Below are 72,089 nucleotides of genomic sequence, written 5' to 3' on the forward strand. Positions count from 1 at the left end.
GTTTTCGCCCATTCTGAGGGTTGCCTTTTTCCATTCCCGTTTTTTTTTAACCAAAAAAGAAAGAAAGCAAAAGAAGCAGAACACTAATGTGCGTGAAATATGCCTCTTGAAACTGTCGTTTTGAAATATGGACGTCTTTTGACCTTTTTGGTCGATATATGACCCCAGGATTTGTTTTCAGGGCAGGTGTCATTTACAGGCCTGCAATGATTTGGAATATCCACTGACCATTAGCGCTGGAATTAAAGCTGCTGTTGTGTGAAACGGCCACAAGGTGGCAGCAGTTCTCCATTAACAAATCTGGTTACCAGGGCAACAGAGCCTCAATGGAAGTCGTGTTCTAGATTGGAATTTAGAATGGAATGTGCCAGGAGAAAGCCCCTCAAGTTTGTCTCACTACTTCTTGTTCGTGTTTTTAATTTAATTTTTAATTTTTTATTACAGCAAGTTTGATTACAACGTTTGGCTTGTTGTAGGTGTGCAAGATGTGGTTCTTTTACACATATACATATGTCTGTTCTTCCTGGGACCCTTTTCCATGTACGTTATGACAGAATGTTGAGTAGTCTTCTCTTGGCATTCCGTAGGTCTTTGGTGATTATATATTTCACCTGTGTTTGTATATGTCTCTTAACCCCAATATCATAATGAATCCAATCCTCACACCTTTCCATTGGTGAGCCATAAGTTTGTTTAATGAATCTGTGATTGCCCTTCACCGTGGAAATATCTGCCCTGGTATCCGTTTTTAGGTAACACCTATAAGTGATATCCTACGATATGTGTCTTTCACTTTCTGACTTAATACAAGTCACGTGCTTACCTATAGACTCATCTACGGGGCTGCAAATGGCATTGTGCCCGTTTTTTCCTTGGCTAATATTCTGTCTTAGCGAGGTCCATTTTCTGCAATGTGATTCCCTGAGGGCTGAGGATTAGCTGACCTGGGCAGCCTGACCCTGCCGGCAAGCCCTCCCCAGGTGTGCCTGGGTTGAGGTCAATAGAAACAGCACTCCAGGCAGCAATAGCCCCTGCAGCTGTGCCTGACTCCATATTCTCTGCCCCGTCAGCAGTCTCGGGGCTGTGCTGGTGGGAGGGAGTGAGGGTCCACGGCTTTGTTGGTGGCCCGGTGTGAGTGGGGCTCTGCTGGAATTTCTGCAGGAGTTGCCAGGTTGCCACCTGTAAAGAAGAGGATGTGTCACCCATAATTTCCACTGGAATTTCTCTCCGGGCTGAGGTGAGGGAGGAAAAAAAGGAGTGGGGTCCGGGACAGGAGTGGTATCTCAGGCAGGGAAATGGAAAACTTCCAGAAGAGCGCCCGGGGCCAGGACCATCCTGGCTGGCCTGCAGGCACCAAGTTGGCCTGCGTGCTGTCGCTGGTGTGGCTCCACGGCCCTTCCTCTAGGCTTTCAAGCCCTTGTACATATTCAGGTGTTTTACCTGGGAAGGGTGGGAACAGTTCAGCAGTAGCTGGCCTGGGGCTCAGCTCACGTTTACTCACAGAGGCCTCGGCACGGTCCCCCAGCTTTGCAATGAGGACGCTCCTTGCGTGGGGGGTCCAGGCTGCTGGCTGTATGGGAGATGATTCCCCACCTCTGACCAATGTCAGAATTGTTTACCGCTGGAGCAAGTGCCCTGATAGGGTTTTCCTCTGTATAACTGCTGGGTTCAGGTTTTTTTTTTCTTTTTTGGTTCAAGTTAGAATTTATTCATCTTTTATGTATTTATTGATATAAGCATGGAAATAATTCATTCATAGAAATACATCTGTGAGAAGGGAAGAACTTTTTTCTGTTTTATTTTTAAATTTCATTTCTAAAAATTTTGCAGTTTAATTATATTTATTTTTCTATACAGCAGGTTATTATTAGTTATCTATTTTATTCATATACATATATACAGGTCAATACCTATCTCCCAACTCATCTGACCACCAACACCCCATGGCTTCCCCCACTTGGTGTCCATACATTTGTTCTCTACCTCTGTTTCTCTATTTCTGCCCTGCAAACCTGTTCATCTGTACCATATATCTAGGTTCCACATACATGCATTAATACAGAATATTTGTTTTGCTCTTTCTGACTTACTTCATTCTGTATGACAGTCTCTAGATCCACCGACTTCTCTACAAATAACCCAGTTTCATTCCTTTTCATGGCTGAGTCATATCCCATTTTATGTATGTACCACATCTTTATCCATTCATCTGTCTGTGGGCATTTAGGTTGCTTCCATTACCTGGCTATTGTAAATAGTGCTGCAATGAACATTGTGGTGAATGTGTGTTTTTGATTTATGGTTGTCTCTGGGTATATGCCCAGAAGTGGGATTGCTGGATCCTATGGTAATTCTATTTCTAGTTTCTTTAAGGAAACTCCATACTCTTCTCCATAGTGACTGTATCAATTTACCTTCCCACCAATAGTGGAAGAGGGTTCCTTTTGTCCACACCCTCCCCAGAATTTGTTGTTTGTAGATTTTCTGATGATGCCGATTCTAACAGGTGTGAGGTGATACCTCATTGTCGTTTTGATTTGCATTTCTCTAATAATTAGTGGTGTTGAGCAGCTTTTCATGTGCGTCTTGGCCGTCTCTGTGACTTCTTGGAAGAAACGTCTATTTAGATCTTCTGCCCATTTTTGTATTGGGTTGTTTGTTTTATTAATATTAAGCTGCGTGAGCTGTTTATATATATTGGAGATTAAACCCTTGTCCATTGATTCATTTGCGAACGTTTTCGCCCATTCTGAGGGCTGCCTTTTTCCATTCCCGTTTTTTTTTAACCAAAAAAGAAAGAAAGCAAAAGAAGCAGAACACTAATGTGCGTGAAATATGCCTCTTGAAACTGTCGTTTTGAAATATGGACGTCTTTTGAACTTTTTGGTCGATATATGACCCCAGGATTTGTTTTCAGGGCAGGTGTCATTTACAGGCCTGCAATGATTTGGAATATCCACTGACCAGTAGCGCTGGGATTAAAGCTGCTGTTGTGTGAAACGGCCAAAAGGTGGCAGCAGTTCTCCATTAGCAAATCTGGATACCAGGGCAACAGAGCCTCAATGGAAGTCGTGTTCTAGATTGGAATTTAGAATGGAATGTGCCAGGAGAAAGCCCCTCAAGTTTGTCTCACTACTTCTTGTTCGTGTTTTTAATTTAATTTTTAATTTTTTATTACAGCAAGTTTGATTACAACGTTTGCTTGTTGTAGGTGTGCAAGATGTGGTTCTTTTACACATATACATATGTCTGTTCTTCCTGGGACCCTTTTCCCATGTACGTGATGACAGAATGTTGAGTAGTCTTCTCTTGGCATTCCGTAGGTCTTTGGTGATTATATATTTCACCTGTGTTTGTATATGTCTCTTAACCCCAATATCGTAATGAATCCAATCCTCACACCTTTCCATTGGTGAGCCATAATTTTGTTTAATGAATCTGTGATTGCCCTTCTCCGTGGAAATATCTGCGCTGGTATCCGTTTTTAGGTAACACCTATAAGTGATATCCTACGATATGTGTCTTTCACTTTCTGACTTACTACAAGTCACGTGCTTACCTATAGACTCATCTACGGGGCTGCAAATGGCATTGTGCCCTTTTTTTCCTTGGCTAATATTCTGTCTTAGCGAGGTCCATTTTCTGCAATGTGATTCCCTGAGGGCTGAGGATTAGCTGACCTGGGCAGCCTGACCCTGCCGGCAAGCCCTCCCCAAGTGTGCGTGGGTTGAGGTCGATAGAAACAGCACTCCAGGCAGCAATAGCCCCTGCAGCTGTGCCTGATTCCATATTCTCTGCCCCGTCAGCAGTCTCGGGGCTGTGCTGGTGGGAGGGTGTGAGGGTCCACGGCTTTGTTGGTGACCCGTTGTGAGTGGGGTTCTGCTGGACTTTCTGCAGGAGTTGCCAGGCTGCCACCTGTAAAGAAGAGGATGTGTCACCCATAACTTCCACTGGAATTTCTCTCCGGTCTGAGATGAGGAAGGCAAAAAAGGAATGATGGCCGGGACAGGAGGGGTATATCAGGCAGGGAAATGGAAAGCTTCCAGAAGAGTACCCGGGGCCAGGACCATCCTGGCTGGCCTGCAGGCACCAAGTTGGCCTGCGTGCTGTCGCTGGTGTGGCTCCACGGCCCTTCCTCTAGGCTTTCAAGCCCTTGTACATATTCAGGTGTTTTACCTGGGAAGGGTGGGAACAGTTCAGCAGCAGCTGGCCTGGGGCTCAGCTCACGTTTACTCACAGAGGCCTCGGCACGGTCCCCCAGCTTTGCAATGACGACGCTCCTTGCGTGGGGTGGCCGGGCTGCTGGCTGTATGGGAGATGATTCCCCACCTCTGACCAATGTCAGAATTGTTTACCGCTGGAGCAAGTGCCCTGATAGGGTTTTCCTCTGTATAACTGCTGGGTTCAGGTTTTTTTTTTCTTTTTTGGTTCAAGTTAGAAGTTATTCATCTTTTATGTATTTATTGATATAAGCATGGAAATAATTCATTCATAGAAATACATCTGTGTGAAGGGAAGAACTTTTTTCTCTTTTATTTTTAAATTTCATATCTAAAAATTTTTCAGTTTAATTATATTTATTTTTCTATACAGCAGTTTATTATTAGTTATCTATTTTATTCATATACATATATACAGGTCAATACCTATCTCCCAACTCATCTGACCACCAACACCCCATGGCTTCCCCCACTTGGTGTCCATACGTTTGTTCTCTACCTCTGTTTCTCTATTTCTGCCCTGCAAACCTGTTCATCTGTACCATATATCTAGGTTTCACATACATGCATTAATACAGAATATTTGTTTTGCTCTTTCTGACTTACTTCATTCTGTATGACAGTCTCTAGATCCACCGACTTCTCTACAAATAACCCAGTTTCATTCCTTTTCATGGCTGAGTCATATCCCATTTTATGTATGTACCACATCTTTATCCATTCATCTGTCTGTGGGCATTTAGGTTGCTTCCATTACCTGGCTATTGTAAATAGTGCTGCAATGAACATTGTGGTGAATGTGTGTTTTTGATTTATGGTTGTCTCTGGGTATATGCCCAGAAGTGGGATTGCTGGATCCTATGGTAATTCTATTTCTAGTTTCTTTAAGGAAACTCCATACTGTTCTCCATAGTGACTGTATCAATTTACCTTCCCACCAATAGTGGAAGAGGGTTCCTTTTGTCCACACCCTCCCCAGAATTTGTTGTTTGTAGATTTTCTGATGATGCCGATTCTAACAGGTGTGAGGTGATACCTCATTGTCGTTTTGATTTGCATTTCTCTAATAATTAGTGGTGTTGAGCAGCTTTTCATGTGCGTCTTGGCCGTCTCTGTGACTTCTTTGAAGAAACGTCTATTTAGATCTTCTGCCCATTTTTGTATTGGGTTGTTTGTTTTATTAATATTAAGCTGCGTGAGCTGTTTATATATATTGGAGATTAAACCCTTGTCCATTGATTCGTTTGCGAACGTTTTCGCCCATTCTGAGGGTTGCCTTTTTCCATTCCCGTTTTTTTTTAACCAAAAAAGAAAGAAAGCAAAAGAAGCAGAACACTAATGTGCGTGAAATATGCCTCTTGAAACTGTCGTTTTGAAATATGGACGTCTTTTGAACTTTTTGGTCGATATATGACCCCAGGATTTGTTTTCAGGGCAGGTGTCATTTACAGGCCTGCAATGATTTGGAATATCCACTGACCATTAGCGCTGGAATTAAAGCTGCTGTTGTGTGAAACGGCCACAAGGTGGCAGCAGTTCTCCATTAACAAATCTGGTTACCAGGGCAACAGAGCCTCAATGGAAGTCGTGTTCTAGATTGGAATTTAGAATGGAATGTGCCAGGAGAAAGCCCCTCAAGTTTGTCTCACTACTTCTTGTTCGTGTTTTTAATTTAATTTTTAATTTTTTATTACAGCAAGTTTGATTACAACGTTTGGCTTGTTGTAGGTGTGCAAGATGTGGTTCTTTTACACATATACATATGTCTGTTCTTCCTGGGACCCTTTTCCATGTACGTTATGACAGAATGTTGAGTAGTCTTCTCTTGGCATTCCGTAGGTCTTTGGTGATTATATATTTCACCTGTGTTTGTATATGTCTCTTAACCCCAATATCATAATGAATCCAATCCTCACACCTTTCCATTGGTGAGCCATAAGTTTGTTTAATGAATCTGTGATTGCCCTTCACCGTGGAATATCTGCCCTGGTATCCGTTTTTAGGTAACACCTATAAGTGATATCCTACGATATGTGTCTTTCACTTTCTGACTTAATACAAGTCACGTGCTTACCTATAGACTCATCTACGGGGCTGCAAATGGCATTGTGCCCTTTTTTTCCTTGGCTAATATTCTGTCTTAGCGAGGTCCATTTTCTGCAATGTGATTCCCTGAGGGCTGAGGATTAGCTGACCTGGGCAGCCTGACCCTGCCGGCAAGCCCTCCCCAGGTGTGCCTGGGTTGAGGTCAATAGAAACAGCACTCCAGGCAGCAATAGCCCCTGCAGCTGTGCCTGACTCCATATTCTCTGCCCCGTCAGCAGTCTCGGGGCTGTGCTGGTGGGAGGGAGTGAGGGTCCACGGCTTTGTTGGTGGCCCGGTGTGAGTGGGGCTCTGCTGGAATTTCTGCAGGAGTTGCCAGGTTGCCACCTGTAAAGAAGAGGATGTGTCACCCATAATTTCCACTGGAATTTCTCTCCGGGCTGAGGTGAGGGAGGAAAAAAAGGAGTGGGGGCCGGGACAGGAGTGGTATCTCAGGCAGGGAAATGGAAAACTTCCAGAAGAGCGCCCGGGGCCAGGACCATCCTGGCTGGCCTGCAGGCACCAAGTTGGCCTGCGTGCTGTCGCTGGTGTGGCTCCACGGCCCTTCCTCTAGGCTTTCAAGCCCTTGTACATATTCAGGTGTTTTACCTGGGAAGGGTGGGAACAGTTCAGCAGTAGCTGGCCTGGGGCTCAGCTCACGTTTACTCACAGAGGCCTCGGCACGGTCCCCCAGCTTTGCAATGAGGACGCTCCTTGCGTGGGGGGTCCAGGCTGCTGGCTGTATGGGAGATGATTCCCCACCTCTGACCAATGTCAGAATTGTTTACCGCTGGAGCAAGTGCCCTGATAGGGTTTTCCTCTGTATAACTGCTGGGTTCAGGTTTTTTTTTTCTTTTTTGGTTCAAGTTAGAATTTATTCATCTTTTATGTATTTATTGATATAAGCATGGAAATAATTCATTCATAGAAATACATCTGTGTGAAGGGAAGAACTTTTTTCTGTTTTATTTTTAAATTTCATTTCTAAAAGTTTTGCAGTTTAATTATATTTATTTTTCTATACAGCAGGTTATTATTAGTTATCTATTTTATTCATATACATATATACAGGTCAATACCTATCTCCCAACTCATCTGACCACCATCACCCCATGGCTTCCACCACTTGGTGTCCATACGTTTGTTCTCTACCTCTGTTTCTCTATTTCTGCCCTGCAAACCTGTTCATCTGTACCATATATCTAGGTTCCACATACATGCATTAATACAGAATATTTGTTTTGCTCTTTCTGACTTACTTCATTCTGTATGACAGTCTCTAGATCCACCGACTTCTCTACAAATAACCCAGTTTCATTCCTTTTCATGGCTGAGTCATATCCCATTTTATGTATGTACCACATCTTTATCCATTCATCTGTCTGTGGGCATTTAGGTTGCTTCCATTACCTGGCTATTGTAAATAGTGCTGCAATGAACATTGTGGTGAATGTGTGTTTTTGATTTATGGTTGTCTCTGGGTATATGCCCAGAAGTGGGATTGCTGGATCCTATGGTAATTCTATTTCTAGTTTCTTTAAGGAAACTCCATACTCTTCTCCATAGTGACTGTATCAATTTACCTTCCCACCAATAGTGGAAGAGGGTTCCTTTTGTCCACACCCTCCCCAGAATTTGTTGTTTGTAGATTTTCTGATGATGCCGATTCTAACAGGTGTGAGGTGATACCTCATTGTCGTTTTGATTTGCATTTCTCTAATAATTAGTGGTGTTGAGCAGCTTTTCATGTGCGTCTTGGCCGTCTCTGTGACTTCTTGGAAGAAACGTCTATTTAGATCTTCTGCCCATTTTTGTATTGGGTTGTTTGTTTTATTAATATTAAGCTGTGTGAGCTGTTTACATATATTGGAGATTAAACCCTTGTCCATTGATTCGTTTGCGAACGTTTTCGCCCATTCTGAGGGCTGCCTTTTTCCATTCCCGTTCTTTTTAACCAAAAAAGAAAGAAAGCAAAAGAAGCAGAACACTAATGTGCGTGAAATATGCCTCTTGAAACTGTCGTTTTGAAATATGGACGTCTTTTGAACTTTTTGGTCGATATATGACCCCAGGATTTGTTTTCAGGGCAGGTGTCATTTACAGACCTGCAATGATTTGGAATATCCACTGACCATTAGCGCTGGGATTAAAGCTGCTGTTGTGTGAAACGGCCACAAGGTGGCAGCAGTTCTCCCTTAGCAAATCTGGTTACTAGGGCAACAGAGCCTCAATGGAAGCCTGTTCTAGATTGGAATTTAGAATGGAATGTGCCAGGAGAAAGCCCCTCAAGTTTGTCTCACTACTTCTTGTTCGTGTTTTTAATTTAATTTTTAATTTTTTATTACAGCAAGTTTGATTACAACGTTTGCTTGTTGTAGGTGTGCAAGATGTGGTTCTTTTACACATATACATATGTCTGTTCTTCCTGGGACCCTTTTCCATGTACGTTATGACAGAATGTTGAGTAGTCTTCTCTTGGCATTCCGTAGGTCTTTGGTGATTATATATTTCACCTGTGTTTGTATATGTCTCTTAACCCCAATATAATGAATCCAATCCTCACACCTTTCCATTGGTGAGCCATAAGTTTGTTTAATGAATCTGTGATTGCCCTTCACCGTGGAAATATCTTCCCTGGTATCCGTTTTTAGGTAACACCTATAAGTGATATCCTACGATATGTGTCTTTCACTTTCTGACTTACTACAAGTCACGTGCTTACCTGTAGACTCATCTACGGGGCTGCAAATGGCATTGTGCCCTTTTTTTCCTTGGCTAATATTCTGTCGTAGCGAGGTCCATTTTCTGCAATGTGATTCCCTGAGGGCTGAGGATTAGCTGACCTGGGCAGCCTGATCCTGCCGGCAAGCCCTCCCCAGGTGTGCCTGGGTTGAGGTCGATAGAAACAGCACTCCAGGCAGCAATAGCCCCTGCAGCTGTGCCTGACTCCATATTCTCTGCCCCGTCAGCAGTCTCGGGGCTGTGCTGGTGGGAGGGTGTGAGGGTCCACGGCTTTGTTGGTGGCCCGGTGTGAGTGGGGCTCTGCTGGACTTTCTGAAGGAGTTGCCAGGCTGCCACCTGTAAAGAAGAGGATGTGTCACCCATAACTTCTTCTGGAATTTCTCTCCGGGCTGAGGTGAGGAAGGAAAAAAAGGAATGGGGGCTGGGACAGGAGGGGTATATCAGGCAGGGAAATGGAAAGCTTCCAGAAGAGTGCCCGGGGCCAGGACCATCCTGGCTGGCCTGCAGGCACCAAGTTGGCCTGCGTGCTGTCGCTGGTGTGGCTCCACGGCCCTTCCTCTAGGCTTTCAAGCCCTTGTACATATTCAGGTGTTTTACCTGGGAAGGGTGGGAACAGTTCAGCAGCAGCTGGCCTGGGGCTCAGCTCACGTTTACTCACAGAGGCCTCGGCACGGTCCCCCAGCTTTGCAATGAGGATGCTCCTTGCGTGGGGGGGCCGGGCTGCTGGCTGTATGGGAGATGATTCCCCACCTCTGACCAATGTCAGAATTGTTTACCGCTGGAACAAGTGCCCTGATAGGGTTTTCCTCTGTATAACTGCTGGGTTCAGGTTTTTTTTTTCTTTTTTGGTTCAAGTTAGAATTTATTCATCTTTTATGTATTTATTGATATAAGCATGGAAATAATTCATTCATAGAAATACATCTGTGTGAAGGGAAGAACTTTTTTCTGTTTTATTTTTAAATTTCATTTCTAAAAATTTTGCAGTTTAATTATATTTATTTTTCTATACAGCAGGTTATTATTAGTTATCTATTTTATTCATATACATATATACAGGTCAATACCTATCTCCCGACTCATCTGAACACCATCACCCCATGGCTTCCCCCACTTGGTGTCCATACGTTTGTTCTCTACCTCTGTTTCTCTATTTCTGCCCTGCAAACCTGTTCATCTGTACCATATATCTAGGTTCCACATACATGCATTAATACAGAATATTTGTTTTCCTCTTTCTGACTTACTTCATTCTGTATGACAGTCTCTAGATCCACCGACTTCTCTACAAATAACCCAGTTTCATTCCTTTTCATGGCTGAGTCATATCCCATTTTATGTATGTACCACATCTTTATCCATTCATCTGTCTGTGGGCATTTAGGTTGCTTCCATTACCAGGCTATTGTAAATAGTGCTGCAATGAACATTGTGGTGAATGTGTGTTTTTGATTTATGGTTGTCTCTGTGTATATGCCCAGAAGTGGGATTGCTGGATCCTATGGTAATTCTATTTCTAGTTTCTTTAAGGAAACTCCATACTGTTCTCCATAGTGACTGTATCAATTTACCTTCCCACCAATAGTGGAAGAGGGTTCCTTTTGTCCACACCCTCCCCAGAATTTGTTGTTTGTAGATTTTCTGATGATGCCGATTCTAACAGGTGTGAGGTGATACCTCATTGTCATTTTGATTTGCATTTCTCTAATAATTAGTGGTGTTGAGCAGCTTTTCATGTGCGTCTTGGCCGTCTCTGTGACTTCTTTGAAGAAACGTCTATTTAGATCTTCTGCCCATTTTTGTATTGGGTTGTTTGTTTTATTAATATTAAGCTGCGTGAGCTGTTTATATATATTGGAGATTAAACCCTTGTCCATTGATTCGTTTGCGAACGTTTTCGCCCATTCTGAGGGTTGCCTTTTTCCATTCCCGTTTTTTTTTAACCAAAAAAGAAAGAAAGCAAAAGAAGCAGAACACTAATGTGCGTGAAATATGCCTCTTGAAACTGTCGTTTTGAAATATGGACGTCTTTTGAACTTTTTGGTCGATATATGACCCCAGGATTTGTTTTCAGGGCAGGTGTCATGTACAGGCCTGCAATGATTTGGAATATCCACTGACCAGTAGCACTGGGATTAAAGCTGCTGTTGTGCGAAATGGCCACAAGGTGGCAGCAGTTCTCCCTTAGCAAATCTGGTTACCAGGGCAACAGAGCCTCAATGGAAGCCTGTACTAGATTGGAATTTAGAATGGAATGTGCCAGGAGAAAGCCCCTCAAGTTTGTCTCACTACTTCTTGTTCGTGTTTTTAATTTAATTTTTAATTTTTTATTACAGCAAGTTTGATTACAACGTTTGCTTGTTGTAGGTGTGCAAGATGTGGTTCTTTTACACATATACATATGTCTGTTCTTCCTGGGACCCTTTTCCCATGTACGTTATGACAGAATGTTGAGTAGTCTTCTCTTGGCATTCCGTAGGTCTTTGGTGATTTTATATTTCACCTGTGTTTGTATATGTCTCTTAACCCCAATATCATAATGAATCCTATCCTCACACCTTTCCATTGGTGAACCATAAGTTTGTTTAATGAATCTGTGATTGCCCTTCTCCGTGGAAATATCTGCCCTGGTATCCGTTTTTAGGTAACACCTATAAGTGATATCCTACGATATGTGTCTTACACTTTCTGACTTACTACAAGTCACGTGATTACCTGTAGACTCATCTACGGGGCTGCAAATGGCATTGTGCTCTTTTTTTCCTTGGCTAATATTCTGTCTTAGCGAGGTCCATTTTCTGCAATGTGATTCCCTGAGGGCTGAGGATTAGCTGACCTGGGCAGCCTGACCCTGCCGGCAAGCCCTCCCCAGGTGTGCGTGGGTTGAGGTCGATAGAAACAGCACTCCAGGCAGCAATAGCCCCTGCAGCTGTGCCTGACTCCATATTCTCTGCCCCGTCAGCAGTCTCGGGGCTGTGCTGGTGGGAGGGTGTGAGGGTCCATGGCTTTGTTGGTGGCCCGGTGTGAGTGGGGTTCTGCTGGACTTTCTGCAGGAGTTGCCAGGCTGCCACCTGTAAAGAAGAGGATGTGTCACCCATAACTTCCACTGGAATTTCTCTCCGGGCTGAGGTGAGGGAGGAAAAAAAGGAGTGGGGGCCGGGACAGGAGTGGTATCTCAGGCAGGGAAATGGAAAGCTTCCAGAAGAGCGCCGAGGGCCAGGACCATCCTGGCTGGCCTGCAGGCACCAAGTTGGCCTGCGTGCTGTCGCTGGTGTGGCTCCACGGCCCTTCCTCTAGGCTTTCAAGCCCTTGTACATATTCAGGTGTTTTACCTGGGAAGGGTGGGAACAGTTCAGCAGCAGCTGGCCTGGGGCTCAGCTCACGTTTACTCACAGAGGCCTCGGCACTGTCCCCCAGCTTTGCAATCAGGACGCTCCTTGCGTGGGGGTGCGGGGCTGCTGGTTGTATGGGAGATGATTCCCCTCCTCTGACCAATCTCAGAATTGTTTACCGATGGAACAAGTGCCCTGATAGGGTTTTCCTCTGTATAACTGCTGGGTACAGGATTTGTTTTTTCTTTTTTGGTTCAAGTTACAAGTTATTCATCTTTTATGTATTTATTGATATAAGCATGGAAATAATTCATTCATAGAAATACATCTGTGTGAAGGGAAGAACTTTTTTTCTGTTTTATTTTTAAATTTCATTTCTAAAAGTTTTGAAGTTTAATCATATTTAATTTTCTATACAGCAGGTTATTATTAGTTATCTATTTTATTCATATACATATATACAGGTCAATACCTATCTCCCAACTCATCTGACCACCAACACCCCATGGCTTCCCCCACTTGGTGTCCATACGTTTGTTCTCTACCTCTGTTTCTCTATTTCTGCCCTGCAAACCTGTTCATCTGTACCATATATCTAGGTTCCACATACATGCATTAATACAGAATATTTGTTTTGCTATTTCTGACTTACTTCATTCTGTATGACAGTCTCTAGATCCACCGACTTCTCTACAAATAACCCAGTTTCATTCCTTTTCATGGCTGAGTCATATCCCATTTTATGTATGTACCACATCTTTATCCATTCGTCTGTCTGTGGGCATTTACGTTGCTTCCATTACCTGGCTATTGTAAATAGTGCTGCAATGAACATTGTGGTGAATGTGTGTTTTTGATTTATGGTTGTCTCTGGGTATATGCCCAGAAGTGGGATTGCTGGATCCTATGGTAATTCTATTTCTAGTTTCTTTAAGGAAACTCCATACTGTTCTCCATAGTGACTGTATCAATTTACCTTCCCACCAATAGTGGAAGAGGGTTCCTTTTGTCCACACCCTCCCCAGAATTTGTTGTTTGTAGATTTTCTGATGATGCCGATTCTAACAGGTGTGAGGTGATACCTCATTGTCGTTTTGATTTGCATTTCTCTAATAATTAGTGGTGTTGAGCAGCTTTTCATGTGCGTCTTGGCCGTCTCTGTGACTTCTTTGAAGAAACGTCTATTTAGATCTTCTGCCCATTTTTGTATTGGGTTGTTTGTTTTATTAATATTAAGCTGCGTGAGCTGTTTATATATATTGGAGATTAAACCCTTGTCCATTGATTCGTTTGCGAACGTTTTCGCCCATTCTGAGGGTTGCCTTTTTCCATTCCCGTTTTTTTTTAACCAAAAAAGAAAGAAAGCAAAAGAAGCAGAACACTAATGTGCGTGAAATATGCCTCTTGAAACTGTCGTTTTGAAATATGGACGTCTTTTGACCTTTTTGGTCGATATATGACCCCAGGATTTGTTTTCAGGGCAGGTGTCATTTACAGACCTGCAATGATTTGGAATATCCACTGACCATTAGCGCTGGAATTAAAGCTGCTGTTGTGTGAAACGGCCACAAGGTGGCAGCAGTTCTCCATTAACAAATCTGGTTACCAGGGCAACAGAGCCTCAATGGAAGTCGTGTTCTAGATTGGAATTTAGAATGGAATGTGCCAGGAGAAAGCCCCTCAAGTTTGTCTCACTACTTCTTGTTCGTGTTTTTAATTTAATTTTTAATTTTTTATTACAGCAAGTTTGATTACAACGTTTGGCTTGTTGTAGGTGTGCAAGATGTGGTTCTTTTACACATATACATATGTCTGTTCTTCCTGGGACCCTTTTCCATGTACGTTATGACAGAATGTTGAGTAGTCTTCTCTTGGCATTCCGTAGGTCTTTGGTGATTATATATTTCACCTGTGTTTGTATATGTCTCTTAACCCCAATATCATAATGAATCCAATCCTCACACCTTTCCATTGGTGAGCCATAAGTTTGTTTAATGAATCTGTGATTGCCCTTCACCGTGGAATATCTGCCCTGGTATCCGTTTTTAGGTAACACCTATAAGTGATATCCTACGATATGTGTCTTTCACTTTCTGACTTAATACAAGTCACGTGCTTACCTATAGACTCATCTACGGGGCTGCAAATGGCATTGTGCCCTTTTTTTCCTTGGCTAATATTCTGTCTTAGCGAGGTCCATTTTCTGCAATGTGATTCCCTGAGGGCTGAGGATTAGCTGACCTGGGCAGCCTGACCCTGCCGGCAAGCCCTCCCCAGGTGTGCCTGGGTTGAGGTCAATAGAAACAGCACTCCAGGCAGCAATAGCCCCTGCAGCTGTGCCTGACTCCATATTCTCTGCCCCGTCAGCAGTCTCGGGGCTGTGCTGGTGGGAGGGAGTGAGGGTCCACGGCTTTGTTGGTGGCCCGGTGTGAGTGGGGCTCTGCTGGAATTTCTGCAGGAGTTGCCAGGTTGCCTCCTGTAAAGAAGAGGATGTGTCACCCATAATTTCCACTGGAATTTCTCTCCGGGCTGAGGTGAGGGAGGAAAAAATGGAGTGGGGGCCGGGACAGGAGTGGTATCTCAGGCAGGGAAATGGAAAACTTCCAGAAGAGCGCCCGGGGCCAGGACCATCCTGGCTGGCCTGCAGGCACCAAGTTGGCCTGCGTGCTGTCGCTGGTGTGGCTCCACGGCCCTTCCTCTAGGCTTTCAAGCCCTTGTACATATTCAGGTGTTTTACCTGGGAAGGGTGGGAACAGTTCAGCAGTAGCTGGCCTGGGGCTCAGCTCACGTTTACTCACAGAGGCCTCGGGACGGTCCCCCAGCTTTGCAATGAGGACGCTCCTTGCGTGGGGGGTCCAGGCTGCTGGCTGTATGGGAGATGATTCCCCACCTCTGACCAATGTCAGAATTGTTTACCGCTGGAGCAAGTGCCCTGATAGGGTTTTCCTCTGTATAACTGCTGGGTTCAGGTTTTTTTTTTCTTTTTTGGTTCAAGTTAGAATTTATTCATCTTTTATGTATTTATTGATATAAGCATGGAAATAATTCATTCATAGAAATACATCTGTGTGAAGGGAAGAACTTTTTTCTGTTTTATTTTTAAATTTCATTTCTAAAAGTTTTGCAGTTTAATTATATTTATTTTTCTATACAGCAGGTTATTATTAGTTATCTATTTTATTCATATACATATATACAGGTCAATACCTATCTCCCAACTCATCTGACCACCATCACCCCATGGCTTCCACCACTTGGTGTCCATACGTTTGTTCTCTACCTCTGTTTCTCTATTTCTGCCCTGCAAACCTGTTCATCTGTACCATATATCTAGGTTCCACATACATGCATTAATACAGAATATTTGTTTTGCTCTTTCTGACTTACTTCATTCTGTATGACAGTCTCTAGATCCACCGACTTCTCTACAAATAACCCAGTTTCATTCCTTTTCATGGCTGAGTCATATCCCATTTTATGTATGTACCACATCTTTATCCATTCATCTGTCTGTGGGCATTTAGGTTGCTTCCATTACCTGGCTATTGTAAATAGTGCTGCAATGAACATTGTGGTGAATGTGTGTTTTTGATTTATGGTTGTCTCTGGGTATATGCCCAGAAGTGGGATTGCTGGATCCTATGGTAATTCTATTTCTAGTTTCTTTAAGGAAACTCCATACTCTTCTCCATAGTGACTGTATCAATTTACCTTCCCACTAATAGTGGAAGAGGGTTCCTTTTGTCCACACCCTCCCCAGAATTTGTTGTTTGTAGATTTTCTGATGATGCCGATTCTAACAGGTGTGAGGTGATACCTCATTGTCGTTTTGATTTGCATTTCTGTAATAATTAGTGGTGTTGAGCAGCTTTTCATGTGCGTCTTGGCCGTCTCTGTGACTTCTTGGAAGAAACGTCTATTTAGATCTTCTGCCCATTTTTGTATTGGGTTGTTTGTTTTATTAATATTAAGCTGTGTGAGCTGTTTATATATATTGGAGATTAAACCCTTGTCCATTGATTCGTTTGCGAACGTTTTCGCCCATTCTGAGGGCTGCCTTTTTCCATTCCCGTTCTTTTTAACCAAAAAAGAAAGAAAGCAAAAGAAGCAGAACACTAATGTGCGTGAAATATGCCTCTTGAAACTGTCGTTTTGAAATATGGACGTCTTTTGAACTTTTTGGTCGATATATGACCCCAGGATTTGTTTTCAGGGCAGGTGTCATTTACAGACCTGCAATGATTTGGAATATCCACTGACCATTAGCGCTGGGATTAAAGCTGCTGTTGTGTGAAACGGCCACAAGGTGGCAGCAGTTCTCCCTTAGCAAATCTGGTTACTAGGGCAACAGAGCCTCAATGGAAGCCTGTTCTAGATTGGAATTTAGAATGGAATGTGCCAGGAGAAAGCCCCTCAAGTTTGTCTCACTACTTCTTGTTCGTGTTTTTAATTTAATTTTTAATTTTTTATTACAGCAAGTTTGATTACAACGTTTGCTTGTTGTAGGTGTGCAAGATGTGGTTCTTTTACACATATACATATGTCTGTTCTTCCTGGGACCCTTTTCCATGTACGTTATGACAGAATGTTGAGTAGTCTTCTCTTGGCATTCCGTAGGTCTTTGGTGATTATATATTTCACCTGTGTTTGTATATGTCTCTTAACCCCAATATAATGAATCCAATCCTCACACCTTTCCATTGGTGAGCCATAAGTTTGTTTAATGAATCTGTGATTGCCCTTCACCGTGGAAATATCTGCCCTGGTATCCGTTTTTAGGTAACACCTATAAGTGATATCCTACGATATGTGTCTTTCACTTTCTGACTTACTACAAGTCACGTGCTTACCTGTAGACTCATCTACGGGGCTGCAAATGGCATTGTGCCCTTTTTTTCCTTGGCTAATATTCTGTCGTAGCGAGGTCCATTTTCTGCAATGTGATTCCCTGAGGGCTGAGGATTAGCTGACCTGGGCAGCCTGATCCTGCCGGCAAGCCCTCCCCAGGTGTGCCTGGGTTGAGGTCGATAGAAACAGCACTCCAGGCAGCAATAGCCCCTGCAGCTGTGCCTGACTCCATATTCTCTGCCCCGTCAGCAGTCTCGGGGCTGTGCTGGTGGGAGGGTGTGAGGGTCCACGGCTTTGTTGGTGGCCCGGTGTGAGTGGGGCTCTGCTGGACTTTCTGAAGGAGTTGCCAGGCTGCCACCTGTAAAGAAGAGGATGTGTCACCCATAACTTCTTCTGGAATTTCTCTCCGGGCTGAGGTGAGGAAGGAAAAAAAGGAATGGGGGCTGGGACAGGAGGGGTATATCAGGCAGGGAAATGGAAAGCTTCCAGAAGAGTGCCCGGGGCCAGGACCATCCTGGCTGGCCTGCAGGCACCAAGTTGGCCTGCGTGCTGTCGCTGGTGTGGCTCCACGGCCCTTCCTCTAGGCTTTCAAGCCCTTGTACATATTCAGGTGTTTTACCTGGGAAGGGTGGGAACAGTTCAGCAGCAGCTGGCCTGGGGCTCAGCTCACGTTTACTCACAGAGGCCTCGGCACGGTCCCCCAGCTTTGCAATGAGGATGCTCCTTGCGTGGGGGGGCCGGGCTGCTGGCTGTATGGGAGATGATTCCCCACCTCTGACCAATGTCAGAATTGTTTACCGCTGGAACAAGTGCCCTGATAGGGTTTTCCTCTGTATAACTGCTGGGTTCAGGTTTTTTTTTTCTTTTTTGGTTCAAGTTAGAATTTATTCATCTTTTATGTATTTATTGATATAAGCATGGAAATAATTCATTCATAGAAATACATCTGTGTGAAGGGAAGAACTTTTTTCTGTTTTATTTTTAAATTTCATTTGTAAAAATTTTGCAGTTTAATTATATTTATTTTTCTATACAGCAGGTTATTATTAGTTATCTATTTTATTCATATACATATATACAGGTCAATACCTATCTCCCAACTCATCTGAACACCATCACCCCATGGCTTCCCCCACTTGGTGTCCATACGTTTGTTCTCTACCTCTGTTTCTCTATTTCTGCCCTGCAAACCTGTTCATCTGTACCATATATCTAGGTTCCACATACATGCATTAATACAGAATATTTGTTTTCCTCTTTCTGACTTACTTCATTCTGTATGACAGTCTCTAGATCCACCGACTTCTCTACAAATAACCCAGTTTCATTCCTTTTCATGGCTGAGTCATATCCCATTTTATGTATGTACCACATCTTTATCCATTCATCTGTCTGTGGGCATTTAGGTTGCTTCCATTACCAGGCTATTGTAAATAGTGCTGCAATGAACATTGTGGTGAATGTGTGTTTTTGATTTATGGTTGTCTCTGTGTATATGCCCAGAAGTGGGATTGCTGGATCCTATGGTAATTCTATTTCTAGTTTCTTTAAGGAAACTCCATACTGTTCTCCATAGTGACTGTATCAATTTACCTTCCCACCAATAGTGGAAGAGGGTTCCTTTTGTCCACACCCTCCCCAGAATTTGTTGTTTGTAGATTTTCTGATGATGCCGATTCTAACAGGTGTGAGGTGATACCTCATTGTCATTTTGATTTGCATTTCTCTAATAATTAGTGGTGTTGAGCAGCTTTTCATGTGCGTCTTGGCCGTCTCTGTGACTTCTTTGAAGAAACGTCTATTTAGATCTTCTGCCCATTTTTGTATTGGGTTGTTTGTTTTATTAATATTAAGCTGCGTGAGCTGTTTATATATATTGGAGATTAAACCCTTGTCCATTGATTCGTTTGCGAACGTTTTCGCCCATTCTGAGGGTTGCCTTTTTCCATTCCCGTTTTTTTTTAACCAAAAAAGAAAGAAAGCAAAAGAAGCAGAACACTAATGTGCGTGAAATATGCCTCTTGAAACTGTCGTTTTGAAATATGGACGTCTTTTGAACTTTTTGGTCGATATATGACCCCAGGATTTGTTTTCAGGGCAGGTGTCATTTACAGGCCTGCAATGATTTGGAATATCCACTGACCAGTAGCACTGGGATTAAAGCTGCTGTTGTGCGAAATGGCCACAAGGTGGCAGCAGTTCTCCCTTAGCAAATCTGGTTACCAGGGCAACAGAGCCTCAATGGAAGCCTGTACTAGATTGGAATTTAGAATGGAATGTGCCAGGAGAAAGCCCCTCAAGTTTGTCTCACTACTTCTTGTTCGTGTTTTTAATTTAATTTTTAATTTTTTATTACAGCAAGTTTGATTACAACGTTTGCTTGTTGTAGGTGTGCAAGATGTGGTTCTTTTACACATATACATATGTCTGTTCTTCCTGGGACCCTTTTCCCATGTACGTTATGACAGAATGTTGAGTAGTCTTCTCTTGGCATTCCGTAGGTCTTTGGTGATTATATATTTCACCTGTGTTTGTATATGTCTCTTAACCCCAATATCGTAATGAATCCAATCCTCACACCTTTCCATTGGTGAACCATAAGTTTGTTTAATGAATCTGTGATTGCCCTTCTCCGTGGAAATATCTGCCCTGGTATCCGTTTTTAGGTAACACCTATAAGTGATATCCTACGATATGTGTCTTACACTTTCTGACTTACTACAAGTCACGTGATTACCTGTAGACTCATCTACGGGGCTGCAAATGGCATTGTGCTCTTTTTTTCCTTGGCTAATATTCTGTCTTAGCGAGGTCCATTTTCTGCAATGTGATTCCCTGAGGGCTGAGGATTAGCTGACCTGGGCAGCCTGACCCTGCCGGCAAGCCCTCCCCAGGTGTGCGTGGGTTGAGGTCGATAGAAACAGCACTCCAGGCAGCAATAGCCCCTGCAGCTGTGCCTGACTCCATATTCTCTGCCCCGTCAGCAGTCTCGGGGCTGTGCTGGTGGGAGGGTGTGAGGGTCCATGGCTTTGTTGGTGGCCCGGTGTGAGTGGGGCTCTGCTGGAATTTCTGCAGGAGTTGCCAGGTTGCCACCTGTAAAGAAGAGGATGTGTCACCCATAACTTCCACTGGAATTTCTCTCCGGGCTGAGGTGAGGGAGGAAAAAAAGGAGTGGGGGCCGGGACAGGAGTGGTATCTCAGGCAGGGAAATGGAAAGCTTCCAGAAGAGCGCCGAGGGCCAGGACCATCCTGGCTGGCCTGCAGGCACCAAGTTGGCCTGCGTGCTGTCGCTGGTGTGGCTCCACGGCCCTTCCTCTAGGCTTTCAAGCCCTTGTACATATTCAGGTGTTTTACCTGGGAAGGGTGGGAACAGTTCAGCAGCAGCTGGCCTGGGGCTCAGCTCACGTTTACTCACAGAGGCCTCGGCACGGTCCCCCAGCTTTGCAATGAGGATGCTCCTTGCGTGGGGGGGCCGGGCTGCTGGCTGTATGGGAGATGATTCCCCACCTCTGACCAATGTCAGAATTGTTTACCGCTGGAACAAGTGCCCTGATAGGGTTTTCCTCTGTATAACTGCTGGGTTCAGGTTTTTTTTTTCTTTTTTGGTTCAAGTTAGAATTTATTCATCTTTTATGTATTTATTGATATAAGCATGGAAATAATTCATTCATAGAAATACATCTGTGTGAAGGGAAGAACTTTTTTCTGTTTTATTTTTAAATTTCATTTGTAAAAATTTTGCAGTTTAATTATATTTATTTTTCTATACAGCAGGTTATTATTAGTTATCTATTTTATTCATATACATATATACAGGTCAATACCTATCTCCCAACTCATCTGAACACCATCACCCCATGGCTTCCCCCACTTGGTGTCCATACGTTTGTTCTCTACCTCTGTTTCTCTATTTCTGCCCTGCAAACCTGTTCATCTGTACCATATATCTAGGTTCCACATACATGCATTAATACAGAATATTTGTTTTCCTCTTTCTGACTTACTTCATTCTGTATGACAGTCTCTAGATCCACCGACTTCTCTACAAATAACCCAGTTTCATTCCTTTTCATGGCTGAGTCATATCCCATTTTATGTATGTACCACATCTTTATCCATTCATCTGTCTGTGGGCATTTAGGTTGCTTCCATTACCAGGCTATTGTAAATAGTGCTGCAATGAACATTGTGGTGAATGTGTGTTTTTGATTTATGGTTGTCTCTGTGTATATGCCCAGAAGTGGGATTGCTGGATCCTATGGTAATTCTATTTCTAGTTTCTTTAAGGAAACTCCATACTGTTCTCCATAGTGACTGTATCAATTTACCTTCCCACCAATAGTGGAAGAGGGTTCCTTTTGTCCACACCCTCCCCAGAATTTGTTGTTTGTAGATTTTCTGATGATGCCGATTCTAACAGGTGTGAGGTGATACCTCATTGTCATTTTGATTTGCATTTCTCTAATAATTAGTGGTGTTGAGCAGCTTTTCATGTGCGTCTTGGCCGTCTCTGTGACTTCTTTGAAGAAACGTCTATTTAGATCTTCTGCCCATTTTTGTATTGGGTTGTTTGTTTTATTAATATTAAGCTGCGTGAGCTGTTTATATATATTGGAGATTAAACCCTTGTCCATTGATTCGTTTGCGAACGTTTTCGCCCATTCTGAGGGTTGCCTTTTTCCATTCCCGTTTTTTTTTAACCAAAAAAGAAAGAAAGCAAAAGAAGCAGAACACTAATGTGCGTGAAATATGCCTCTTGAAACTGTCGTTTTGAAATATGGACGTCTTTTGAACTTTTTGGTCGATATATGACCCCAGGATTTGTTTTCAGGGCAGGTGTCATTTACAGGCCTGCAATGATTTGGAATATCCACTGACCAGTAGCACTGGGATTAAAGCTGCTGTTGTGCGAAATGGCCACAAGGTGGCAGCAGTTCTCCCTTAGCAAATCTGGTTACCAGGGCAACAGAGCCTCAATGGAAGCCTGTACTAGATTGGAATTTAGAATGGAATGTGCCAGGAGAAAGCCCCTCAAGTTTGTCTCACTACTTCTTGTTCGTGTTTTTAATTTAATTTTTAATTTTTTATTACAGCAAGTTTGATTACAACGTTTGCTTGTTGTAGGTGTGCAAGATGTGGTTCTTTTACACATATACATATGTCTGTTCTTCCTGGGACCCTTTTCCCATGTACGTTATGACAGAATGTTGAGTAGTCTTCTCTTGGCATTCCGTAGGTCTTTGGTGATTATATATTTCACCTGTGTTTGTATATGTCTCTTAACCCCAATATCGTAATGAATCCAATCCTCACACCTTTCCATTGGTGAACCATAAGTTTGTTTAATGAATCTGTGATTGCCCTTCTCCGTGGAAATATCTGCCCTGGTATCCGTTTTTAGGTAACACCTATAAGTGATATCCTACGATATGTGTCTTACACTTTCTGACTTACTACAAGTCACGTGATTACCTGTAGACTCATCTACGGGGCTGCAAATGGCATTGTGCTCTTTTTTTCCTTGGCTAATATTCTGTCTTAGCGAGGTCCATTTTCTGCAATGTGATTCCCTGAGGGCTGAGGATTAGCTGACCTGGGCAGCCTGACCCTGCCGGCAAGCCCTCCCCAGGTGTGCGTGGGTTGAGGTCGATAGAAACAGCACTCCAGGCAGCAATAGCCCCTGCAGCTGTGCCTGACTCCATATTCTCTGCCCCGTCAGCAGTCTCGGGGCTGTGCTGGTGGGAGGGTGTGAGGGTCCATGGCTTTGTTGGTGGCCCGGTGTGAGTGGGGCTCTGCTGGAATTTCTGCAGGAGTTGCCAGGTTGCCACCTGTAAAGAAGAGGATGTGTCACCCATAACTTCCACTGGAATTTCTCTCCGGGCTGAGGTGAGGGAGGAAAAAAAGGAGTGGGGGCCGGGACAGGAGTGGTATCTCAGGCAGGGAAATGGAAAGCTTCCAGAAGAGCGCCGAGGGCCAGGACCATCCTGGCTGGCCTGCAGGCACCAAGTTGGCCTGCGTGCTGTCGCTGGTGTGGCTCCACGGCCCTTCCTCTAGGCTTTCAAGCCCTTGTACATATTCAGGTGTTTTACCTGGGAAGGGTGGGAACAGTTCAGCAGCAGCTGGCCTGGGGCTCAGCTCACGTTTACTCACAGAGGCCTCGGCACTGTCCCCCAGCTTTGCAATCAGGACGCTCCTTGCGTGGGGGTGCGGGGCTGCTGGTTGTATGGGAGATGATTCCCCTCCTCTGACCAATCTCAGAATTGTTTACCGATGGAACAAGTGCCCTGATAGGGTTTTCCTCTGTATAACTGCTGGGTACAGGATTTGTTTTTTCTTTTTTGGTTCAAGTTACAAGTTATTCATCTTTTATGTATTTATTGATATAAGCATGGAAATAATTCATTCATAGAAATACATCTGTGTGAAGGGAAGAACTTTTTTTCTGTTTTATTTTTAAATTTCATTTCTAAAAATTTTGAAGTTTAATCATATTTAATTTTCTATACAGCAGGTTATTATTAGTTATCTATTTTATTCATATACATATATACAGGTCAATACCTATCTCCCAACTCATCTGACCACCAACACCCCATGGCTTCCCCCACTTGGTGTCCATACGTTTGTTCTCTACCTCTGTTTCTCTATTTCTGCCCTGCAAACCTGTTCATCTGTACCATATATCTAGGTTCCACATACATGCATTAATACAGAATATTTGTTTTGCTATTTCTGACTTACTTCATTCTGTATGACAGTCTCTAGATCCACCGACTTCTCTACAAATAACCCAGTTTCATTCCTTTTCATGGCTGAGTCATATCCCATTTTATGTATGTACCACATCTTTATCCATTCGTCTGTCTGTGGGCATTTACGTTGCTTCCATTACCTGGCTATTGTAAATAGTGCTGCAATGAACATTGTGGTGAATGTGTGTTTTTGATTTATGGTTTTCTCTGGCTATATGCCCAGAAGTGGGATTGCTGGATCCTATGGTAATTCTATTTCTAGTTTCTTTAAGGAAACTCCATACTGTTCTCCATACGACTGTATCAATTTACCTTCCCACTAATAGTGGAAGAGGGTTCCTTTTGTCCACACCTTCCCCAGAATTTGTTGTTTGTAGATTTTCTGATGATGCCGATTCTAACAGGTGTGAGGTGATACCTCATTGTCATTTTGATTTGCATTTCTCTAATAATTAGTGGTGTTGAGCAGCTTTTCATGTGCGTCTTGGCCGTCTCTGTGACTTCTTTGAAGAAACGTCTATTTAGATCTTCTGCCCATTTTTGTATTGGGTTGTTTGTTTTATTAATATTAAGCTGCGTGAGCTGTTTATATATATTGGAGATTAAACCCTTATCCATTGATTCGTTTGCGAACGTTTTCGCCCATTCTGAGGGTTGCCTTTTTCCATTCCCGTTTTTTTTAACCAAAAAAGAAAGAAAGCAAAAGAAGCAGAACACTAATGTGCGTGAAATATGCCTCTTGAAACTGTCGTTTTGAAATATGGACGTCTTTTGAACTTTTTGGTCGATATATGACCCCAGGATTTGTTTTCAGGGCAGGTGTCATTTACAGGCCTGCAATGATTTGGAATATCCACTGACCATTAGCGCTGGGATTAAAGCTGCTGTTGTGTGAAACGGCCACAAGGTGGCAGCAGTTCTCCCTTAGCAAATCTGGTTACTAGGGCAACAGAGCCTCAATGGAAGCCTGTTCTAAATTGGAATTTAGAATGGAATGTGCCAGGAGAAAGCCCCTCAAGTTTGTCTCACTACTTCTTGTTCGTGTTTTTAATTTAATTTTTAATTTTTTATTACAGCAAGTTTGATTACAACGTTTGCTTGTTGTAGGTGTGCAAGATGTGGTTCTGTTACACATATACATATGTCTGTTCTTCCTGGGACCCTTTTCCCATGTACGTTATGACAGAATGTTGAGTAGTCTTCTCTTGGCATTCCGTAGGTCTTTGGTGATTATATATTTCACCTGTGTTTGTATATGTCTCTTAACCCCAATATCGTAATGAATCCAATCCTCACACCTTTCCATTGGTGAACCATAAGTTTGTTTAATGAATCTGTGATTGCCCTTCTCCGTGGAAATATCTGCCCTGGTATCCGTTTTTAGGTAACACCTATAAGTGATATCCTACGATATGTGTCTTTCACTTTCTGACTTACTACAAGTCCCGTGCTTACCTGTAGACTCATCTACGGGGCTGCAAATGGCATTGTGCCCTTTTTTTCCTTGGCTAATATTCTGTCTTAGTGAGGTCCATTTTCTGCAATGTGATTCCCTGAGGGCTGAGGATTAGCTGACCTGGGCAGCCTGACCCTACCGGCAAGCCCTCCCCAGGTGTGCGTGGGTTGAGGTCGATAGAAACAGCACTCCAGGCAGCAATAGCCCCTGCAGCTGTGCCTGATTCCATATTCTCTGCCCCGTCAGCAGTCTCGGGGCTGTGCTGGTGGGAGGGTGTGAGGGTCCACGGCTTTGTTGGTGGCCCGGTGTGAGTGGGGCTCTGCTGGAATTTCTGCAGGAGTTGCCAGGCTGCCACCTGTAAAGAAGAGGATGTGTCACCCATAACTTCCACTGGAATTTCTCTCTGGGCTGAGGTGAGGAAGGAAAAAATGGAGTGGGGGCCGGGACAGGAGTGGTATCTCAGGCAGGGAAATGGAAAGCTTCCAGAAGAGCGCCCGGGGCCAGGACCATCCTGGCTGGCCTGTAGGCACCAAGTTGGCCTGCGTGCTGTCACTGGTGTGGCTCCACGGCCCTTCCTTTAGGCTTTCAAGCCCTTGTACATATTCAGGTGTTTTACCTGGGAAGGGTGGGAACAGTTCAGCAGCAGCTGGCCTGGGCCTCAGCTCACGTTTACTCACAGAGGCCTTGGCACTGTCCCCCAGCTTTGCAATCAGGACGCTCCTTGCGTGGGGGTGCCGGGCTGCTGGCTGTATGGGAGATGATTCCCCACCTCTGACCAATCTCACAATTGTTTACCGCTGGAACAAGTGCCCTGATAGGGTTTTCCTCTGTATAACTGCTGGGTACAGGATTTGTTTTTTCTTTTTTGGTTCACGTTAGAAGTTATTCATGTTTTATGTATTTATTGATATAAGCATGGAAATAATTCATTCATAGAAATACATCTGTGTGAAGGGAAGAACTTTTTTTCTGTTTTATTTTTAAATTTCATTTCTAAAAATTTTGAAGTTTAATTATATTTATTTATCTACACAGCAGGTTATTATTAGTTATCTATTTTATTCATATACATATATACAGGTCAATACCTATCTCCCAACTCATCTGACCACCAACACCCCATGGCTTCCCCCACTTGGTGTCCATACGTTTGTTCTCTACCTCTGTTTCTCTATTTCTGCCCTGCAAACCTGTTCATCTGTACCATATATCTAGGTTCCACATACATGCATTAATACAGAATATTTGTTTTGCTATTTCTGACTTACTTCATTCTGTATGACAGTCTCTAGATCCACCGACTTCACTACAAATAACCCAGTTTCATTCCTTTTCATGGCTGAGTCATATCCATTTTTATGTATGTACCACATCTTTATCCATTCATCTGTCTGTGGGCATTTAGGTTGCTTCCATTACCTGGCTATTGTAAATAGTGCTGCAATGAACATTGTGGTGAATGTGTGTTTTTGATTTATGGTTGTCTCTGGGTATATGCCCAGAAGTGGGATTGCTGGATCCTATGGTAATTCTATTTCTAGTTTCTTTAAGGAAACTCCATACTCTTCTCCATAGTGACTGTATCAATTTACCTTCCCACCAATAGTGGAAGAGGGTTCCTTTTGTCCACACCCTCCCCAGAATTTGTTGTTTGTAGATTTTCTGATGATGCCGATTCTAACAGGTGTGAGGTGATACCTCATTGTCATTTTGATTTGCAGTTCTCTAATAATTAGTGGAGTTGAGCAGCTTTTCATATGCGTCTTGGCCGTCTCTGTGACTTCTTTGAAGAAACGTCTATTTAGATCTTCTGCCCATTTTTGTATTGGGTTGTTTGTTTTATTAATATTAAGCTGCGTGAGCTGTTTATATATATTGGAGATTAAACCCTTGTCCATTGATTCATTTGCGAACGTTTTCGCCCATTCTGAGGGTTGCCTTTTTCCATTCCAGTTTTTTTTTAACCAAAAAAGAAAGAAAGCAAAAGAAGCAGAACACTAATGTGCGTGAAATATGCCTCTTGAAACTGTCGTTTTGAAATATGGACGTCTTTTGAACATTTTGGTCGATATATGACCCCAGGATTTGTTTTCAGGGCAGGTGTCATTTACAGGCCTGCAATGATTTGGAATATCCACTGACCATTAGCGCTGGGATTAAAGCTGCTGTTGTGTGAAACGGCCACAAGGTGGCAGCAGTTCTCCCTTAGCAAATCTGGTTACTAGGGCAACAGAGCCTCAATGGAAGCCTGTTCTAGATTGGAATTTAGAATGGAATGTGCCAGGAAGAAGCCCCTCAAGTTTGTCTCACTACTTCTTGTTCGTGTTTTTAATTTAATTTTTAATTTTTTATTACAGCAAGTTTGATTACAACGTTTGCTTGTTGTAGGTGTGCAAGATGTGGTTCTGTTACACATATACATATGTCTGTTCTTCCTGGGACCCTTTTCCCATGTACATTATGACAGAATGTTGAGTAGTCTTCTCTTGGCATTCCGTAGGTCTTTGGTGATTATATATTTCACCTGTGTTTGTATATGTCTCTTAACCCCAATATCGTAATGAATCCAATCCTCACACCTTTCCATTGGTGAACCATAAGTTTGTTTAATGAATCTGTGATTGCCCTTCTCCGTGGAAATATCTGCCCTGGTATCCGTTTTTAGGTAACACCTATAAGTGATATCCTACGATATGTGTCTTTCACTTTCTGACTTACTACAAGTCACGTGCTTACCTGTAGACTCATCTACGGGGCTGCAAATGGCATTGTGCCCTTTTTTTCCTTGGCTAATATTCTGTCTTAGCGAGGTCCATTTTCTGCAATGTGATTCCCTGAGGGCTGAGGATTAGCTGACCTGGGCAGCCTGACCCTGCCGGCAAGCCCTCCCCAGGTGTGCGTGGGTTGAGGTCGATAGAAACAGCACTCCAGGCAGCAATAGCCCCTGCAGCTGTGCCTGACTCCATATTCTCTGCCCCGTCAGCAGTCTCGGGGCTGTGCTGGTGGGAGGGTGTGAGGGTCCACGGCTTTGTTGGTGGCCCGGTGTGAGTGGGGCTCTGCTGGACTTTCTGCAGGAGTTGCCAGGCTGCCACCTGTAAAGAAGAGGATGTGTCACCCATAACTTCCACTGGAATTACTCTCCGGGCTGAGGTGAGGAAGGAAAAAAAGGAATGATGGCCGGGACAGGAGGGGTATATCAGGCAGGGAAATGGAAAGCTTCTAGTAGAGTGCCGGGGCCAGGACCATCCTGGCTGGCCTGCAGGCACCAAGTTGGCCTGCGTGCTGTCACTGGTGTGGCTCCACGGCCCTTCCTCTAGGCTTTCAAGCCCTTGTACATATTCAGGTGTTTTACCTGGGAAGGGTGGGAACAGTTCAGCAGCAGCTGGCCTGGGGCTCAGCTCACGTTTACTCACAGAGGCCTCGGCACGGTCCCCCAGCTTTGCAATGAGGATGCTCCTTGCGTGGCGGGGCCGGGCTGCTGGCTGTATGGGAGATGATTCCCCACCTCTGACCAATGTCAGAATTGTTTACCGCTGGAACAAGTGCCCTGATAGGGTTTTCCTCTGTATAACTGCTGGGTTCAGGTTTTTTTTTCTTTTTTGGTTCAAGTTAGAATTTATTCATCTTTTATGTATTTATTGATATAAGCATGGAAATAATTCATTCATAGAAATACATCTGTGTGAAGGGAAGAACTTTTTTCTGTTTTATTTTTAAATTTCATTTCTAAAAATTTTGCAGTTTAATTATATTTATTTTTCTATACAGCAGGTTATTATTAGTTATCTATTTTATTCATATACATATACACAGGTCAATACCTATCTCCCAACTCATCTGACCACCATCACCCCATGGCTTCCCCCACTTGGTGTCCATACGTTTGTTCTCTACCTCTGTTTCTCTATTTCTGCCCTGCAAACCTGTTCATCTGTACCATATATCTAGGTTCCACATACATGCATTAATACAGAATATTTGTTTTGCTCTTTCTGACTTACTTCATTCTGTATGACAGTCTCTAGATCCACCGACTTCTCTACAAATAACCCAGTTTCATTCCTTTTCATGGCTGAGTCATATCCCATTTTATGTATGTACCACATCTTTATCCATTCATCTGTCTGTGGGCATTTAGGTTGCTTCCATTACCTGGCTATTGTAAATAGTGCTGCAATGAACATTGTGGTGAATGTGTGTTTTTGATTTATGGTTGTCTCTGTGTATATGCCCAGAAGTGGGATTGCTGGATCCTATGGTAATTCTATTTCTAGTTTCTTTAAGGAAACTCCATACTCTTCTCCATAGTGACTGTATCAATTTACCTTCCAACCAATAGTGGAAGAGGGTTCCTTTTGTCCACACCCTCCCCAGAATTTGTTGTTTGTAGATTTTCTGATGATGCCGATTCTAACAGGTGTGAGGTGATACCTCATTGTCATTTTGATTTGCATTTCTCTAATAGTTAGTGGTGTTGAGCAGCTTTTCATGTGCGTCTTGGCCGTCTCTGTGACTTCTTTGAAGAAACGTCTATTTAGATCTTCTGCCCATTTTTGTATTGGGTTGTTTGTTTTATTAATATTAAGCTGCGTGAGCTGTTTATATATATTGGAGATTAAACCCTTGTCCATTGATTCGTTTGCGAACGTTTTCGCCCATTCTGAGGGTTGCCTTTTTCCATTCCCGTTTTTTTTTAACCAAAAAAGAAAGAAAGCAAAAGAAGCAGAACACTAATGTGCGTGAAATATGCCTCTTGAAACTGTCGTTTTGAAATATGGACGTCTTTTGAACTTTTTGGTCGATATATGACCCCAGGATTTGTTTTCAGGGCAGGTGTCATTTACAGGCCTGAAATGATTTGGAATATCCACTGACCAGTAGCACTGGGATTAAAGCTGCTGTTGTGCGAAATGGCCACAAGGTGGCAGCAGTTCTCCCTTAGCAAATCTGGTTACCAGGGCAACAGAGCCTCAATGGAAGCCTGTTCTAGATTGGAATTTAGAATGGAATGTGCCAGGAGAAAGCCCCTCAAGTTTGTCTCACTACTTCTTGTTCGTGTTTTTAATTTAATTTTTAATTTTTTATTACAGCAAGTTTGATTACAACGTTTGCTTGTTGTAGGTGTGCAAGATGTGGTTCTTTTACACATATACATATGTCTGTTCTTCCTGGGACCCTTTTCCCATGTACATTATGACAGAATGTTGAGTAGTCTTCTCTTGGCATTCCGTAGGTCTTTGGTGATTATATATTTCACCTGTGTTTGTATATGTCTCTTAACCCCAATATCGTAATGAATCCAATCCTCACACCTTTCCATTGGTGAACCATAAGTTTGTTTAATGAATCTGTGATTGCCCTTCTCCGTGGAAATATCTGCCCTGGTATCCGTTTTTAGGTAACACCTATAAGTGATATCCTACGATATGTGTCTTTCACTTTCTGACTTACTACAAGTCACGTGATTACCTGTAGACTCATCTACGGGGCTGCAAATGGCATTGTGCTCTTTTTTTCCTTGGCTAATATTCTGTCTTAGCGAGGTCCATTTTCTGCAATGTGATTCCCTGAGGGCTGAGGAATAGCTGACCTGGGCAGCCTGACCCTGCCGGCAAGCCATCCCCAGGTGTGCCTGGGTTGAGTTCAATAGAAACAGCACTCCAGGCAGCAATAGCCCCTGCAGCTGTGCCTGACTCCATATTCTCTGCCCCGTCAGCAGTCTCGGGGCTGCGCTGATGGGAGGGTGTGAGGGTCCATGGCTTTGTTGGTGGCCCGGTGTGAGTGGGGCTCTGCTGGAATTTCTGCAGGAGTTGCCAGGTTGCCACCTGTAAAGAAGAGGATGTGTCACCCATAACTTCCACTGGAATTTCTCTCCGGGCTGAGGTGAGGGAGGAAAAAAAGGAGTGGGGGCCGGGACAGGAGTGGTATCTCAGGCAGGGAAATGGAAAGCTTCCAGAAGAGCGCCGAGGGCCAGGACCATCCTGGCTGGCCTGCAGGCACCAAGTTGGCCTGCGTGCTGTCGCTGGTGTGGCTCCACGGCCCTTCCTCTAGGCTTTCAAGCCCTTGTACATATTCAGGTGTTTTACCTGGGAAGGGTGGGAACAGTTCAGCAGCAGCTGGCCTGGGGCTCAGCTCACGTTTACTCACAGAGGCCTCGGCACTGTCCCCCAGCTTTGCAATCAGGACGCTCCTTGCGTGGGGGTGCGGGGCTGCTGGTTGTATGGGAGATGATTCCCCTCCTCTGACCAATCTCAGAATTGTTTACCGATGGAACAAGTGCCCTGATAGGGTTTTCCTCTGTATAACTGCTGGGTACAGGATTTGTTTTTTTCTTTTTTGGTTCAAGTTACAAGTTATTCATCTTTTATGTATTTATTGATATAAGCATGGAAATAATTCATTCATAGAAATACATCTGTGTGAAGGGAAGAACTGTTTTCTGTTTTATTTTTAAATTTCATTTCTAAAAATTTTGAAGTTGAATCATATTTAATTTTCTATACAACAGGTTATTATTAGTTATCTATTTTATTCATATACATATATACGGGTCAATACCTATCTCCCAACTCATCTGACCACCAACACCCCATGGCTTCCCCCACTTGGTGTCCATACGTTTGTTCTCTACCTCTGTTTCTCTATTTCTGCCCTGCAAACCTGTTCATCTGTACCATATATCTAGGTTCCACATACATGCATTAATACAGAATATTTGTTTTGCTCTTTCTGACTTACTTCATTCTGTATGACAGTCTCTAGATCCACCGACTTCTCTACAAATAACCCAGTTTCATTCCTTTTCATGGCTGAGTCATATCCCATTTTATGTATGTACCACATCTTTATCCATTCGTCTGTCTGTGGGCATTTAGGTTGCTTCCATTACCTGGCTATTGTAAATAGTGCTGCAATGAACATTGTGGTGAATGTGTGTTTTTGATTTATGGTTTTCTCTGGCTATATGCCCAGAAGTGGGATTGCTGGATCCTATGGTAATTCTATTTCTAGTTTCTTTAAGGAAACTCCATACTGTTCTCCATACGACTGTATCAATTTACCTTCCCACTAATAGTGGAAGAGGGTTCCTTTTGTCCACACCTTCCCCAGAATTTGTTGTTTGTAGATTTTCTGATGATGCCGATTCTAACAGGTGTGAGGTGATACCTCATTGTCGTTTTGATTTGCATTTCTCTAATAATTAGTGGTGTTGAGCAGCTTTTCATGTGCGTCTTGGCCGTCTCTGTGACTTCTTTGAAGAAACGTCTATTTAGATCTTCTGCCCATTTTTGTATTGGGTTGTTTGTTTTATTAATATTAAGCTGCGTGAGCTGTTTATATATATTGGAGATTAAACCCTTGTCCATTGATTCCTTTGCGAACGTTTTCGCCCATTCTGAGGGTTGCCTTTTTCCATTCCCGTTTTTTTTTAACCAAAAAAGAAAGAAAGCAAAAGAAGCAGAACACTAATGTGCGTGAAATATGCCTCTTGAAACTGTCGTTTTGAAATATGGACGTCTTTTGAACTTTTTGGTCGATATATGACCCCAGGATTTGTTTTCAGGGCAGGTGTCATTTACAGGCCTGCAATGATTTGGAATATCCACTGACCATTAGCGCTGGGATTAAAGCTGCTGTTGTGTGAAACGGCCACAAGGTGGCAGCAGTTCTCCCTTAGCAAATCTGGTTACTAGGGCAACAGAGCCTCAATGGTAGCCTGTTCTAAATTGGAATTTAGAATGGAATGTGCCAGGAGAAAGCCCCTCAAGTTTGTCTCACTACTTCTTGTTCGTGTTTTTAATTTAATTTTTAATTTTTTATTACAGCAAGTTTGATTACAACGTTTGCTTGTTGTAGGTGTGCAAGATGTGGTTCTGTTACACATATACATATGTCTGTTCTTCCTGGGACCCTTTTCCCATGTACGTTATGACAGAATGTTGAGTAGTCTTCTCTTGGCATTCCGTAGGTCTTTGGTGATTATATATTTCACCTGTGTTTGTATATGTCTCTTAACCCCAATATCGTAATGAATCCAATCCTCACACCTTTCCATTGGTGAACCATAAGTTTGTTTAATGAATCTGTGATTGCCCTTCTCCGTGGAAATATCTGCCCTGGTATCCGTTTTTAGGTAACACCTATAAGTGATATCCTACGATATGTGTCTTTCACTTTCTGACTTACTACAAGTCACGTGCTTACCTGTAGACTCATCTACGGGGCTGCAAATGGCATTGTGCCCTTTTTTTCCTTGGCTAATATTCTGTCTTAGTGAGGTCCATTTTCTGCAATGTGATTCCCTGAGGGCTGAGGATTAGCTGACCTGGGCAGCCTGACCCTGCCGGCAAGCCCTCCCCAGGTATGCGTGGGTTGAGGTCGATAGAAACAGCACTCCAGGCAGCAATAGCCCCTGCAGCTGTGCCTGATTCCATATTCTCTGCCCCGTCAGCAGTCTCGGGGCTGTGCTGGTGGGAGGGTGTAAGGGTCCACGGCTTTGTTGGTGGCCCGGTGTGAGTGGGGCTCTGCTGGACTTTCTGCAGGAGTTGCCAGGCTGCCACCTGTAAAGAAGAGGATGTGTCACCCATAACTTCCACTGGAATTTCTCTCCGGGCTGAGGTGAGGAAGGAAAAAAAGGAATGATGGCCGGGACAGGAGGGGTATATCAGGCAGGGAAATGGAAAGCTTCTAGAAGAGTGCCCGGGGCCAGGACCATCCTGGCTGGCCTGCAGGCACCAAGTTGGCCTGCGTGCTGTCGCTGGTGTGGCTCCACGGCCCTTCCTCTAGGCTTTCAAGCCCTTGTACATATTCAGGTGTTTTACCTGGGAAGGGTGGGAACAGTTCAGCAGCAGCTGGCCTGGGGCTCAGCTCACGTTTACTCACAGAGGCCTCGGCACGGTCCCCCAGCTTTGCAATGAGGATGCTCCTTGCGTGGGGGGCCCTGACTGCTGGCTGTATGGGAGATGATTCCCCACCTCTGACCAATGTCAGAATTGTTTACCGCTGGAGCAAGTGCCCTGATAGGGTTTTCCTCTGTATAACTGCTGGGTTCAAGTTTTTTTTTCTTTTTTGGTTCAAGTTAGAATTTATTCATCTTTTATGTATTTATTGATATAAGCATGGAAATAATTCATTCATAGAAATACATCTGTGTGAAGGGAAGAACTTTTTTCTGTTTTATTTTTAAATTTCATTTCTAAAAATTTTGCAGTTTAATTATATTAATTTTTCTATACAGCAGGTTATTATTAGTTATCTATTTTATTCATATACATATATACAGGTCAATACCTATCTCCCAACTCATCTGACCACCATCACCCCATGGCTTCCCCCACTTGGTGTCCATACGTTTGTTCTCTACCTCTGTTTCTCTATTTCTGCCCTGCAAACCTGTTCATCTGTACCATATATCTAGGTTCCACATACATGCATTAATACAGAATATTTGTTTTGCTCTTTCTGACTTACTTCATTCTGTATGACAGTCTCTAGATCCACCGACTTCTCTACAAATAACCCAGTTTCATTCCTTTTCATGGCTGAGTCATATCCCATTTTATGTATGTACCACATCTTTATCCACTCATCTGTCTGTGGGCATTTAGGTTGCTTCCATTACCTGGCTATTGTAAATAGTGCTGCAATGAACATTGTGGTGAATGTGTGTTTTTGATTTATGGTTTTCTCTGGCTATATGCCCAGAAGTGGGATTGCTGGATCCTATGGTAATTCTATTTCTAGTTTCTTTAAGGAAACTCCATACTGTTCTCCATACGACTGTATCAATTTACCTTCCCACTAATAGTGGAAGAGGGTTCCTTTTGTCCACACCTTCCCCAGAATTTGTTGTTTGTAGATTTTCTGATGATGCCGATTCTAACAGGTGTGAGGTGATACCTCATTGTCGTTTTGATTTGCATTTCTCTAATAATTAGTGGTGTTGAGCAGCTTTTCATGTGCGTCTTGGCCGTCTCTGTGACTTCTTTGAAGAAACGTCTATTTAGATCTTCTGCCCATTTTTGTATTGGGTTGTTTGTTTTATTAATATTAAGCTGCGTGAGCTGTTTATATATATTGGAGATTAAACCCTTGTCCATTGATTCCTTTGCGAACGTTTTCGCCCATTCTGAGGGTTGCCTTTTTCCATTCCCGTTTTTTTTTAACCAAAAAAGAAAGAAAGCAAAAGAAGCAGAACACTAATGTGCGTGAAATATGCCTCTTGAAACTGTCGTTTTGAAATATGGACGTCTTTTGAACTTTTTGGTCGATATATGACCCCAGGATTTGTTTTCAGGGCAGGTGTCATTTACAGGCCTGCAATGATTTGGAATATCCACTGACCATTAGCGCTGGGATTAAAGCTGCTGTTGTGTGAAACGGCCACAAGGTGGCAGCAGTTCTCCCTTAGCAAATCTGGTTACTAGGGCAACAGAGCCTCAATGGTAGCCTGTTCTAAATTGGAATTTAGAATGGAATGTGCCAGGAGAAAGCCCCTCAAGTTTGTCTCACTACTTCTTGTTCGTGTTTTTAATTTAATTTTTAATTTTTTATTACAGCAAGTTTGATTACAACGTTTGCTTGTTGTAGGTGTGCAAGATGTGGTTCTGTTACACATATACATATGTCTGTTCTTCCTGGGACCCTTTTCCCATGTACGTTATGACAGAATGTTGAGTAGTCTTCTCTTGGCATTCCGTAGGTCTTTGGTGATTATATATTTCACCTGTGTTTGTATATGTCTCTTAACCCCAATATCGTAATGAATCCAATCCTCACACCTTTCCATTGGTGAACCATAAGTTTGTTTAATGAATCTGTGATTGCCCTTCTCCGTGGAAATATCTGCCCTGGTATCCGTTTTTAGGTAACACCTATAAGTGATATCCTACGATATGTGTCTTTCACTTTCTGACTTACTACAAGTCACGTGCTTACCTGTAGACTCATCTACGGGGCTGCAAATGGCATTGTGCCCTTTTTTTCCTTGGCTAATATTCTGTCTTAGTGAGGTCCATTTTCTGCAATGTGATTCCCTGAGGGCTGAGGATTAGCTGACCTGGGCAGCCTGACCCTGCCGGCAAGCCCTCCCCAGGTATGCGTGGGTTGAGGTCGATAGAAACAGCACTCCAGGCAGCAATAGCCCCTGCAGCTGTGCCTGATTCCATATTCTCTGCCCCGTCAGCAGTCTCGGGGCTGTGCTGGTGGGAGGGTGTAAGGGTCCACGGCTTTGTTGGTGGCCCGGTGTGAGTGGGGCTCTGCTGGACTTTCTGCAGGAGTTGCCAGGCTGCCACCTGTAAAGAAGAGGATGTGTCACCCATAACTTCCACTGGAATTTCTCTCCGGGCTGAGGTGAGGAAGGAAAAAAAGGAATGATGGCCGGGACAGGAGGGGTATATCAGGCAGGGAAATGGAAAGCTTCTAGAAGAGTGCCCGGGGCCAGGACCATCCTGGCTGGCCTGCAGGCACCAAGTTGGCCTGCGTGCTGTCGCTGGTGTGGCTCCACGGCCCTTCCTCTAGGCTTTCAAGCCCTTGTACATATTCAGGTGTTTTACCTGGGAAGGGTGGGAACAGTTCAGCAGCAGCTGGCCTGGGGCTCAGCTCACGTTTACTCACAGAGGCCTCGGCACGGTCCCCCAGCTTTGCAATGAGGATGCTCCTTGCGTGGGGGGCCCGGACTGCTGGCTGTATGGGAGATGATTCCCCACCTCTGACCAATGTCAGAATTGTTTACCGCTGGAGCAAGTGCCCTGATAGGGTTTTCCTCTGTATAACTGCTGGGTTCAAGTTTTTTTTTCTTTTTTGGTTCAAGTTAGAATTTATTCATCTTTTATGTATTTATTGATATAAGCATGGAAATAATTCATTCATAGAAATACATCTGTGTGAAGGGAAGAACTTTTTTCTGTTTTATTTTTAAATTTCATTTCTAAAAATTTTGCAGTTTAATTATATTAATTTTTCTATACAGCAGGTTATTATTAGTTATCTATTTTATTCATATACATATATACAGGTCAATACCTATCTCCCAACTCATCTGACCACCATCACCCCATGGCTTCCCCCACTTGGTGTCCATACGTTTGTTCTCTACCTCTGTTTCTCTATTTCTGCCCTGCAAACCTGTTCATCTGTACCATATATCTAGGTTCCACATACATGCATTAATACAGAATATTTGTTTTGCTCTTTCTGACTTACTTCATTCTGTATGACAGTCTCTAGATCCACCGACTTCTCTACAAATAACCCAGTTTCATTCCTTTTCATGGCTGAGTCATATCCCATTTTATGTATGTACCACATCTTTATCCACTCATCTGTCTGTGGGCATTTAGGTTGCTTCCATTACCTGGCTATTGTAAATAGTGCTGCAATGAACATTGTGGTGAATGTGTGTTTTTGATTTATGGTTTTCTCTGGCTATATGCCCAGAAGTGGGATTGCTGGATCCTATGGTAATTCTATTTCTAGTTTCTTTAAGGAAACTCCATACTGTTCTCCATACGACTGTATCAATTTACCTTCCCACTAATAGTGGAAGAGGGTTCCTTTTGTCCACACCTTCCCCAGAATTTGTTGTTTGTAGATTTTCTGATGATGCCGATTCTAACAGGTGTGAGGTGATACCTCATTGTCGTTTTGATTTGCATTTCTCTAATAATTAGTGGTGTTGAGCAGCTTTTCATGTGCGTCTTGGCCGTCTCTGTGACTTCTTTGAAGAAACGTCTATTTAGATCTTCTGCCCATTTTTGTATTGGGTTGTTTGTTTTATTAATATTAAGCTGCGTGAGCTGTTTATATATATTGGAGATTAAACCCTTGTCCATTGATTCCTTTGCGAACGTTTTCGCCCATTCTGAGGGTTGCCTTTTTCCATTCCCGTTTTTTTTTAACCAAAAAAGAAAGAAAGCAAAAGAAGCAGAACACTAATGTGCGTGAAATATGCCTCTTGAAACTGTCGTTTTGAAATATGGACGTCTTTTGAACTTTTTGGTCGATATATGACCCCAGGATTTGTTTTCAGGGCAGGTGTCATTTACAGGCCTGCAATGATTTGGAATATCCACTGACCATTAGCGCTGGGATTAAAGCTGCTGTTGTGTGAAACGGCCACAAGGTGGCAGCAGTTCTCCCTTAGCAAATCTGGTTACTAGGGCAACAGAGCCTCAATGGTAGCCTGTTCTAAATTGGAATTTAGAATGGAATGTGCCAGGAGAAAGCCCCTCAAGTTTGTCTCACTACTTCTTGTTCGTGTTTTTAATTTAATTTTTAATTTTTTATTACAGCAAGTTTGATTACAACGTTTGCTTGTTGTAGGTGTGCAAGATGTGGTTCTGTTACACATATACATATGTCTGTTCTTCCTGGGACCCTTTTCCCATGTACGTTATGACAGAATGTTGAGTAGTCTTCTCTTGGCATTCCGTAGGTCTTTGGTGATTATATATTTCACCTGTGTTTGTATATGTCTCTTAACCCCAATATCGTAATGAATCCAATCCTCACACCTTTCCATTGGTGAACCATAAGTTTGTTTAATGAATCTGTGATTGCCCTTCTCCGTGGAAATATCTGCCCTGGTATCCGTTTTTAGGTAACGCCTATAAGTGATATCCTACGATATGTGTCTTTCACTTTCTGACTTACTACAAGTCACGTGCTTACCTGTAGACTCATCTACGGGGCTGCAAATGGCATTGTGCCCTTTTTTTCCTTGGCTAATATTCTGTCTTAGTGAGGTCCATTTTCTGCAATGTGATTCCCTGAGGGCTGAGGATTAGCTGACCTGGGCAGCCTGACCCTGCCGGCAAGCCCTCCCCAGGTGTGCGTGGGTTGAGGTCGATAGAAACAGCACTCCAGGCAGCAATAGCCCCTGCAGCTGTGCCTGATTCCATATTCTCTGCCCCGTCAGCAGTCTCGGGGCTGTGCTGGTGGGAGGGTGTAAGGGTCCACGGCTTTGTTGGTGGCCCGGTGTGAGTGGGGCTCTGCTGGACTTTCTGCAGGAGTTGCCAGGCTGCCACCTGTAAAGAAGAGGATGTGTCACCCATAACTTCCACTGGATTTTCTCTCCGGGCTGAGGTGAGGAAGGAAAAAAAGGAATGATGGCCGGGACAGGAGGGGTATATCAGGCAGGGAAATGGAAAGCTTCTAGAAGAGTGCCCGGGGCCAGGACCATCCTGGCTGGCCTGCAGGCACCAAGTTGGCCTGCGTGCTGTCGCTGGTGTGGCTCCACGGCCCTTCCTCTAGGCTTTCAAGCCCTTGTACATATTCAGGTGTTTTACCTGGGAAGGGTGGGAACAGTTCAGCAGCAGCTGGCCTGGGGCTCAGCTCACGTTTACTCACAGAGGCCTCGGCACGGTCCCCCAGCTTTGCAATGAGGATGCTCCTTGCGTGGGGGGCCCGGACTGCTGGCTGTATGGGAGATGATTCCCCACCTCTGACCAATGTCAGAATTGTTTACCGCTGGAGCAAGTGCCCTGAGAGGGTTTTCCTCTGTATAACTGCTGGGTTCAGGTTTTTTTTTCTTTTTTGGTTCAAGTTAGAATTTATTCATCTTTTATGTATTTATTGATATAAGCATGGAAATAATTCATTCATAGAAATACATCTGTGTGAAGGGAAGAACTTTTTTCTGTTTTATTTTTAAATTTCATTTCTAAAAATTTTGCAGTTTAATTATATTAATTTTTCTATACAGCAGGTTATTATTAGTTATCTATTTTATTCATATACATATATACAGGTCAATACCTATCTCCCAACTCATCTGACCACCATCACCCCATGGCTTCCCCCACTTGGTGTCCATACGTTTGTTCTCTACCTCTGTTTCTCTATTTCTGCCCTGCAAACCTGTTCATCTGTACCATATATCTAGGTTCCACATACATGCATTAATACAGAATATTTGTTTTGCTCTTTCTGACTTACTTCATTCTGTATGACAGTCTCTAGATCCACCGACTTCTCTACAAATAACCCAGTTTCATTCCTTTTCATGGCTGAGTCATATCCCATTTTATGTATGTACCACATCTTTATCCACTCATCTGTCTGTGGGCATTTAGGTTGCTTCCATTACCTGGCTATTGTAAATAGTGCTGCAATGAACATTGTGGTGAATGTGTGTTTTTGATTTATGGTTGTCTCTGTGTATATGCCCAGAAGTGGGATTGCTGGATCCTATGGTAATTCTATTTCTAGTTTCTTTAAGGAAACTCCATACTGTTCTCCATAGTGACTGTATCAATTTACCTTCCCACCAATAGTGGAAGAGGGTTCCTTTTGTCCACACCCTCCCCAGAATTTGTTGTTTGTAGATTTTCTGATGCTGCCGATTCTAACAGGTGTGAGGTGATACCTCATTGTCATTTTGATTTGCATTTCTCTAATAATTAGTGGTGTTGAGCATCTTTTCATGTGCGTCTTGGCCGTCTCTGTGACTTCTTTGAAGAAACGTCTATTTAGATCTTCTGCCCATTTTTGTATTGGGTTGTTTGTTTTATTAATATTAAGCTGCGTGAGCTGTTTATATATATTGGAGATTAAACCCTTGTCCATTGATTCGTTTGCGAACGTTTTGGCCCATTCTGAGGGTTGCCTTTTTCCATTCCCGTTTTTTTTAACCAAGAAAGAAAGAAAGCAAAAGAAGCAGAACACTAATGTGCGTGAAATATGCCTCTTGAAACTGTCGTTTTGAAATATGGACGTCTTTTGAACTTTTTGGTCGATATATGACCCCAGGATTTGTTTTCAGGGCAGGTGTCATTTACAGGCCTGCAATGATTTGGAATATCCACTGACCAGTAGCGCTGGGATTAAAGCTGCTGTTGTGCGAAATGGCCACAAGGTGGCAGCAGTTCTCCCTTAGCAAATCTGGTTACCAGGGCAACAGAGCCTCAATGGAAGCCTGTTCTAGATTGGAATTTAGAATGGAATGTGCCAGGAGAAAGCCCCTCAAGTTTGTCTCACTACTTCTTGCTCGTGTTTTTAATTTAATTTTTAATTTTTTATTACAGCAAGTTTGATTACAACGTTTGCTTGTTGTAGGTGTGCAAGATGTGGTTCTTTTACACATATACATATGTCTGTTCTTCCTGGGACCCTTTTCCCATGTACGTTATGACAGAATGTTGAGTAGTCTTCTCTTGGCATTCCGTAGGTCTTTGGTGATTATATATTTCACCTGTGTTTGTATATGTCTCTTAACCCCAATATCGTAATGAATCCAATCCTCACACCTTTCCATTGGTGAACCATAAGTTTGTTTAATGAATCTGTGATTGCCCTTCTCCGTGGAAATATCTGCCCTGGTATCCGTTTTTAGGTAACACCTATAAGTGATATCCTACGATATGTGTCTTTCACTTTCTGACTTACTACAAGTCACGTGCTTACCTGTAGACTCATCTACGGGGCTGCAAATGGCATTGTGTCCTTTTTTTCCTTGGCTAATATTCTGTCTTATCGAGGTCCATTTTCTGCAATGTGATTCCCTGAGGGCTGAGGATTAGCTGACCTGGGCAGCCTGACCCTGCCGGCAAGCCCTCCCCAGGTGTGCCTGGGTTGAGGTCAATAGAAACAGAACTCCAGGCAGCAATAGCCCCTGCAGCTGTGCCTGACTCCATATTCTCGGCCCCGTCAGCAGTCTCGGGGCTGAGCTGGTGGGAGGGTGTGAGGGTCCACGGCTTTGTTGGTGGCCCGGTGTGAGTGGGCCTCTGCTGGAATTTCTGCAGGAGTTGCCAGGCTGCCAACTGTAAAGAAGAGGATGTGTCACCCATAATTTCCACTGGAATTTCTCTCCGGGCTGAGGTGAGGGAGGAAAAAAAGGAGTGGGTGCCGGGACAGGAGTGGTATCTCAGGCAGGGAAATGGAAAGCTTCCAGAAGAGCGCCGAGGGCCAGGACCATCCTGGCTGGCCTGCAGGCACCAAGTTGGCCTGCGTGCTGTCGCTGGTGTGGCTCCACGGCCCTTCCTCTAGGCTTTCAAGCCCTTGTACATATTCAGGTGTTTTACCTGGGAAGGGTGGGAACAGTTCAGCAGCAGCTGGCCTGGGGCTCAGCTCACGTTTACTCACAGAGGCCTCGGCACTGTCCCCCAGCTTTGCAATCAGGACGCTCCTTGCGTGGGGGTGCGGGGCTGCTGGTTGTATGGGAGATGATTCCCCTCCTCTGACCAATCTCAGAATTGTTTACCGCTGGAACAAGTGCCCTGATAGGGTTTTCCTCTGTATAACAGCTGGGTACAGGATTTTTTTTTTCTTTTTTGGTTCAAGTTAGAAGTTATTCATCTTTTATGTATTTATTGATATAAGCATGGAAATAATTCATTCATAGAAATACATCTGTGTGAAGGGAAGAACTTTTTTTCTGTTTTATTTTTAAATTTCATTTCTAAAAATTTTGCAGTTTAATCATATTTATTTTTCTATACAGCAGGTTATTATTAGTTATCTATTTTATTCATATACATATATACAGGTCAATACCTATCTCCCAACTCATCTGACCACCAACACCCCATGGCTTCCCCCACTTGGTGTCCATACGTTTGTTCTCTACCTCTGTTTCTCTATTTCTGCCCTGCAAACCTGTTCATCTGTACCATATATCTAGGTTCCACCTACATGCATTAATACAGAATATTTGTTTGGCTCTTTCTGACTTACTTCATTCTGTATGACAGTCTCTAGATCCACCGACTTCTCTACAAATAACCCAGTTTCATTCCTTTTCATGGCTGAGTCATATCCCATTTTATGTATGTACCACATCTTTATCCACTCATCTGTCTGTGGGCATTTAGGTTGCTTCCATTACCTGGCTATTGTAAATAGTGCTGCAATGAACATTGTGGTGAATGTGTGTTTTTGATTTATGGTTGTCTCTGTGTATATGCCCAGAAGTGGGATTGCTGGATCCTATGGTAATTCTATTTCTAGTTTCTTTAAGGAAACTCCATACTGTTCTCCATAGTGACTGTATCAATTTACCTTCCCACCAATAGTGGAAGAGGGTTCCTTTTGTCCACACCCTCCCCAGAATTTGTTGTTTGTAGATTTTCTGATGCTGCCGATTCTAACAGGTGTGAGGTGATACCTCATTGTCATTTTGATTTGCATTTCTCTAATAATTAGTGGTGTTGAGCATCTTTTCATGTGCGTCTTGGCCGTCTCTGTGACTTCTTTGAAGAAACGTCTATTTAGATCTTCTGCCCATTTTTGTATTGGGTTGTTTGTTTTATTAATATTAAGCTGCGTGAGCTGTTTATATATATTGGAGATTAAACCCTTGTCCATTGATTCGTTTGCGAACGTTTTGGCCCATTCTGAGGGTTGCCTTTTTCCATTCCCGTTTTTTTTAACCAAGAAAGAAAGAAAGCAAAAGAAGCAGAACACTAATGTGCGTGAAATATGCCTCTTGAAACTGTCGTTTTGAAATATGGACGTCTTTTGAACTTTTTGGTCGATATATGACCCCAGGATTTGTTTTCAGGGCAGGTGTCATTTACAGGCCTGCAATGATTTGGAATATCCACTGACCAGTAGCGCTGGGATTAAAGCTGCTGTTGTGCGAAATGGCCACAAGGTGGCAGCAGTTCTCCCTTAGCAAATCTGGTTACCAGGGCAACAGAGCCTCAATGGAAGCCTGTTCTAGATTGGAATTTAGAATGGAATGTGCCAGGAGAAAGCCCCTCAAGTTTGTCTCACTACTTCTTGCTCGTGTTTTTAATTTAATTTTTAATTTTTTATTACAGCAAGTTTGATTACAACGTTTGCTTGTTGTAGGTGTGCAAGATGTGGTTCTTTTACACATATACATATGTCTGTTCTTCCTGGGACCCTTTTCCCATGTACGTTATGACAGAATGTTGAGTAGTCTTCTCTTGGCATTCCGTAGGTCTTTGGTGATTATATATTTCACCTGTGTTTGTATATGTCTCTTAACCCCAATATCGTAATGAATCCAATCCTCACACCTTTCCATTGGTGAACCATAAGTTTGTTTAATGAATCTGTGATTGCCCTTCTCCGTGGAAATATCTGCCCTGGTATCCGTTTTTAGGTAACACCTATAAGTGATATCCTACGATATGTGTCTTTCACTTTCTGACTTACTACAAGTCACGTGCTTACCTGTAGACTCATCTACGGGGCTGCAAATGGCATTGTGTCCTTTTTTTCCTTGGCTAATATTCTGTCTTATCGAGGTCCATTTTCTGCAATGTGATTCCCTGAGGGCTGAGGATTAGCTGACCTGGGCAGCCTGACCCTGCCGGCAAGCCCTCCCCAGGTGTGCCTGGGTTGAGGTCAATAGAAACAGAACTCCAGGCAGCAATAGCCCCTGCAGCTGTGCCTGACTCCATATTCTCGGCCCCGTCAGCAGTCTCGGGGCTGAGCTGGTGGGAGGGTGTGAGGGTCCACGGCTTTGTTGGTGGCCCGGTGTGAGTGGGCCTCTGCTGGAATTTCTGCAGGAGTTGCCAGGCTGCCAACTGTAAAGAAGAGGATGTGTCACCCATAATTTCCACTGGAATTTCTCTCCGGGCTGAGGTGAGGGAGGAAAAAAAGGAGTGGGTGCCGGGACAGGAGTGGTATCTCAGGCAGGGAAATGGAAAGCTTCCAGAAGAGCGCCGAGGGCCAGGACCATCCTGGCTGGCCTGCAGGCACCAAGTTGGCCTGCGTGCTGTCGCTGGTGTGGCTCCACGGCCCTTCCTCTAGGCTTTCAAGCCCTTGTACATATTCAGGTGTTTTACCTGGGAAGGGTGGGAACAGTTCAGCAGCAGCTGGCCTGGGGCTCAGCTCACGTTTACTCACAGAGGCCTCGGCACTGTCCCCCAGCTTTGCAATCAGGACGCTCCTTGCGTGGGGGTGCGGGGCTGCTGGTTGTATGGGAGATGATTCCCCTCCTCTGACCAATCTCAGAATTGTTTACCGCTGGAACAAGTGCCCTGATAGGGTTTTCTTCTGTATAACAGCTGGGTACAGGATTTTTTTTTTCTTTTTTGGTTCAAGTTAGAAGTTATTCATCTTTTATGTATTTATTGATATAAGCATGGAAATAATTCATTCATAGAAATACATCTGTGTGAAGGGAAGAACTTTTTTTCTGTTTTATTTTTAAATTTCATTTCTAAAAATTTTGCAGTTTAATCATATTTATTTTTCTATACAGCAGGTTATTATTAGTTATCTATTTTATTCATATACATATATACAGGTCAATACCTATCTCCCAACTCATCTGACCACCAACACCCCATGGCTTCCCCCACTTGGTGTCCATACGTTTGTTCTCTACCTCTGTTTCTCTATTTCTGCCCTTCAAACCTGTTCATCTGTACCATATATCTAGGTTCCACATACATGCATTAATACAGAATATTTGTTTTGCTCTTTCTGACTTACTTCATTCTGTATGACAGTCTCTAGATCCACCGACTTCTCTACAAATAACCCAGTTTCATTCCTTTTCATGGCTGAGTCATATCCCATTTTATGTATGTACCACATCTTTATCCATTCGTCTGTCTGTGGGCATTTAGGTTGCTTCCATTACCTGGCTATTGTAAATAGTGCTGCAATGAACATTGTGGTGAATGTGTGTTTTTGATTTATGGTTGTCTCTGGGTATATGCCCAGAAGTGGGATTGCTGGATCCTATGGTAATTCTATTTCTAGTTTCTTTAAGGAAACTCCATACTGTTCTCCATAGTGACTGTATCAATTTACCTTCCCACTAATAGTGGAAGAGGGTTCCTTTTGTCCACACCCTCCCCAGAATTTGTTGTTTGTAGATTTTCTGATGCTGCCGATTCTAACAGGTGTGAGGTGATACCTCATTGTCATTTTGATTTGCATTTCTCTAATAATTAGTGGTGTTGAGCAGCTTTTCATGTGCATCTTGGCCGTCTCTGTGACTTCTTTGAAGAAACGTCTATTTAGATCTTCTGCCCATTTTTGTATTGGGTTGTTTGTTTTATTAATATTAAGCTGCGTGAGCTGTTTATATATATTGGAGATTAAACCCTTGTCCATTGATTCGTTTGCGAACGTTTTGGCCCATTCTGAGGGTTGCCTTTTTCCATTCCCGTTTTTTTTTAACCAAAAAAGAAAGAAAGCAAAAGAAGCAGAACACTAATGTGCGTGAAATATGCCTCTTGAAACTGTAGTTTTGAAATATGGACGTCTTTTGAACTTTTTGGTCGATATATGACCCCAGGATTTGTTTTCAGGGCAGGTGTCATTTACAGGCCTGCAATGATTTGGAATATCCACTGACCATTAGCGCTGTGATTAAAGCTGCTGTTGTGTGAAATGGCCACAAGGTGGCAGCAGTTCTCCCTTAGCAAATCTGGTTACTAGGGCAACAGAGCCTCAATGGAAGCCTGTTCTAGATTGGAATTTAGAATGGAATGTGCCAGGAGAAAGCCCCTCAAGTTTGTCTCACTACTTCTTGTTCGTGTTTTTAATTTAATTTTTAATTTTTTATTACAGCAAGTTTGATTACAATGTTTGCTTGTTGTAGGTGTGCAAGATGTGGTTCTGTTACACATATACATATGTCTGTTCTTCCTGGGACCCTTTTCCCATGTACATTATGACAGAATGTTGAGTAGTCTTCTCTTGGCATTCCGTAGGTCTTTGGTGATTATATATTTCACCTGTGTTTGTATATGTCTCTTAACCCCAATATCGTAATGAATCCAATCCTCACACCTTTCCATTGGTGAACCATAAGTTTGTTTAATGAATCTGTGATTGCCCTTCTCCGTGGAAATATCTGCCCTGGTATCCGTTTTTAGGTAACACCTATAAGTGATAACCTACGATATGTGTCTTTCACTTTCTGACTTACTACAAGTCACGTGCTTACCTGTAGACTCATCTACGGGGCTGCAAATGGCATTGTGACCTTTTTTTCCTTGGCTAATATTCTGTCTTAGCGAGGTCCATTTTCTGCAATGTGATTCCCTGAGGGCTGAGGATTAGCTGACCTGGGCAGCCTGACCCTGCCGGCAAGCCCTCCTCAGGTGTGCGTGGTTTGAGGTCGATAGAAACAGCACTCCAGGCAGCAATAGCCCCTGCAGCTGTGCCTGATTCCATATTCTCTGCCCCGTCAGCAGTCTCGGGGCTGTGCTGGTGGGAGGGTGTGAGGTTCCACGGCTTTGTTGGTGGCCCGGTGTGAGTGGGGCTCTGCTGGACTTTCTGCAGGAGTTGCCAGGCTGCCACCTGTAAAGAAGAGGATGTGTCACCCATAACTTCCACTGGAATTTCTCTCCGGGCTGAGGTGAGGAAGGAAAAAAAGGAATGATGGCCGGGACAGGAGGGGTATATCAGGCAGGGAAATGGAAAGCTTCTAGAAGAGTGCCCGGGGCCAGGACCATCCTGGCTGGCCTGCAGGCACCAAGTTGGCCTGCATGCTGTCGCTGGTGTGGCTCCACGGTCCTTCCTCTAGGCTTTCAAGCCCTTGTACATATTCAGGTGTTTTACCTGGGAAGGGTGGGAATAGTTCAGCAGCAGCTGGCCTGGGGCTCAGCTCACGTTTACTCACAGAGGCCTCGGCACGGTCCCCCAGCTTTGCAATGACGACGCTCCTTGCGTGGGGGGGCCGGGCTGCTGGCTGTATGGGAGATGATTCCCCACCTCTGACCAATGTCAGAATTGTTTACCGCTGGAGCAAGTGCCCTGATAGGGTTTTTCTCTGTATAACTGCTGGGTTCAGGTTTTTTTTTTCTTTTTTGGTTCAAGTTAGAATTTATTCATCTTTTATGTATTTATTGATATAAGCATGGAAATAATTCATTCATAGAAATACATCCGTGTGAAGGGAAGAACTTTTTTCTGTTTTATTTTTAAATTTCATTTCTAAAAATTTTGCAGTTTAATTATATTTATTTTTCTATACAGCAGGTTATTATTAGTTATCTATTTTATTCATATACATATATACAGGTCAATACCTATCTCCCAACTCATCTGACCACCATCACCCCATGGCTTCCCCCACTTGGTGTCCATACGTTTGTTCTCTACCTCTGTTTCTCTATTTCTGCCCTGCAAACCTGTTCATCTGTACCATATATCTAGGTTCCACATACATGCATTAATACAGAATATTTGTTTTGCTCTTTCTGACTTACTTCATTCTGTATGACAGTCTCTAGATCCACCGACTTCTCTACAAATAACCCAGTTTCATTCCTTTTCATGGCTGAGTCATATCCCATTTTATGTATGTACCACATCTTTATCCATTCATCTGTCTGTGGGCATTTAGGTTGCTTCCATTACCTGGCTATTGTAAATAGTGCTGCAATGAACATTGTGGTGAATGTGTGTTTTTGATTTATGGTTGTCTCTGGGTATATGCCCAGAAGTGGGATTGCTGGATCCTATGGTAATTCTATTTCTAGTTTCTTTAAGGAAACTCCATACTCTTCTCCATAGTGACTGTATCAATTTACCTTCCCACCAATAGTGGAAGAGGGTTCCTTTTGTCCACACCCTCCCCAGAATTTGTTGTTTGTAGATTTTCTGATGCTGCCGATTCTAACAGGTGTGAGGTGATACCTCATTGTCGTTTTGATTTGCATTTCTCTAATAATTAGTGGTGTTGAGCATCTTTTCATGTGCGTCTTGGCCGTCTCTGTGACTTCTTTGAAGAAACGTCTATTTAGATCTTCTGCCCATTTTTGTATTGGGTTGTTTGTTTTATTAATATTAAGCTGCGTGAGCTGTTTATATATATTGGAGATTAAACCCTTGTCCATTGATTCGTTTGCGAACGTTTTCGCCCATTCTGAGGGTTGCCTTTTTCCATTCCCGTTTTTTTTTAACCAAGAAAGAAAGAAATCAAAAGAAGCAGAACACTAATGTGTGTGAAATATGCCTCTTGAAACTGTCGTTTTGAAATATGGACGTCTTTTGAACTTTTTGGTCGATATATGACCCCAGGATTTGTTTTCAGGGCAGGTGTCATTTACAGGCCTGCAATGATTTGGAATATCCACTGACCAGTAGCGCTGGGATTAAAGCTGCTGTTGTGTGAAATGGCCACAAGGTGGCAGCAGTTCTCCCTTAGCAAATCTGGTTACCAGGGCAACAGAGCCTCAATGGAAGCCTGTTCTAGATTGGAATTTAGAATGGAATGTGCCAGGAGAAAGCCCCTCAAGTTTGTCTCACTACTTCTTGTTCGTGTTTTTAATTTAATTTTTAATTTTTTATTACAGCAAGTTTGATTACAACGTTTGCTTGTTGTAGGTGTGCAAGATGTGGTTCTTTTACACATATACATATGTCTGTTCTTCCTGGGACCCTTTTCCCATGTACGTTATGACAGAATGTTGAGTAGTCTTCTCTTGGCATTCCGTAGGTCTTTGGTGATTATATATTTCACCTGTGTTTGTATATGTCTCTTAACCCCAATATCGTAATGAATCCAATCCTCACACCTTTCCATTGGTGAACCATAAGTTTGTTTAATGAATCTGTGATTGCCCTTCTCCGTGGAAATATCTGCCCTGGTATCCGTTTTTAGGTAACACCTATAAGTGATATCCTACGATATGTGTCTTTCACTTTCTGACTTACTACAAGTCACGTGCTTACCTGTAGACTCATCTACGGGGCTGCAAATGGCATTGTGCCCTTTTTTTCCTTGGCTAATATTCTGTCTTAGCGAGGTCCATTTTCTGCAATGTGATTCCCTGAGGGCTGAGTTTTAGCTGACCTGGGCAGCCTGACCCTGCCGGCAAGCCTTCCCTTGGTGTGCGTGGGTTGAGGTCGATAGAAACAGCACTCCAGGCAGCAATAGCCCCTGCAGCTGTGCCTGATTCCATATTCTCTGCCCCGTCAGCAGTCTCGGGGCTGTGCTGGTGGGAGGGTGTGAGGGTCCACGGCTTTGTTGGTGGCCCGGTGTGAGTGGGGCTCTGCTGGACTTTCTGCAGGAGTTGCCAGGCTGCCACCTGTAAAGAAGAGGATGTGTCACCCATAACTTCCACTGGAATTTCTCTCCGGGCTGAGGTGAGGAAGGAAAAAAAGGAATGATGGCCGGGACAGGAGGGGTATATCAGGCAGGGAAATGGAAAGCTTCTAGAAGAGTGCCCGGGGCCAGGACCATCCTGGCTGGCCTGCAGGCACCAAGTTGGCCTGCATGCTGTCGCTGGTGTGGCTCCACGGCCCTTCCTCTAGGCTTTCAAGCCCTTGTACATATTCAGGTGTTTTACCTGGGAAGGGTGGGAACAGTTCAGCAGCAGCTGGCCTGGGGCTCAGCTCACGTTTACTCACAGAGGCCTCGGCACGGTCCCCCAGCTTTGCAATGAGGATGCTCCTTGCGTGGGGGGGCCGGGCTGCTGGCTGTATGGGAGATGATTCCCCACCTCTGACCAATGTCAAAATTGTTTACCGCTGGAGCAAGTGCCCTGATAGGGTTTTCCTCTGTATAACTGCTGGGTTCAGGTTTTTTTGTTTTTCTTTTTTGGTTCAAGTTAGAATTTATTCATCTATTATGTATTTATTGATATAAGCATGGAAATAATTCATTCATAGAAATACATCTGTGTGAAGGGAAGAACTTTTTTCTGTTTTATTTTTAAATTTCATTTCTAAAAATTTTGCAGTTTAATTATATTTATTTTTCTATACAGCAGGTTATTATTAGTTATCTATTTTATTCATATACATATATACAGGTCAATACCTATCTCCCAACTCATCTGACCACCATCACCCCATGGCTTCCCCCACTTGGTGTCCATACGTTTGTTCTCTACCTCTGTTTCTCTATTTCTGCCCTGCAAACCTGTTCATCTGTACCATATATCTAGGTTCCACATACATGCATTAATACAGAATATTTGTTTTGCTCTTTCTGACTTACTTCATTCTGTATGACAGTCTCTAGATCCACCTACTTCTCTACAAATAACCCAGTTTCATTCCTTTTCATGGCTGAGTCTTATCCCATTTTATGTATGTACCACATCTTTATCCATTCGTCTGTCTTTTGGCATTTAGGTTGCTTCCATTACCTGGCTATTGTAAATAGTGCTGCAATGAACATTGTGGTGAATGTGTGTTTTTGATTTATGGTTGTCTCTGTGTATATGCCCAGAAGTGGGATTGCTGGATCCTATGGTAATTCTATTTCTAGTTTCTTTAAGGAAACTCCATACTCTTCTCCATAGTGACTGTATCAATTTACCTTCCCACCAATAGTGGAAGAGGGTTCCTTTTGTCCACACCCACCCCAGAATTTGTTGTTTGTAGATTTTCTGATGATGCCGATTCTAACAGGTGTGAGGTGATACCTCATTGTCATTTTGATTTGCATTTCTCTAATAATTAGTGGTGTTGAGCAGCTTTTCATGTGCGTCTTGGCCGTCTCTGTGACTTCTTTGAAGAAACGTCTATTTAGATCTTCTGCCCATTTTTGTATTGGGTTGTTTGTTTTATTAATATTAAGCTGCGTGAGCTGTTTATATATATTGGAGATTAAACCCTTGTCCATTGATTCGTTTGCGAACGTTTTGGCCCATTCTGAGGGTTGCCTTTTTCCATTCCCGTTTTTTTTTAACCAAAAAAGAAAGAAAGCAAAAGAAGCAGAACACTAATGTGCGTGAAATATGCCTCTTGAAACTGTCGTTTTGAAATATGGACGTCTTTTGAACTTTTTGGTCGATATATGACCCCAGGATTTGTTTTCAGGGCAGGTGTCATTTACAGGCCTGCAATGATTTGGAATATCCACTGACCATTAGCGCTGGGATTAAAGCTGCTGTTGTGCGAAATGGCCACAAGGTGGCAGCAGTTCTCCCTTAGCAAATCTGGTTACCAGGGCAACAGAGCCTCAATGGAAGCCTGTTCTAGATTGGAATTTAGAATGGAATGTGCCAGGAGAAAGCCCCTCAAGTTTGTCTCACTACTTCTTGTTCGTGTTTTTAATTTAATTTTTAATTTTTTATTACAGCAAATTTGATTACAACGTTTGCTTGTTGTAGGTGTGCAAGATGTGGTTCTGTTACACATATACATATGTCTGTTCTTCCTGGGACCCTTTTCCCATGTACGTTATGACAGAATGTTGAGTAGTCTTCTCTTGGCATTCCGTAGGTCTTTGGTGATTATATATTTCACCTGTGTTTGTATATGTCTCTTAACCCCAATATCGTAATGAATCCAATCCTCACACCTTTCCATTGGTGAACCATAAGTTTGTTTAATGAATCTGTGATTGCCCTTCTCTGTGGAAATATCTGCCCTGTTATCCGTTTTTAGGTAACACCTATAAGTGATATCCTACGATATGTGTCTTTCACTTTCTGACTTACTACAAGTCACGTGATTACCTGTAGACTCATCTACGGGGCTGCAAATGGCATTGTGCCCTTTTTTCCTTGGCTAATATTCTGTCTTAGCGAGGTCCATTTTCTGCAATGTGATTCCCTGAGGGCTGAGGATTAGCTGACCTGGGCAGCCTGACCCTGCCGGCAAGCCCTCCCCAGGTGTGCCTGGGTTGAGTTCAATAGAAACAGCACTCCAGGCAGCAATAGCCCCTGCAGCTGTGCCTGTTCCATATTCTCTGCCCCGTCAGCAGTCTCGGGGCTGTGCTGGTGGGAGGGTATGAGGGTCCATGGCTTTGTTGGTGGCCGGTGTGAGTGGGGCTCTGCTGGAATTTCTGCAGGAGTTGCCAGGTTGCCACTTGTAAAGAAGAGGATGTGTCACCCATAATTTCCACTGGAATTTCTCTCTGGGCTGAGGTGAGGGAGGAAAAAAAGGAGTGGGGGCCGGGACAGCAGTGGTATCTCAGGCAGGGAAATGGAAAGTTTCCAAAAGAGCGCCCAGGGCCAGGACCATCCTGGCTGGCCTGCAGGCACCAAGTTGGCCTGCGTGCTGTCGCTGGTGTGGCTCCACGGCCCTTCCTCTAGGCTTTCAAGCCCTTGTACATATTCAGGTGTTTTACCTGGGAAGGGTGGGAACAGTTCAGCAGCAGCTGGCCTGGGGCTCAGCTCACGTTTACTCACAGAGGCCTCGGCACTGTCCCCCAGCTTTGCAATCAGGACGCTCCTTGCGTGGGGGGGCCGGGCTGCTGGCTGTATGGGAGATGATTCCCCACCTCTGACCAATCTCAGAATTGTTTACCGCTGGAACAAGTGCCCTGATAGGGTTTTCCTCTGTATAACTGCTGGGTACAGGATTTTTTTTTTCTTTTTTGGTTCAAGTTAGAAGTTATTCATCTTTTATGTATTTATTGATATAAGCATGGAAATCATTCATTCATAGAAATACATCTGTGTGAAGGGAAGAACTTTTCTTCTGTTTTATTTTTAAATTTCATTTCTAAAAATTTTGAAGTTTAATTATATTTATTTTTCTATACAGCAGGTTATTATTAGTTATCTATTTTATTCATATACATATATACAGGTCAATACCTATCTCCCAACTCATCTGACCACCAACACCCCATGGCTTCCCCCACTTGGTGTCCATACGTTTGTTCTCTACCTCTGTTTCTCTATTTCTGCCCTGCAAACCTGTTCATCTGTACCATATATCTAGGTTCCACATACATGCATTAATACAGAATATTTGTTTTGCTCTTTCTGACTTACTTCATTCTGTATGACAGTCTCTAGATCCACCGACTTCTCTACAAATAACCCAGTTTCATTCCTTTTCATGGCTGAGTCATATCCCATTTTATGTATGTACCACATCTTTATCCATTCGTCTGTCTGTGGGCATTTAGGTTGCTTCCATTACCTGGCTATTGTAAATAGTGCTGCAATGAACATTGTGGTGAATGTGTGTTTTTGATTTATGGTTGTCTCTGTGTATATGCCCAGAAGTGGGATTGCTGGATCCTATGGTAATTCTATTTCTAGTTTCTTTAAGGAAACTCCATACTGTTCCCCATAGTGACTGTATCAATTTACCTTCCCACCAATAGTGGAAGAGGGTTCCTTTTGTCCACACCCTCCCCAGAATTTGTTGTTTGTTGATTTTCTGATGATGCCGATTCTAACAGGTGTGAGGTGATACCTCATTGTCGTTTTGATTTGCATTTCTCTAATAATTAGTGGTGTTGAGCAGCTTTTCATGTGCGTCTTGGCCGTCTCTGTGACTTCTTTGAAGAAACGTCTATTTAGATCTTCTGCCCATTTTTGTATTGGGTTGTTTGTTTTATTAATATTAAGCTGCGTGAGCTGTTTATATATATTGGAGATTAAACCCTTGTCCATTGATTCGTTTGCGAACGTTTTGGCCCATTCTGAGGGTTGCCTTTTTCCATTCCCGTTTTTTTTTAACCAAAAAAGAAAGAAAGCAAAAGAAGCAGAACACTAATGTGCGTGAAATATGCCTCTTGAAACTGTCGTTTTGAAATATGGACGTCTTTTGAAATTTTTGGTCGATATATGACCCCAGGATTTGTTTTCAGGTCAGGTGTCATTTACAGGCCTGCAATGATTTGGAATATCCACTGACCATTAGCGCTGGGATTAAAGCTGCTGTTGTGCGAAACGGCCACAAGGTGGCAGCAGTTCTCCCTTAGCAAATCTGGTTACCAGGGCAACAGAGCCTCAATGGAAGCCTGTTCTAGATTGGAATTTAGAATGGAATGTGCCAGGAGAAAGCCCCTCAAGTTTGTCTCACTACTTCTTGTTCGTGTTTTTAATTTAATTTTTAATTTTTTATTACAGCAAGTTTGATTACAACGTTTGCTTGTTGTAGGTGTGCAAGATGTGGTTCTGTTACACATATACATATGTCTGTTCTTCCTGGGACCCTTTTCCCATGTACGTTATGACAGAATGTTGAGTAGTCTTCTCTTGGCATTCCGTAGGTCTTTGGTGATTATATATTTCACCTGTGTTTGTATATGTCTCTTAACCCCAATATCGTAATGAATCCAATCCTCACACCTTTCCATTGGTGAACCATAAGTTTGTTTAATGAATCTGTGATTGCCCTTCTCCGTGGAAATATCTGCCCTGGTATCCGTTTTTAGGTAACACCTATAAGTGATATCCTACGATATGTGTCTTTCACTTTCTGACTTACTACAAGTCACGTGCTTACCTGTAGACTCATCTACGGGGCTGCAAATGGCATTGTGCCCTTTTTTTCCTTGGCTAATATTCTGTCTTAGCGAGGTCCATTTTCTGCAATGTGATTCCCTGAGGGCTGAGGATTAGCTGACCTGGGCAGCCTGACCCTGCTGGCAAGCCCTCCCCAGGTGTGCGTGGGTTGAGGTCGATAGAAACAGCACTCCAGGCAGCAATAGCCCCTGCAGCTGTGCCTGATTCCATATTCTCTGCCCCGTCAGCAGTCTCGGGGCTGTGCTGGTGGGAGGGTGTGAGGGTCCACGGCTTTGTTGGTGGCCCGGTGTGAGTGGGGCTCTGCTGGACTTTCTGCAGGAGTTGCCAGGCTGCCACCTGTAAAGAAGAGGATGTGTCACCCATAACTTCCACTGGAATTTCTCTCCGGGCTGAGGTGAGGAAGGAAAAAAAGGAATGATGGCCGGGACAGGAGGGGTATATCAGGCAGGGAAATGGAAAGCTTCTAGTAGAGTGCCGGGGCCAGGACCATCCTGGCTGGCCTGCAGGCACCAAGTTGGCCTGCGTGCTGTCGCTGGTGTGGCTCCACGGCCCTTCCTCTAGGCTTTCAAGCCCTTGTACATATTCAGGTGTTTTACCTGGGAAGGGTGGGAACAGTTCAGCAGCAGCTAGCCTGGGGCTCAGCTCACGTTTACTCACAGAGGCCTCGGCACGGTCCCCCAGCTTTGCAATGAGGATGCTCCTTGCGTGGGGGGGCCGGGCTGCTGGCTGTATGGGAGATGATTCCCCACCTCTGACCAATGTCAGAATTGTTTACCGCTGGAGCAAGTGCCCTGATAGGGTTTTCCTCTGTATAACTGCTGGGTTCAGGTTTTTTTTTTTCTTTTTTGGTTCAAGTTAGAATTTATTCATCTTTTATGTATTTATTGATATAAGCATGGAAATAATTCATTCATAGAAATACATCTGTGTGAAGGGAAGAACTTTTTTCTGTTTTATTTTTAAATTTCATTTCTAAAAATTTTGCAGTTTAATTATATTTATTTTTCTATACAGCAGGTTATTATTAGTTATCTATTTTATTCATATACATATATACAGGTCAATACCTATCTCCCAACTCATCTGACCACCATCACCCCATGGCTTCCCCCACTTGGTGTCCATACGTTTGTTCTCTACCTCTGTTTCTCTATTTCTGCCCTGCAAACCTGTTCATCTGTACCATATATCTAGGTTTCACATACATGCATTAATACAGAATATTTGTTTTGCTCTTTCTGACATACTTCATTCTGTATGACAGTCTCTAGATCCACCGACTTCTCTACAAATAACCCAGTTTCATTCCTTTTCATGGCTGAGTCATATCCCATTTTATGTATGTACCACATCTTTATCCATTCATCTGTCTGTGGGCATTTAGGTTGCTTCCATTACCTGGCTATTGTAAATAGTGCTGCAATGAACATTGTGGTGAATGTGTGTTTTTGATTTATGGTTGTCTCTGGGTATATGCCCAGAAGTGGGATTGCTGGATCCTATGGTAATTCTATTTCTAGTTTCTTTAAGGAAACTCCATACTGTTCTCCATAGTGACTGTATCAATTTACCTTCCCACCAATAGTGGAAGAGGGTTCCTTTTGTCCACACCCTCCCCAGAATTTGTTGTTTGTAGATTTTCTGATGATGCCGATTCTAACAGGTGTGAGGTGATACCTCATTGTCGTTTTGATTTGCATTTCTCTAATAATTAGTGGTGTTGAGCAGCTTTTCATGTGCGTCTTGGCCGTCTCTGTGACTTCTTTGAAGAAACGTCTATTTAGATCTTCTGCCCATTTTTGTATTGGGTTGTTTGTTTTATTAATATTAAGCTGCGTGAGCTGTTTATATATATTGGAGATTAAACCCTTGTCCATTGATTCGTTTGCGAACGTTTTGGCCCATTCTGAGGGTTGCCTTTTTCCATTCCCGTTTTTTTTTAACCAAAAAAGAAAGAAAGCAAAAGAAGCAGAACACTAATGTGCGTGAAATATGCCTCTTGAAACTGTCGTTTTGAAATATGGACGTCTTTTGAACTTTTTGGTCGATATATGACCCCAGGATTTGTTTTCAGGGCAGGTGTCATTTACAGGCCTGCAATGATTTGGAATATCCACTGACCATTAGCGCTGGGATTAAAGCTGCTGTTGTGCGAAACGGCCACAAGGTGGCAGCAGTTCTCCCTTAGCAAATCTGGTTACCAGGGCAACAGAGCCTCAATGGAAGCCTGTTCTAGATTGGAATTTAGAATGGAATGTGCCAGGAGAAAGCCCCTCAAGTTTGTCTCACTACTTCTTGTTCGTGTTTTTAATTTAATTTTTAATTTTTTATTACAGCAAGTTTGATTACAACGTTTGCTTGTTGTAGGTGTGCAAGATGTGGTTCTGTTACACATATACATATGTCTGTTCTTCCTGGGACCCTTTTCCCATGTACGTTATGACAGAATGTTGAGTAGTCTTCTCTTGGCATTCCGTAGGTCTTTGGTGATTATATATTTCACCTGTGTTTGTATATGTCTCTTAACCCCAATATCGTAATGAATCCAATACTCACACCTTTCCATTGGTGAACCATAAGTTTGTTTAATGAATCTGTGATTGCCCTTCTCCGTGGAAATATCTGCCCTGGTATCCGTTTTTAGGTAACACCTATAAGTGATATCCTACGATATGTGTCTTTCACTTTCTGACTTACTACAAGTCACGTGCTTACCTGTAGACTCATCTACGGGGCTGCAAATGGCATTGTGCCCTTTTTTTCCTTGGCTAATATTCTGTCTTAGCGAGGTCCATTTTCTGCAATGTGATTCCCTGAGGGCTGAGGATTAGCTGACCTGGGCAGCCTGACCCTGCCGGCAAGCCCTCCCCAGGTGTGCGTGGGTTGAGGTCGATAGAAACAGCACTCCAGGCAGCAATAGCCCCTGCAGCTGTGCCTGATTCCATATTCTCTGCCCCGTCAGCAGTCTCGGGGCTGTGCTGGTGGGAGGGTGTGAGGGTCCACGGCTTTGTTGGTGGCCCGGTGTGAGTGGGGCTCTGCTGGACTTTCTGCAGGAGTTGCCAGGCTGCCACCTGTAAAGAAGAGGATGTGTCACCCATAACTTCCACTGGAATTTCTCTCCGGGCTGAGGTGAGGAAGGAAAAAAAGGAATGATGGCCGGGACAGGAGGGGTATATCAGGCAGGGAAATGGAAAGCTTCTAGAAGAGTGCCGGGGCCAGGACCATCCTGGCTGGCCTGCAGGCACCAAGTTGGCCTGCGTGCTGTCGCTGGTGTGGCTCCACGGCCCTTCCTCTTGGCTTTCAAGCCCTTGTACATATTCAGGTGTTTTACCTGGGAAGGGTGGGAACAGTTCAGCAGCAGCTGGCCTGGGGCTCAGCTCACGTTTACTCACAGAGGCCTCGGCACGGTCCCCCAGCTTTGCAATGAGGATGCTCCTTGCGTGGGGGGGCCGGGCTGCTGGCTGTATGGGAGATGATTCCCCACCTCTGACCAATGTCAGAATTGTTTACCGCTGGAGCAAGTGCCCTGATAGGGTTTTCCTCTGTATAACTGCTGGGTTCAGGTTTTTTTTTCTTTTTTGGTTCAAGTTAGAATTTATTCATCTTTTATGTATTTATTGATATAAGCATGGAAATAATTCATTCATAGAAATACATCTGTGTGAAGGGAAGAACTTTTTTCTGTTTTATTTTTAAATTTCATTTCTAAAAATTTTGCAGTTTAATTATATTAATTTTTCTATACAGCAGGTTATTATTAGTTATCTATTTTATTCATATACATATATACAGGTCAATACCTATCTCCCAACTCATCTGACCACCATCACCCCATGGCTTCCCCCACTTGGTGTCCATACGTTTGTTCTCTACCTCTGTTTCTCTATTTCTGCCCTGCAAACCTGTTCATCTGTACCATATATCTAGGTTCCACATACATGCATTAATACAGAATATTTGTTTTGCTCTTTCTGACTTACTTCATTCTGTATGACAGTCTCTAGATCCACCGACTTCTCTACAAATAACCCAGTTTCATTCCTTTTCATGGCTGAGTCATATCCCATTTTATGTATGTACCACATCTTTATCCATTCGTCTGTCTGTGGGCATTTAGGTTGCTTCCATTACCTGGCTATTGTAAATAGTGCTGCAATGAACATTGTGGTGAATGTGTGTTTTTGATTTATGGTTTTCTCTGGCTATATGCCCAGAAGTGGGATTGCTGGATCCTATGGTAATTCTATTTCTAGTTTCTTTAAGGAAACTCCATACTGTTCTCCATACGACTGTATCAATTTACCTTCCCACTAATAGTGGAAGAGGGTTCCTTTTGTCCACACCTTCCCCAGAATTTGTTGTTTGTAGATTTTCTGATGATGCCGATTCTAACAGGTGTGAGGTGATACCTCATTGTCGTTTTGATTTGCATTTCTCTAATAATTAGTGGTGTTGAGCAGCTTTTCATGTGCGTCTTGGCCGTCTCTGTGACTTCTTTGAAGAAACGTCTATTTAGATCTTCTGCCCATTTTTGTATTGGGTTGTTTGTTTTATTAATATTAAGCTGCGTGAGCTGTTTATATATATTGGAGATTAAACCCTTGTCCATTGATTCCTTTGCGAACGTTTTCGCCCATTCTGAGGGTTGCCTTTTTCCATTCCCGTTTTTTTTTAACCAAAAAAGAAAGAAAGCAAAAGAAGCAGAACACTAATGTGCGTGAAATATGCCTCTTGAAACTGTCGTTTTGAAATATGGACGTCTTTTGAACTTTTTGGTCGATATATGACCCCAGGATTTGTTTTCAGGGCAGGTGTCATTTACAGGCCTGCAATGATTTGGAATATCCACTGACCATTAGCGCTGGGATTAAAGCTGCTGTTGTGTGAAACGGCCACAAGGTGGCAGCAGTTCTCCCTTAGCAAATCTGGTTACTAGGGCAACAGAGCCTCAATGGTAGCCTGTTCTAAATTGGAATTTAGAATGGAATGTGCCAGGAGAAAGCCCCTCAAGTTTGTCTCACTACTTCTTGTTCGTGTTTTTAATTTAATTTTTAATTTTTTATTACAGCAAGTTTGATTACAACGTTTGCTTGTTGTAGGTGTGCAAGATGTGGTTCTGTTACACATATACATATGTCTGTTCTTCCTGGGACCCTTTTCCCATGTACGTTATGACAGAATGTTGAGTAGTCTTCTCTTGGCATTCCGTAGGTCTTTGGTGATTATATATTTCACCTGTGTTTGTATATGTCTCTTAACCCCAATATCGTAATGAATCCAATCCTCACACCTTTCCATTGGTGAACCATAAGTTTGTTTAATGAATCTGTGATTGCCCTTCTCCGTGGAAATATCTGCCCTGGTATCCGTTTTTAGGTAACACCTATAAGTGATATCCTACGATATGTGTCTTTCACTTTCTGACTTACTACAAGTCACGTGCTTACCTGTAGACTCATCTACGGGGCTGCAAATGGCATTGTGTCCTTTTTTTCCTTGGCTAATATTCTGTCTTATCGAGGTCCATTTTCTGCAATGTGATTCCCTGAGGGCTGAGGATTAGCTGACCTGGGCAGCCTGACCCTGCCGGCAAGCCCTCCCCAGGTGTGCGTGGGTTGAGGTCGATAGAAACAGCACTCCAGGCAGCAATAGCCCCTGCAGCTGTGCCTGATTCCATATTCTCTGCCCCGTCAGCAGTCTCGGGGCTGTGCTGGTGGGAGGGTGTAAGGGTCCACGGCTTTGTTGGTGGCCCGGTGTGAGTGGGGCTCTGCTGGACTTTCTGCAGGAGTTGCCAGGCTGCCACCTGTAAAGAAGAGGATGTGTCACCCATAACTTCCACTGGAATTTCTCTCCGGGCTGAGGTGAGGAAGGAAAAAAAGGAATGATGGCCGGGACAGGAGGGGTATATCAGGCAGGGAAATGGAAAGCTTCTAGAAGAGTGCCCGGGGCCAGGACCATCCTGGCTGGCCTGCAGGCACCAAGTTGGCCTGCGTGCTGTCGCTGGTGTGGCTCCACGGCCCTTCCTCTAGGCTTTCAAGCCCTTGTACATATTCAGGTGTTTTACCTGGGAAGGGTGGGAACAGTTCAGCAGCAGCTGGCCTGGGGCTCAGCTCACGTTTACTCACAGAGGCCTCGGCACGGTCCCCCAGCTTTGCAATGAGGATGCTCCTTGCGTGGGGGGCCCGGACTGCTGGCTGTATGGGAGATGATTCCCCACCTCTGACCAATGTCAGAATTGTTTACCGCTGGAGCAAGTGCCCTGATAGGGTTTTCCTCTGTATAACTGCTGGGTTCAGGTTTTTTTTTCTTTTTTGGTTCAAGTTAGAATTTATTCATCTTTTATGTATTTATTGATATAAGCATGGAAATAATTCATTCATAGAAATACATCTGTGTGAAGGGAAGAACTTTTTTCTGTTTTATTTTTAAATTTCATTTCTAAAAATTTTGCAGTTTAATTATATTAATTTTTCTATACAGCAGGTTATTATTAGTTATCTATTTTATTCATATACATATATACAGGTCAATACCTATCTCCCAACTCATCTGACCACCATCACCCCATGGCTTCCCCCACTTGGTGTCCATACGTTTGTTCTCTACCTCTGTTTCTCTATTTCTGCCCTGCAAACCTGTTCATCTGTACCATATATCTAGGTTCCACATACATGCATTAATACAGAATATTTGTTTTGCTCTTTCTGACTTACTTCATTCTGTATGACAGTCTCTAGATCCACCGACTTCTCTACAAATAACCCAGTTTCATTCCTTTTCATGGCTGAGTCATATCCCATTTTATGTATGTACCACATCTTTATCCACTCATCTGTCTGTGGGCATTTAGGTTGCTTCCATTACCTGGCTATTGTAAATAGTGCTGCAATGAACATTGTGGTGAATGTGTGTTTTTGATTTATGGTTGTCTCTGTGTATATGCCCAGAAGTGGGATTGCTGGATCCTATGGTAATTCTATTTCTAGTTTCTTTAAGGAAACTCCATACTGTTCTCCATAGTGACTGTATCAATTTACCTTCCCACCAATAGTGGAAGAGGGTTCCTTTTGTCCACACCCTCCCCAGAATTTGTTGTTTGTAGATTTTCTGATGCTGCCGATTCTAACAGGTGTGAGGTGATACCTCATTGTCATTTTGATTTGCATTTCTCTAATAATTAGTGGTGTTGAGCATCTTTTCATGTGCGTCTTGGCCGTCTCTGTGACTTCTTTGAAGAAACGTCTATTTAGATCTTCTGCCCATTTTTGTATTGGGTTGTTTGTTTTATTAATATTAAGCTGCGTGAGCTGTTTATATATATTGGAGATTAAACCCTTGTCCATTGATTCGTTTGCGAACGTTTTGGCCCATTCTGAGGGTTGCCTTTTTCCATTCCCGTTTTTTTTAACCAAGAAAGAAAGAAAGCAAAAGAAGCAGAACACTAATGTGCGTGAAATATGCCTCTTGAAACTGTCGTTTTGAAATATGGACGTCTTTTGAACTTTTTGGTCGATATATGACCCCAGGATTTGTTTTCAGGGCAGGTGTCATTTACAGGCCTGCAATGATTTGGAATATCCACTGACCAGTAGCGCTGGGATTAAAGCTGCTGTTGTGCGAAATGGCCACAAGGTGGCAGCAGTTCTCCCTTAGCAAATCTGGTTACCAGGGCAACAGAGCCTCAATGGAAGCCTGTTCTAGATTGGAATTTAGAATGGAATGTGCCAGGAGAAAGCCCCTCAAGTTTGTCTCACTACTTCTTGCTCGTGTTTTTAATTTAATTTTTAATTTTTTATTACAGCAAGTTTGATTACAACGTTTGCTTGTTGTAGGTGTGCAAGATGTGGTTCTTTTACACATATACATATGTCTGTTCTTCCTGGGACCCTTTTCCCATGTACGTTATGACAGAATGTTGAGTAGTCTTCTCTTGGCATTCCGTAGGTCTTTGGTGATTATATATTTCACCTGTGTTTGTATATGTCTCTTAACCCCAATATCGTAATGAATCCAATCCTCACACCTTTCCATTGGTGAACCATAAGTTTGTTTAATGAATCTGTGATTGCCCTTCTCCGTGGAAATATCTGCCCTGGTATCCGTTTTTAGGTAACACCTATAAGTGATATCCTACGATATGTGTCTTTCACTTTCTGACTTACTACAAGTCACGTGCTTACCTGTAGACTCATCTACGGGGCTGCAAATGGCATTGTGTCCTTTTTTTCCTTGGCTAATATTCTGTCTTATCGAGGTCCATTTTCTGCAATGTGATTCCCTGAGGGCTGAGGATTAGCTGACCTGGGCAGCCTGACCCTGCCGGCAAGCCCTCCCCAGGTGTGCCTGGGTTGAGGTCAATAGAAACAGAACTCCAGGCAGCAATAGCCCCTGCAGCTGTGCCTGACTCCATATTCTCGGCCCCGTCAGCAGTCTCGGGGCTGAGCTGGTGGGAGGGTGTGAGGGTCCACGGCTTTGTTGGTGGCCCGGTGTGAGTGGGCCTCTGCTGGAATTTCTGCAGGAGTTGCCAGGCTGCCAACTGTAAAGAAGAGGATGTGTCACCCATAATTTCCACTGGAATTTCTCTCCGGGCTGAGGTGAGGGAGGAAAAAAAGGAGTGGGTGCCGGGACAGGAGTGGTATCTCAGGCAGGGAAATGGAAAGCTTCCAGAAGAGCGCCGAGGGCCAGGACCATCCTGGCTGGCCTGCAGGCACCAAGTTGGCCTGCGTGCTGTCGCTGGTGTGGCTCCACGGCCCTTCCTCTAGGCTTTCAAGCCCTTGTACATATTCAGCTGTTTTACCTGGGAAGGGTGGGAACAGTTCAGCAGCAGCTGGCCTGGGGCTCAGCTCACGTTTACTCACAGAGGCCTCGGCACTGTCCCCCAGCTTTGCAATCAGGACGCTCCTTGCGTGGGGGTGCGGGGCTGCTGGTTGTATGGGAGATGATTCCCCTCCTCTGACCAATCTCAGAATTGTTTACCGCTGGAACAAGTGCCCTGATAGGGTTTTCCTCTGTATAACAGCTGGGTACAGGATTTTTTTTTTCTTTTTTGGTTCAAGTTAGAAGTTATTCATCTTTTATGTATTTATTGATATAAGCATGGAAATAATTCATTCATAGAAATACATCTGTGTGAAGGGAAGAACTTTTTTTCTGTTTTATTTTTAAATTTCATTTCTAAAAATTTTGCAGTTTAATCATATTTATTTTTCTATACAGCAGGTTATTATTAGTTATCTATTTTATTCATATACATATATACAGGTCAATACCTATCTCCCAACTCATCTGACCACCAACACCCCATGGCTTCCCCCACTTGGTGTCCATACGTTTGTTCTCTACCTCTGTTTCTCTATTTCTGCCCTGCAAACCTGTTCATCTGTACCATATATCTAGGTTCCACATACATGCATTAATACAGAATATTTGTTTTGCTCTTTCTGACTTACTTCATTGTGTATGACAGTCTCTAGATCCACCGACTTCTCTACAAATAACCCAGTTTCATTCCTTTTCATGGCTGAGTCATATCCCATTTTATGTATGTACCACATCTTTATCCACTCATCTGTCTGTGGGCATTTAGGTTGCTTCCATTACCTGGCTATTGTAAATAGTGCTGCAATGAACATTGTGGTGAATGTGTGTTTTTGATTTATGGTTGTCTCTGTGTATATGCCCAGAAGTGGGATTGCTGGATCCTATGGTAATTCTATTTCTAGTTTCTTTAAGGAAATTCCATACTGTTCTCCATAGTGACTGTATCAATTTACCTTCCCACCAATAGTGGAAGAGGGTTCCTTTTGTCCACACCCTCCCCAGAATTTGTTGTTTGTAGATTTTCTGATGCTGCCGATTCTAACAGGTGTGAGGTGATACCTCATTGTCATTTTGATTTGCATTTCTCTAATAATTAGTGGTGTTGAGCATCTTTTCATGTGCGTCTTGGCCGTCTCTGTGACTTCTTTGAAGAAACGTCTATTTAGATCTTCTGCCCATTTTTGTATTGGGTTGTTTGTTTTATTAATATTAAGCTGCGTGAGCTGTTTATATATATTGGAGATTAAACCCTTGTCCATTGATTCGTTTGCGAACGTTTTGGCCCATTCTGAGGGTTGCCTTTTTCCATTCCCGTTTTTTTTAACCAAAAAAGAAAGAAAGCAAAAGAAGCAGAACACTAATGTGCGTGAAATATGCCTCTTGAAACTGTCGTTTTGAAATATGGACGTCTTTTGAATTTTTTGGTCGATATATGACCCCAGGATTTGTTTTCAGGGCAGGTGTCATTTACAGGCCTGCAATGATTTGGAATATCCACTGACCAGTAGCGCTGGGATTAAAGCTGCTGTTGTGCGAAATGGCCACAAGGTGGCAGCAGTTCTCCCTTAGCAAATCTGGTTACCAGGGCAACAGAGCCTCAATGGAAGCCTGTTCTAGATTGGAATTTAGAATGGAATGTGCCAGGAGAAAGCCCCTCAAGTTTGTCTCACTACTTCTTGCTCGTGTTTTTAATTTAATTTTTAATTTTTTATTACAGCAAGTTTGATTACAACGTTTGCTTGTTGTAGGTGTGCAAGATGTGGTTCTTTTACACATATACATATGTCTGTTCTTCCTGGGACCCTTTTCCCATGTACGTTATGACAGAATGTTGAGTAGTCTTCTCTTGGCATTCCGTAGGTCTTTGGTGATTATATATTTCACCTGTGTTTGTATATGTCTCTTAACCCCAATATCGTAATGAATCCAATCCTCACACCTTTCCATTGGTGAACCATAAGTTTGTTTAATGAATCTGTGATTGCCCTTCTCCGTGGAAATATCTGCCCTGGTATCCGTTTTTAGGTAACACCTATAAGTGATATCCTACGATATGTGTCTTTCACTTTCTGACTTACTACAAGTCACGTGCTTACCTGTAGACTCATCTACGGGGCTGCAAATGGCATTGTGTCCTTTTTTTCCTTGGCTAATATTCTGTCTTATCGAGGTCCATTTTCTGCAATGTGATTCCCTGAGGGCTGAGGATTAGCTGACCTGGGCAGCCTGACCCTGCCGGCAAGCCCTCCCCAGGTGTGCCTGGGTTGAGGTCAATAGAAACAGAACTCCAGGCAGCAATAGCCCCTGCAGCTGTGCCTGACTCCATATTCTCGGCCCCGTCAGCAGTCTCGGGGCTGAGCTGGTGGGAGGGTGTGAGGGTCCACGGCTTTGTTGGTGGCCCGGTGTGAGTGGGCCTCTGCTGGAATTTCTGCAGGAGTTGCCAGGCTGCCAACTGTAAAGAAGAGGATGTGTCACCCATAATTTCCACTGGAATTTCTCTCCGGGCTGAGGTGAGGGAGGAAAAAAAGGAGTGGGTGCCGGGACAGGAGTGGTATCTCAGGCAGGGAAATGGAAAGCTTCCAGAAGAGCGCCGAGGGCCAGGACCATCCTGGCTGGCCTGCAGGCACCAAGTTGGCCTGCGTGCTGTCACTGGTGTGGCTCCACGGCCCTTCCTCTAGGCTTTCAAGCCCTTGTACATATTCAGGTGTTTTACCTGGGAAGGGTGGGAACAGTTCAGCAGCAGCTGGCCTGGGGCTCAGCTCACGTTTACTCACAGAGGCCTCGGCACTGTCCCCCAGCTTTGCAATCAGGACGCTCCTTGCGTGGGGGTGCGGGGCTGCTGGTTGTATGGGAGATGATTCCCCTCCTCTGACCAATCTCAGAATTGTTTACCGCTGGAACAAGTGCCCTGATAGGGTTTTCCTCTGTATAACAGCTGGGTACAGGATTTTTTTTTTTCTTTTTTGGTTCAAGTTAGAAGTTATTCATCTTTTATGTATTTATTGATATAAGCATGGAAATAATTCATTCATAGAAATACATCTGTGAGAAGGGAAGAACTTTTTTTCTGTTTTATTTTTAAATTTCATTTCTAAAAATTTTGCAGTTTAATCATATTTATTTTTCTATACAGCAGGTTATTATTAGTTATCTATTTTATTCATATACATATATACAGGTCAATACCTATCTCCCAACTCATCTGACCACCAACACCCCATGGCTTCCCCCACTTGGTGTCCATACGTTTGTTCTCTACCTCTGTTTCTCTATTTCTGCCCTGCAAACCTGTTCATCTGTACCATATATCTAGGTTTCACATACATGCATTAATACAGAATATTTGTTTTGCTCTTTCTGACATACTTCATTCTGTATGACAGTCTCTAGATCCACCGACTTCTCTACAAATAACCCAGTTTCATTCCTTTTCATGGCTGAGTCATATCCCATTTTATGTATGTACCACATCTTTATCCATTCATCTGTCTGTGGGCATTTAGGTTGCTTCCATTACCTGGCTATTGTAAATAGTGCTGCAATGAACATTGTGGTGAATGTGTGTTTTTGATTTATGGTTGTCTCTGTGTATATGCCCAGAAGTGGGATTGCTGGATCCTATGGTAATTCTATTTCTAGTTTCTTTAAGGAAACTCCATACTGTTCTCCATAGTGACTGTATCAATTTACCTTCCCACCAATAGTGGAAGAGGGTTCCTTTTGTCCACACCCTCCCCAGAATTTGTTGTTTGTAGATTTTCTGATGATGCCGATTCTAACAGGTGTGAGGTGATACCTCATTGTCGTTTTGATTTGCATTTCTCTAATAATTAGTGGTGTTGAGCAGCTTTTCATGTGCGTCTTGGCCGTCTCTGTGACTTCTTTGAAGAAACGTCTATTTAGATCTTCTGCCCATTTTTGTATTGGGTTGTTTGTTTTATTAATATTAAGCTGCGTGAGCTGTTTATATATATTGGAGATTAAACCCTTGTCCATTGATTCGTTTGCGAACGTTTTGGCCCATTCTGAGGGTTGCCTTTTTCCATTCCCGTTTTTTTTTAACCAAAAAAGAAAGAAAGCAAAAGAAGCAGAACACTAATGTGCGTGAAATATGCCTCTTGAAACTGTCGTTTTGAAATATGGACGTCTTTTGAACTTTTTGGTCGATATATGACCCCAGGATTTGTTTTCAGGGCAGGTGTCATTTACAGGCCTGCAATGATTTGGAATATCCACTGACCATTAGCGCTGGGATTAAAGCTGCTGTTGTGCGAAACGGCCACAAGGTGGCAGCAGTTCTCCCTTAGCAAATCTGGTTACCAGGGCAACAGAGCCTCAATGGAAGCCTGTTCTAGATTGGAATTTAGAATGGAATGTGCCAGGAGAAAGCCCCTCAAGTTTGTCTCACTACTTCTTGTTCGTGTTTTTAATTTAATTTTTAATTTTTTATTACAGCAAGTTTGATTACAACGTTTGCTTGTTGTAGGTGTGCAAGATGTGGTTCTGTTACACATATACATATGTCTGTTCTTCCTGGGACCCTTTTCCCATGTACGTTATGACAGAATGTTGAGTAGTCTTCTCTTGGCATTCCGTAGGTCTTTGGTGATTATATATTTCACCTGTGTTTGTATATGTCTCTTAACCCCAATATCGTAATGAATCCAATACTCACACCTTTCCATTGGTGAACCATAAGTTTGTTTAATGAATCTGTGATTGCCCTTCTCCGTGGAAATATCTGCCCTGGTATCCGTTTTTAGGTAACACCTATAAGTGATATCCTACGATATGTGTCTTTCACTTTCTGACTTACTACAAGTCACGTGCTTACCTGTAGACTCATCTACGGGGCTGCAAATGGCATTGTGCCCTTTTTTTCCTTGGCTAATATTCTGTCTTAGCGAGGTCCATTTTCTGCAATGTGATTCCCTGAGGGCTGAGGATTAGCTGACCTGGGCAGCCTGACCCTGCCGGCAAGCCCTCCCCAGGTGTGCGTGGGTTGAGGTCGATAGAAACAGCACTCCAGGCAGCAATAGCCCCTGCAGCTGTGCCTGATTCCATATTCTCTGCCCCGTCAGCAGTCTCGGGGCTGTGCTGGTGGGAGGGTGTGAGGGTCCACGGCTTTGTTGGTGGCCCGGTGTGAGTGGGGCTCTGCTGGACTTTCTGCAGGAGTTGCCAGGCTGCCACCTGTAAAGAAGAGGATGTGTCACCCATAACTTCCACTGGAATTTCTCTCCGGGCTGAGGTGAGGAAGGAAAAAAAGGAATGATGGCCGGGACAGGAGGGGTATATCAGGCAGGGAAATGGAAAGCTTCTAGAAGAGTGCCGGGGCCAGGACCATCCTGGCTGGCCTGCAGGCACCAAGTTGGCCTGCGTGCTGTCGCTGGTGTGGCTCCACGGCCCTTCCTCTAGGCTTTCAAGCCCTTGTACATATTCAGGTGTTTTACCTGGGAAGGGTGGGAACAGTTCAGCAGCAGCTGGCCTGGGGCTCAGCTCACGTTTACTCACAGAGGCCTCGGCACGGTCCCCCAGCTTTGCAATGAGGATGCTCCTTGCGTGGGGGGGCCGGGCTGCTGGCTGTATGGGAGATGATTCCCCACCTCTGACCAATGTCAGAATTGTTTACCGCTGGAGCAAGTGCCCTGATAGGGTTTTCCTCTGTATAACTGCTGGGTTCAGGTTTTTTTTTCTTTTTTGGTTCAAGTTAGAATTTATTCATCTTTTATGTATTTATTGATATAAGCATGGAAATAATTCATTCATAGAAATACATCTGTGTGAAGGGAAGAACTTTTTTCTGTTTTATTTTTAAATTTCATTTCTAAAAATTTTGCAGTTTAATTATATTTATTTTTCTATACAGCAGGTTATTATTAGTTATCTATTTTATTCATATACATATATACAGGTCAATACCTATCTCCCAACTCATCTGACCACCATCACCCCATGGCTTCCCCAACTTGGTGTCCATACGTTTGTTCTCTACCTCTGTTTCTCTATTTCTGCCCTGCAAACCTGTTCATCTGTACCATATATCTAGGTTTCACATACATGCATTAATACAGAATATTTGTTTTGCTCTTTCTGACTTACTTCATTCTGTATGACAGTCTCTAGATCCACCGACTTCTCTACAAATAACCCAGTTTCATTCCTTTTCATGGCTGAGTCATATCCCATTTTATGTATGTACCACATCTTTATCCATTCATCTGTCTGTGGGCATTTAGGTTGCTTCCATTACCTGGCTATTGTAAATAGTGCTGCAATGAACATTGTGGTGAATGTGTGTTTTTGATTTATGGTTGTCTCTGTGTATATGCCCAGAAGTGGGATTGCTGGATCCTATGGTAATTCTATTTCTAGTTTCTTTAAGGAAACTCCATACTGTTCTCCATAGTGACTGTATCAATTTACCTTCCCACCAATAGTGGAAGAGGGTTCCTTTTGTCCACACCCTCCCCAGAATTTGTTGTTTGTAGATTTTCTGATGATGCCGATTCTAACAGGTGTGAGGTGATACCTCATTGTCGTTTTGATTTGCATTTCTCTAATAATTAGTGGTGTTGAGCAGCTTTTCATGTGCGTCTTGGCCGTCTCTGTGACTTCTTTGAAGAAACGTCTATTTAGATCTTCTGCCCATTTTTGTATTGGGTTGTTTGTTTTATTAATATTAAGCTGCGTGAGCTGTTTATATATATTGGAGATTAAACCCTTGTCCATTGATTCGTTTGCGAACGTTTTGGCCCATTCTGAGGGTTGCCTTTTTCCATTCCCGTTTTTTTTTAACCAAAAAAGAAAGAAAGCAAAAGAAGCAGAACACTAATGTGCGTGAAATATGCCTCTTGAAACTGTCGTTTTGAAATATGGACGTCTTTTGAACTTTTTGGTCGATATATGACCCCAGGATTTGTTTTCAGGGCAGGTGTCATTTACAGGCCTGCAATGATTTGGAATATCCACTGACCATTAGCGCTGGGATTAAAGCTGCTGTTGTGCGAAACGGCCACAAGGTGGCAGCAGTTCTCCCTTAGCAAATCTGGTTACCAGGGCAACAGAGCCTCAATGGAAGCCTGTTCTAGATTGGAATTTAGAATGGAATGTGCCAGGAGAAAGCCCCTCAAGTTTGTCTCACTACTTCTTGTTCGTGTTTTTAATTTAATTTTTAATTTTTTATTACAGCAAGTTTGATTACAACGTTTGCTTGTTGTAGGTGTGCAAGATGTGGTTCTGTTACACATATACATATGTCTGTTCTTCCTGGGACCCTTTTCCCATGTACGTTATGACAGAATGTTGAGTAGTCTTCTCTTGGCATTCCGTAGGTCTTTGGTGATTATATATTTCACCTGTGTTTGTATATGTCTCTTAACCCCAATATCGTAATGAATCCAATACTCACACCTTTCCATTGGTGAACCATAAGTTTGTTTAATGAATCTGTGATTGCCCTTCTCCGTGGAAATATCTGCCCTGGTATCCGTTTTTAGGTAACACCTATAAGTGATATCCTACGATATGTGTCTTTCACTTTCTGACTTACTACAAGTCACGTGCTTACCTGTAGACTCATCTACGGGGCTGCAAATGGCATTGTGCCCTTTTTTTCCTTGGCTAATATTCTGTCTTAGCGAGGTCCATTTTCTGCAATGTGATTCCCTGAGGGCTGAGGATTAGCTGACCTGGGCAGCCTGACCCTGCCGGCAAGCCCTCCCCAGGTGTGCGTG

Source organism: Mesoplodon densirostris, chromosome 6 (assembly GCF_025265405.1).
Source record: "Mesoplodon densirostris isolate mMesDen1 chromosome 6, mMesDen1 primary haplotype, whole genome shotgun sequence".
In the NCBI taxonomy this organism is placed as follows: domain Eukaryota; kingdom Metazoa; phylum Chordata; class Mammalia; order Artiodactyla; family Ziphiidae; genus Mesoplodon; species Mesoplodon densirostris.